This window comes from Nicotiana tomentosiformis, chromosome 11 (assembly GCF_000390325.3).
Source record: "Nicotiana tomentosiformis chromosome 11, ASM39032v3, whole genome shotgun sequence".
Classification (NCBI taxonomy): Eukaryota; Viridiplantae; Streptophyta; class Magnoliopsida; order Solanales; family Solanaceae; genus Nicotiana; species Nicotiana tomentosiformis.
Genome location: NC_090822.1, coordinates 14,862,798 through 14,934,886, shown reverse-complemented (window position 1 = coordinate 14,934,886; position 72,089 = coordinate 14,862,798). Strand labels below are relative to the sequence as shown.

General features: G+C 38.6%; 3 protein-coding genes across 3 annotated transcripts; 2 read left to right on the top strand and 1 right to left on the bottom strand.

Moving 5' to 3' along the window:
* The first annotated feature begins 30,720 nt into the window (after window positions 1-30,720).
* On the top strand, window positions 30,721-34,516 carry LOC104089696 (uncharacterized). The gene is made up of 2 exons (XM_070188800.1): window positions 30,721-31,056; window positions 34,469-34,516. Exons 1-2 carry the CDS (start codon window positions 30,721-30,723, stop codon window positions 34,514-34,516), a joined length of 384 nt encoding a protein of 127 aa, XP_070044901.1.
* A 2,243-nt stretch (window positions 34,517-36,759) lies between these two features.
* LOC138901072 (uncharacterized) lies at window positions 36,760-37,885 on the bottom strand. The gene is made up of 2 exons (XM_070188799.1): window positions 37,765-37,885; window positions 36,760-37,589 (listed from the first exon to the last, which is right to left on the bottom strand). The coding sequence occupies exons 1-2, from the start codon at window positions 37,883-37,885 to the stop codon at window positions 36,760-36,762; spliced, it is 951 nt and encodes a 316-aa protein (XP_070044900.1).
* A 26,041-nt stretch (window positions 37,886-63,926) lies between these two features.
* On the top strand, window positions 63,927-65,063 carry LOC138901071 (uncharacterized). Its single transcript, XM_070188798.1, has 3 exons — window positions 63,927-64,141; window positions 64,259-64,549; window positions 64,721-65,063. Exons 1-3 carry the CDS (start codon window positions 63,927-63,929, stop codon window positions 65,061-65,063), a joined length of 849 nt encoding a protein of 282 aa, XP_070044899.1.
* The last annotated feature ends 7,026 nt before the right edge of the window (window positions 65,064-72,089 follow it).

The following is a 72,089-nucleotide window of genomic DNA, read 5'->3' as shown; positions in this document are numbered from 1 at the left end:
AACGTGTACCCAGTAAGTATCAAGCGTAATCTCGAAGTGGTCGAGACGAGATGGCCGACTTTGACACTCACTATGTGTCAATAATAATAATTGAAATAAAGCTAGAATATTTAAATCAGCACGATTCATAGAATATAACAATAATTTATTTAACCAGTAGAAAATAATTATAGAAAATAATTAAAGTCCTTCAAAATGCAACAATTCTCAATATATATATATATATATATATATTTCTATAATGACCGACTTTGACACTCACTATGGGTCAATAATAATAATTGAAATAAAGCTAGAATATTTAAATCACCATATATATATATATTAACTCCTTTAATTTCAATAAAAATTTCCAATTTATCAAATAGCTTCACAAGCTGCAATAAACCGTCAAAGTATCGTGTAATTATTATTATTATTATTAAGCACGATTTCTGCCAAGGTCGTTCGGCCCGATTCAGAATATTGTGTACACTGCCGAGGGACGTGCGGCACGATCCATAGATGCATCTATCCTGCCGAGGCGTTAGGCCCGATCCATAAGAAAGGAGGACATTTTCTTATGTACCTCCAGAATAAGAGTATTTATTATAAAATTTATTCGAGAGGATAATAATTTATTTTTAATAATTAATTAATCTAAACAAAATTAAGCATATGAAAATTTTCATATTTCTCTCCTTTCATAACAATTCACAATATATACATCAAATATTTTAATTAATAAAGATTACAATTTACACAAGTAATTCATGCTTTGAGTCCAAAACTACCCGAACTTTAGCATTAATAGTAGCTACGCACGAACTCTCGTCACCTCGTGCGTACGTAGCCCCCGCAATTTAGCAAAAATATATTTAATTTAATCACCTATGGGATAAATTTCCCTCTCACAAGATTAGGCAAGAGACTTACTTCAATTTGCTCCAATTTAATTCACTAGAAGGCCTTTTCCACGATAATCTAACTCTGTCTGGCTCGAATCTAGCCAAAATAATTTGATATTATCACTAAATATTATAGGGATCAATTCTATAAGAAAATACTATATTTTTAATAGAAATCCCGAAATTAATTAAAAATTCATCCGTGGGGCCCACATCTCGAAATCCAGCGAAAATTATGAAATCCGACAACTCATTCAATTACGAGTCCAACGATACCAGTTTCACTTAAATCCGACTCCGAATTGATACCGAAATCTCAAAATTTCGTTTCTATGAGATTTCTAAACTTTTTCAAATCTCAATCTCAAAACACTAATCAAATGGTGAAAACAATGATATATTTATGTTTATACACCAAATCCAAGTTAGAATCACTTACCCAGTGTCTTTTCCTTAAAAATCTATCAAAAATCGCCTCTACTCAAGCTCCAATTTGTTAAAAATGGCGAATGGGACGAATGCCCTCTTTTATAATTCTGCCCAGGCAGTCCTCGATTCACGGCCTCGATTGGCAGCCTCGATTCACAGCCTCGATTCAAATCCTCGATTTACATCCTCGATTCACATCCTCGATTCACAGCCTCGATTCTTGGGAGCTTGATATTTGGGCCTCGATTTTTGGGCTAGAATTTCCAGCAGAAAGGAAAAAAATTGCAGCACCTGTTTTAAGTCCAATTATTTTGTTCCGTTAACCATCCGAAACTCATCCGAGGCCCTCGGGACCTCAACCAAATATTCCAACAGATCCTAAAACATCATACAAACTTATTTGAAACCTCAAATCACATAAAACGACGCTAAAACCACGAATTATGCTCCCATTCAAGCTCAATGAAACTTAAAATTTTCAACTCCTATATTCGATGTCGAAACCTATGAAATCAACTCCGATTGACCTCAAATTTTACACACAAGTCATAAATGACATAACGGAGCTAAAAAAATTTTCGGAACTAGATTTTGACTCCGGTATCAAAAAGTCAACTCCTCTGTCAAACTTCCAAACTTAAATTCTTGTTTTTAGCCATTTCAAGCCTAATTTAACTACGGACTTCCAAATAAACTTCCGAACACTCTCCTAAGTCCAAAATCACCATACAAAGCTGTTGGAATCATCGAAATTCTATTCCGGGGTTATTTTCACATAATTAGACATCCGGTCACTATTCGAACTTAAACATTTTAATTTTTCTGCAAAACTCCATATCTCGGGCTAGGGACCTCAGAATTTGATTTTGGGCATACGCCCAAGTCCCAAATCACGATACGGACCTACCGGAACTGTCAAAATACTGATCCGAGTCCGTTTACCCAAAATGTTGACCAAAGTCAACTCAATTGAGTTTTTAAAGCTATAATCCACATTTTAATCAATTTTCACATAAAAACTTTTCATTAAATTTTACGGATTGCGCACGCAAGTCGAGGAATGATAAATAATACTTTTCGAGGTCTTAGAATACATAATTAATTATTAAATTTAAAAATGACATTTTGGGTCATCACACTTTTCACGTGAAAACATTGGGGTAAGTGTTCCTTATCCTATATTGATTATATTTCATGATTTCATACTCATTTATATCATGAATCCGTGAATTTATGGAAGAAAAATCAGATTTTTATAAAATCTTCCAAAAACAAAAAATTAAGATTTGAAGGTCCATTTGATATCGGAATTGGACAAATTTGGTATGGTTGAACTTTAATGAATCTTTACGGGATTTGAGACGTGAGTCCCACTGCCGAATATTTTAATAAATTTTGGATTTTAATCTAAAAAATTTGTAAATTCATATGGAATTAATTCTTATGATTAGTATTGAATATATTGAATTGTTTGTGAATAGATTTGAAGCTTTCGGAGGCAAATTTAAAAGGAAAAGTTGTGGTTGAATAATTGATTAGAATTTGCAAAGCGAGGTAAGTGTCGGGGTTAACCTTGACTTGAGGGAATAGAACCCTTAAATTGTTTGTTATGTGAATTGCGTGTAAATGACGTATAGGCGAGGTGACGAGTGTCTATACGTCGTCAAATTAATTGTTTGCCTGCTTACTTGAAAAATCATAAATTATTTTTAATCATAAATTAATTATTATAATAATTATTTCTCTCTTATTCTTTGCAATTATAAATTCTTGAATTCCTGCATTAATTGTTACATGCTATTTGAATTATGTGCCTTAATTGTTATTTGACATTTAGCATAATAAATATTAAACTACCTATTTTCTCCTTGATTTCTATAATAATTTGCTATTTGTCATTGTTTGCTTCATAATTAAACCATAATTATTGTATGCTTGTTGTCTTGTAATTTTATATTAATTATTACATTTATTGGGAAAATTTCTTCTATAAGAATTGGTAAATGAAAATGTTGGAGGATCAGGTTGCACGCCGCAACAGACTTGATTAAAATGAATATGTTGGAGTAGCGGGTTGCACGCCGCAACAGAATTGAATGTGGATATATTGTGAGAGCGGGTTGCACACTGCAACAGAAATAATGGAAATGATAATTGGTTATGATTGCTGAGTTGCCTTCAATTATTATAAATGAATTACCTGATTTATTCCTATTATTGTTGTTGTTACTAATATTGCGTACATGTTAATGTAAGTGAACCGCCTTAGCCTCGTCATTACTTCTTCGAGGTTAGGCTCAGCACTTACCAGTACATGGGGTCAGTTGTACTGATACTATACTCTGCACTTCTTGTGCAGATTTTGGAGTTGGTCCCAGCGGCGTACCATAGACTTGCTCGGATTTCAGCTATCAGAGGAGACTTGAGGTATAACTGCATGGCGTTCGCAGTTCTGAAGTCCCTGTCTATTGTACTTTAGCTGTGTGTTTATTTCCAGACAACTTTATTTTATTCAGACCTTTATTTGTAATTATTCTAGAAGCTCGTGCACTTGTGACACCAATTCTGGGATGGTATTTAGACACCGTTATTATTATGGATTATTCAAAAATTATTTCCGCATTTGCTTCCTTGTTATTAATAAATTTAAAAATTGTTTTAAAAATGGATAATCTTATTCTAACGTTGGCTTGCCTAGTAAGTGAAATGTTAGGCGCCATCATGGTCCTGAGGTGGGAATTTCGGGTCATGACAAAAATGGCCCCGAAATCAGAATTTGATGGTTCCAATATATTCATATGATGATTTTGGACTTGGGCGTATGTTCGGATCGGGTTTTGGACAACCCGAGAGCGTTTCAGCGCTTAATAGTAAAAATTAACTATTTGAAGGCTTAATGTTCTTTAAATTTGGTTTGAAGTAGGTTTTCGAGTAATTGAGGTCAGTTTGGAATTCCAAGCTTAGGAATAGCTCCGTATAGAGATTTAAGACTTGTACGCAAAATTCCGTGTCATTCCGAGTAGTTTATGTACGTTTCGGCGCATTTGAAGTAAATTGAAGAACTTAAAGTTCTTAAGTTTGATTCAATTGGTTTTGGGTTGCGATCCTTGGTTTTGATGTTGTTTCGGGCTTTCTAAGAGATCGAGCGAGTCCGTTATATGATTTCAAACTTGTTGGTATATTCGGGCGGGGCCCGAGCGTCAATCGGACGAGTCTCAGACTAAGTTGGAAATTGAGACTCAAAGTTGAAGCTCCCCAGATCTGTGAGAATCGCAGAAGTGGAAAAAGGACCTCACATGCGAAGGCATAGGTGCGAAGGAGAGAAGCGCAGGTGCGGAGAAGGCGCAGGTGCAATGTGCACGTAGCAGAAGCGGACTCGCAAGTGCGAGCCGGTGACCGTAGAAGCAGGCTTGGCTGGGCTGGGCTGGCTAAGGGAAAACCGCATCTGCGATTGTTTTTCCTCAAATGCAGAACCGTAGAAGCGGCTTAAGAGCCGCAAGTGCGGAAGGTCTATTTGGCAGAAAGCTTTTAAGAACGGGAAAAACAGTAATTTTTCCCATTTCTCTCTATTCTTGCGCGATTTTGGAGCTTTTTGAGAGGGGATTCCAACTAGCAACTTGAAAGTAAGTTAAGTCTACACACTTTGAGTTAAATACATAGATTATGCGTAGAGTATAACCTGGAAATCTTGGAAATCAAAGATTAGAGGAAAAACCTAGATTTGCATAAAAATGAGATTTTAACCACGAAAATGAGTATGGAATTGGATCGGAATTATATATTTGAGTTCTTGAGATTATGGGTAACGATTTTCACCGAAAATTTCTAGAATCCGGGCACGTGGGCCCGAGATGAATTTTTGGAATTTTACCATTTTGGGTTGGGTGATTAATTTAATAACCTAATTTCTAATTATTGAGTATGTATTAATTATTTTGTATAACATTTGAATAGTTTTGGATTTTTCGGCATCGAATTGAGAATTTAACGCGACGTGGTGATCAAAAAGTGGACTTTAAGACAAGGTAAGTCTCTTGTCTAACCTTGTAAGAGGAAATTTACCCCCATAGGTGATTTAAATTAATAATTGTTGCTAAATGTGGGGGCTACGTACGCACGAGGTGACGAGAGTCCGTGCATAGCAACTAATATTGCTAAGTCCGGGTAGTTTAAGACTCAAATCATGAATTATTTGTGATAATGGTATCTTTCAGTTAATTGGAATATTGGAATTTTGTTGTAAATTGTTAGAGGAAATAATAAGAGACTGAAATCTCTAATACTTGAATTTTTGCTAAAAATATTTAACTGTTGCTACAAACTATACATCCTGGTGTGTAAATCTTAATAAACATAAATATAAATATATTCTCATCCTGGAGGTACATAAGAAAATGTTCTCCTTTCTTGTGGAGCGGGCCGAACGTCTCGGCAGTATAGATGCATCTATGGATCACGTCGCACGTCCCTCGACAGTGTACATGACACTCTGGAATGGGCCGTACGACCTCGGCAGAAATCGTGCCTAATAATAATAATTACACGATACCTTAATATTTTAATTGGAGTTTGTAGAGTTAATTTATAAATTGGACATTTATTGCGATTTATGTTTAATTAATTATTTCTGCTTGTTAATAAAAATTATTGTTGTTGTTCTAAAAATCATGTTTAATTAATTATTTCTATTGTAATATTATTGACACTTAGTGAGTGTCAAAGTCGACCTCTCGTGACTACTTCTTCGAGATTAGACTTGATACTTACTGGGTTCACATTGTCTACGTACTCATGCTACACTTGTTGCACCTTTTGTGCAGGATCTGAGACAGACACTAGTGGAGGACCTAGCATCGCACACCCACGTTATCCAAAGGCTTACTGGTGAGCTGCTTTTATGAGCTGTTCTGCAGCTACCAGTGCCTCTTCTTGTATTTGCTTTCTGTCTATTTTATTTCAGACAGTATTTGGAGTTTTGTATAATCTACTAGATGCTCATACACTTGTGACACTAAGTCTTGGCACACACATTGTTAGAATTGGGATTTGTATTATTTTCTTGGATTTAAATTAATCAGTATCTTTTCTATTTTCATTAATATTGCTTGGAAAAAGAATAAAATTACTTAGAAAATTATTAAAGAATGATTGATATATGTTTAATTTAATAGTTTGGCTGGCCTAGCCTTAATGTTAGGCGCCATCACGACCTTTAGGTAAAATTGGGTCGTGACAACATGGTATCAGAGCTAGGGTGCACTACCCGTGGGCGGAGTCCAGCCAGTGGCAGTAGCTACACCTGAGCCCAGACCAGCTACATCCATCGAGCCGCAGAAGTTGTTGGACAGATGGACTAGGCTACATCCTCCAGTCTTTGGGGGTGAGCGACATGAGGATCCCCAGGATTTCATTGATCGGTGCAGAGATAGACTGCACAACATGAGGATATTAGAGTCTTATGGGGTAGAATTTGCTACTTTTAAGCTGGAGGGCAGAGCACATAGTTGGTGGAAGTCTTATCTTCTTGGCAAACTAGTAGATTCTCCTCCCATGACTTGGGACATGTTCACCCATATTTTTCTATACAGGTATATTCCACCCTCCTAGAGGGAAGAGTTATGATTTCAGTTTGAGCAACTCCAGTAGGGTCAGATGTCAGTGACCGATTATAAGGCAAGGTTCTTTGAGTTATCTCGCCATGCACTTATGATACTCCCTACTGAGGCAGAGAGAGTGTGGAGGTTTGTTGCGGGTCTACATACTAGCATTCAGGCTACTATGGCCCGAGATGTTGAGATGTGGACTTCGTATGTACTGGTTATAGAGATAGCCCGAAGGATTAAGGGTGTGCGTCAGCGTAGCCAAGAGTAAGTTACGAGGGATAAGCGGTTTAGACATTCTGGAGAGTTCAAAGGAGCACAGTCTGGGGGTAGAGGTCAGTTCGAGAGAGGGTAGTCCAGTAGGCCCCCATATCCAGCACCACCGCCTCCTCGGGGTGCCCTAGTGCGACCTTATTTTAGTGCTATGCCAGAGAGTTCTTATCGCCCACCAGGTATTCAGGGTTCTCCTAGTGGGTATTCAGGTCACCAAGGCCGGACTTCTAGTCAGCAGCTTATCGCACCGAAAAGTTGTTATGATTTCAGGGATCCCAGTCACATGCGGAGATTCTGCCATAGACATCGGGGTAGACAAGTGCAGCAGGGTCAGCAGCCTATGATTACTACACTAGTTGCTCCACCAGTTGTCCGTCCGCCCAGAGGTGGAATACAGGTGGACAAGGGTCGTCCTAGAGGTAGAGGTCAGCCAGGTGGAGGCCAACCAGTTGGTGCTCCAGCTCGGTTCTATGCTTTTCTGTCCAGACCATATGTAGAGGCCTTAGATGTTGTGATTACATGTATTATTTCTATTTGCGGCAAAGATGCCTCCGTAATTTTTGATCCTGGATCTACGTATTCATATGTGTCCTCTCTATTTGCTCATTTCCTGGGTGTTTTTCGTGAGTCCTTGAGTACTCCTATTTATGTGTCGACACCTGTGGGCGATTCTGTTGTTGTGGATCAGATCTATCGGTCTTGTGTTATTACATTCTGTGGTTATGAAACTAGAGAAGATCTTTTGTTGTATGAGATGACCGATTTCGAGATTATTCTGGGCATGGAAGGGTTCGTCTGCCAGCGCATCTAATCGGGTTATTTCTTTTCTAAAATCCCAACACATGGTCGAGAAGGGTTGTCTGGCTGATCTAGCCTATATTCGGGATATTACTGCAGAGACTCCGGCGATTGATTCAGTGCCTGTAGTCCGGGAATTATCTTATGTATTTCCTTCAGATCTTCCAGGCATGCCAATAGATCGTGATATTGATTTTTGTATTGACTTGGCTCCAGATACCCAACCTATATCTATCCCACCGTATCGCATGTCTCCGAAAGAATTGAAAGAGTTGAAAGAACAACTTGAAAAGTTAATAGCCAATGGATTTGTCAGACCGAGTGTATCGCTTTGGTGTGCACCGATATTATTCGTGAAGAAAAAGGATGGAACTATGCGAATGTGTATTTAATATCGCCAATTGAACAAAGTTATTATTAAGAACAAGTACCTGTTGTCGCGTATTGATAATTTATTTGACCAGTTGCAGGGTTCTAGGGTGTTCTCTAAGATCGACTTGAGGTCGGGGTACCATCAGTTAAAGATTCGGGATTCGGATATTCCGAAGATTGCTTTCCGTACTAGATATGGTCATTATGAGTTTCTGGTGATGTCTTTCGATTTGACTAACACCCCGGTAGCGTTTATAGATTTGATGAACATGGTATTCATGTCGTATATTAATTTGTTTGTCATTGTCTTTATTGATGACATCTTTATTTACTCACGTAGTATGGAGAACCACGAACAACATTTGAGAGTGGTGCTTCAGATCTTGCGGGAACAAAAGTTATATGCTAAGTTCTCTAAATGTGAATTTTGGCTAAATTCTGTAGCATTCTTGGGGCATATTGTATCGAGTGAGGGTATTAAAGTAGATCCCAAAAAGATCAAGGCAGTTCAGAATTGGCATCGTCCTACTTCGGCGAGTAAGATCAGGAGTTTCCTAGGGTAGGCAGGTTATTATCATCGGTTTGTAGAGGGCTTTTCATCTATTGTAGCACCTTTGACCAAAATAACCCAGAAGGATGCTCTATTCCGATGGTCCGATGATTGTGAGGTGAGCTTTCAGAAGCTCAAGACAGCATTGACTACCGCACCAGAGTTAGTGTTGCCTTCCGGTTCGGGGATGTATACAGTTTATTGTCACGCTTCCCACATTGTCTTGGGTTGTGTATTGATGCAAGAAGGACGAGTTATTTCTTATGCTTCACGTCAGCTGAAGCCCTACGAGAAGAATTATCCGGTGCATGATTTGGAGTTAGTTGCGATTGTTCATGCTCTTAAGATTTGGAGGCATTATCTTTATGGGGTGTCTTGTGAGGTTTACACTGATCATCACAGTTTGCAACATTTGTTCAAGCAAAAGGATCTAAATTTGAGACAACGCAGATGGGTTGAGTTACTAAAAGATTATGATATTACTATTCTGTATCATCCAGGCAAAGCAAACGTGGTTGCAGACACCTTGAGGAGAAAGGCGAAGAGTATGGGTAGTTTGGATTTTATTTCAGCAGAGGAGAGGCCATTAGCTTTGGATATTAAGTCCTTGGCTAACAGGCTTGTGAGGCTAGATATTTCAGAACCCAGCCGAGTTCTTGCATGTGTTGTGGTCCAGTCTTCACTATTTGAGCAGATCAAGACTCGCCAGTTTGATGATCCACATCTATTGGTTCTTTGAGAAACGGTACTATGAGGTGGTGTCAAAGAGGTTACTATCGGCGTCGTCTATGTGTTCCTAATGTAGATGGGCTGAGGAAAAGGATTCTAGAGGAGGCACACAGTTCCGGGTATTCTATTCATCTGGGTGCTATGAAGATGTATCATGATCTAAAGCAGCATTATTGGTGGCGGCGAATGAAAAAGGACATAGTTGAGTATGTAGCTAGGTGTCTAAATTGCCAACAAGTTAAATATGAGCACCAGAGGCCAGGTGGCTTACTTCAGTAGATGACTATACCAGAGTGGAAATGGGAAAGCGTTACTATGGACTTTGTAGTCGGATTACTGGGGACCTTGCGGAAGTTTGATACAGTTTGGGTTATTGTAGACAGGTTGACCAATTCGGCACACTTCATTCCAGTTGTGACTACGTGTACTTCAGAGAGGTTGGCCTAGATTTATATTCAGGAGATAGTTCGGTTGCACGGTGTACCAATTTCCATCATATCAGATAGAGGCCCTCAGTTTACTTCACATTTCTAGAGAGAAGTACAAAGTGAGTTGGGGACCCATGTAGAACTCAGCACAGCCTTTCATCCACAGACCGACGGGCAGTCGGAGCGGACAGTTCAAATTTTGGAGGATATGCTCAAGGCATGTGTGATTGACTTTGGAGGTTAGTGGGATCGTTTCTTGCCTTTGGCCGAGTTTTCTTATAATAACAATTACCAATATAGCATCAAGATGGCTCCGTTTGAGGCTTTATATGGTTGGCGATGTCGTTCTCCATTGGATGGTTTGAGCCATGTGAGGCTAAGTTATATGGTACTGATTTGGTGAAGGATGCCTTGGAAAAGGTAAATTTGTTTCAGGAGCGACTTCGTACAGCACAGTCCAGACAAAAGAGTTACATGGATTAGAAAGTGCGTGATTTATCATTTTTGGTGGGTGAAAACAATTCTCTTTAAGGTTTCGCCGATGAAGGGAATCATGAGATTCGGGAAGAAGGGCAAGTTGAGCCCAAGGTTTATAGGGCCATTTGAGGTATTAAGACGAGTTGGGGAGATTGTTTATGAGCTTATTGCCTCCCAGTCTATCAGGAGTTCATCCGATTTTCCAAGTTTCTATGCTCCGAAAGTATCATGCCGAACTGGCACATGTGTTAGACTTCATTACAGTTCAGCTAGATAAGAGTTTGGGTTATGAAGAGGAACCAATTGCCATTGTTGATAGACAGGTTCGCCAGTAAAGGTCCAAGAGGATTTCAGAGGTAAAAGTCCAGTGGAGAGGCCAATCAGTCGAGAAAGTGACTTGGGAGACCGAGGAGGACATACAGAGAAAATATCCACACTTATTTAGAACTCCAGGTATTATTCTATACCCGTCTGAGGACGAACGTTTCTTTAAGAGGTGAAGAATATAATGACCCAATCGGTTATTTTGACTTTTAGAACCCTATTCCCCTAAATAAAACTCCCCGAATGTTCTTTTACTAATTTATGACTTGCGGGGATGGTTAGTTCGGGATTTGGAAGTGTTCGGGTTGAAAACGGAACACTTAGCTCTTTAAATTGGCTTTAAAATGCTAAGTTTGACTTGGGTCGAAATTTTTAGAAAACGACCTCGGAATCCAGATTTGACGGTTCCAATAGATTCGTATGATGATTTTGGACTTGAGCGTATATTCGGATCGGGTTTTAGACAACCCGGGAGCATTTTGGCACTTAATAGTAAATATCAACTATTGAAGGCTTAATGTTCTTTAAATTTGGTTTGAAGTAGGTTTGGGAGTAATTGAGGTCTGTTTGGAATTCCGAGCCTAAGAATAGCTCTGTATAGTGATTTAAGACTTGCACATAAATATTCCGTGTCATTCTGAGTAGTTTAAGTACGTTTCGGCGCATTGGAAGTAAATTGAAGAACTTGAAGTTCTTAAGTTTGATTCAATTGGTTTTGGGTTGCGATTCTTAGTTTTGATGTTGTTTCGGGCGTTCCGAGAGTTCGATCGAGTCTGTTTTATGATTTCAAACTTGTTGGTATGTTCGGGAGGGTCCTCGAGGGCACCGAGCGTCAATCGGATGAGGCTCACACTAAGTTGGAAATTTAGAGCCGAAGCTGAAGCTCCCCAGATCTGTCAGAATCGCAGAAGCGGAAAAAGGACCGTACTTGCGAAGGCGCAGGTGCGAAGGAGAGAAGCGCAGGTGCAACGTGCAAGTCGTAGTAGTGGACTCGCAGATGCGATCCGCTGACCGCAGAAGCGGGCTGGGATGGCTGGCTAAGGGAAAACCGTATCTGCGATGATTTTTCTGCAGATGTGGAACCACATAAGCAATTTAAGAGCCACAGGTGGGGAAGGTCTGTTTGGCAGAAAGATTTTAAGAACGGGAAAAACAGTCATTTTGCCCATTTCTCTCCATTCTTGGGCGAATTTGGAGCTTTTAGAGAGGGGATTCCATCTAGCAACTTGAAGGTAAGTTAACTCTACACACTTTGAGTTAAATATATAGATTATGAGTAGATTATAACCTGTAAATCTTGGATATCAAGGGTTAGAGTAAAAACCTAGATTTGCATAAAAATGAGATTTAACCACGAAAATGAGTATGGAATTGGATGGAATTATATATTAGAGTTCTTGAGATTATGGGTAACGATTTTCTCCGAAAATCTCTGTAATTCGGGCACGTGGGCCCGGGGTGAATTTTAGTAATTTTACCATTTTGGGTTGGGTGATTAATTTAATAGCCTAATTTCGAATTATTGAGCATGTATTAATTATTTTGTATAACATTTGGATAGTTTTGGATTTTTTGGCATCAAATTGAGAATTTAACGTGACGTGGTGATCGAAAAGTGGACTTCAAAATAAGGTAAGTCTCTTGTCTAACCTTGTAAGAGGGAATTTACCCCATAGGTAATTTAAATTAATAATTGTTGCTAATTGTGGGGGCTACGTACGCAAGAGGTGACGAGAGTCCGTGCATAGAAACTAATATTGCTAAGTTCGGGTAGTTTAGGACTCAAATCATGAATTATTTATGATAATTGTATCCTTCAGTTAATTGGAATATTGGAATTTTGTTGTAAATTGTTAGAGGAAATAATAAGAGACTGAAATCTCACATACTTGAATTTTTGCTCAAAATATTTAACTGTTGCTACAAACTGCACATCCTAGTGTAAATCTTAATAAACATAAATATAAATATATTCTCATCCCGGAGGTACATAAGAAAAAGTTCTCCTTTCTTGTGGAGCGGGCCGAACGCCTCGGCAGTATAGATGCATCTATGGATCGCGCCGCACATCCCTCGGCAGTATACATGATACTCTGGAACGGGCCGTATGACCTGGCCAGAAATCGTACTTAATAATAATAATTATACGATACCTTGATATTTTAATTGCAGTTTGTAAAGCTAATTTATAATTGGACATTTATTGAGATTTATGTTTAATTAATTATTTCTGCTTGTTAATAAAAATTATTGTTGTTGTTCTAAAAATCATGTTTAATTAATTATTTCTATTGTACTATTATTGACCCTTAGTTAGTGTCAAAGTCGACCCCTCGTCACTATTTCTTCGAGATTAGACTTGATACTTATTGGGTACCCGTTGTCTACGTACTCATGCTACACTTGCTGTACTTTTTGTGCAGGATCTGAGATAGGCACTAGTGGAGGACCTATCATCGCACACCCACGTTATCCATAGGCTTAGTGGTGTGATGCCTTTCTGAGCCGTTCTGCAGCTACTAGTGCCTCTTCTTGTATTTGCATTCTGTCTATTTTATTTCAGACAGTATTTGAAAATTTGTATAATCTACTAGATGCTCATACATTTGTGACACTAGGTCTTGGCACACACATTGGTAGAATTGGGATTTGTATTATTTTCTTGGATTTAAATTAATTAGTATCTTTTCTATTTTCATTAATATTGCTAGGAAAAAGAATAAAATTACTTTGAAAATTATTAAAGAATAATTGATATATGTTTAATTTACTAGTTTGGCTGGACTAGTCGTAACGTTAGGCGTCATCACGACCTTTAGGTAAAATTGGGACGTGATAGGGTATGGTCGAGTTTGATTTTCGGAAGATTCAGAATTTAATTAAAAGAACAATTCTCATTTTTGAACGTAAATGAAAAAAATTGACCGGAGATTGACTTATATGTAAACGACCTCAGATTCGAATTCTGATGATTCCAATAGCTCTGTATGGTGATTTTGGAAGTAGGAGTGTGTCTGGAAAATTATTTGGAAGTCCGTAGTGGAATTTGGCTTGAAATGGCGAAAATGGAATATTTGGGATGTTTGACCGGGGAGTTGACTTTTTGATATCGGGGTTGGAATCCAGTTCTAAAAATTTGTATAGGTCTGTTATTTGATTTATGACTTGTGTTCACAATTTGAGGTCAATTGGACGTGATTTGATAGGTTTCGGCATTGAATGTAGAAGTTGGAATTTCTTAATTTTCTTAAGCTTGAATTGGGGTATGATTTGTGGTTCTAGCATTTTTCGATGTAATTTGAAGTTTCGACTAAGATCGTATGATGTTTTAGGACTTGTTGGTATGATTTGACGGGTCCCGATGGGCTTGGGTGTAGTTTTGGATCATTGGTTGAGACACTAGTAAAGTAAAGAAATTTGGATGTTTGACCATGGTCAATATCAGGTTAAGACGACCTCTTTTCAGTGTTTTGAGTATGCGACCATGTCCGTAGCGTGTTTTATGATTTAAATTCATATATGGTTGTGTCTGGGAGGTTCCGGATGAGTTTCGGGGTGGTTTCGGATCATTTCGGAGAAGTTTGGGTTTTGCTGATTTCTCGTGCGGCACTGTTCATTCGCAATAGCGAAAACACTATTCATTCGCAAATGCGAAAACACTGTTCATTAGCAAATGCGAAGTTTTTTTCTGCAATGCGAACCTAGGCAGAAACTTAAGGATTAAAATCTGTCATTTCTTCATTTTTGATTGGGAATTTTGGAGCTCGGATTTTGGGCGATTTTGAGGATTTCTTCATGACTTCGACTGGGGTAAGTGTTCTATATCCGAAAGTGATTATATTTCATGAATCTATAGTTATATTCATCGTTTAATTCGAGTTTTAATGGAAGAAATCAAGATTTTTGAAAAATCTTCCAAAAACGAAAATTCAAGATTTGGAGGACGATTTGTTGTTGGAATTTGATAAAATTAGTATGGTTGAACTCGTATCGGAATGGATGTTCGAATTTCGTGAACATTATGTCGGGTTCCGAGAGGCAAGCCCGCGTTGACTTTTTTTTTACTTTTTAGGATAAATTTCTACGTCAACGTTTTATTATCCGGAATTGTTTTCGATGAATTTTAATGAAGTTATACAATTAATTTGAATAGATTTGAGCGGTCCGGAGGTCAATTCAAGAAAGAACGCGATTTTGGAATATCGACATAAGTTCAAAAAGGTAAGTATCTTGCCTAACCTTGAGTGGGGAAATTACCCCTTAGGCATCGAGTCTTATGTGCCATTTGTGAAATGTGAAAAGCCGTGTACACAAGGTGACGAGTACGTACTCAGGCTTATATGTATAAAATTTATTGAGTTAAAGTTTTGGGCATATTGTGTAGAAAATTGGATAATTGTTGGCATTTATTTAATCATCTATTTTCCATGCCTCAAATCACATTTATTGAATTTTGTTTTTATATGACAATTTGATGTAATTATTACTTGTATATTTATTGTGAATTCTGTTAGTTTGATGATTTGATATTTCTTGGAATTTAATTTCATTATGTATTTTTTCTATGCAAAAAATTAATTAAGCAAGCTTAAGAAGAAGTGTTAATATAATTATATAAATTTGGATTTATGAAGGCGTTACCCTATGCTGATTATTTTCTATATCTGTTAATTATTTTTGAGGTTTTATATACATTGTGTGGAGTCTTGAGCTATTTGTTGTGAAATTAATTGATTTTGTTATATCCTTGGAATTGGTTGTGGCCATTGGACAAATTGTGATATGAATTGATTTTGTTACGTTACCGTGATAATAAATTATTGTGTTAATTGGGTTATTATTTTTTTGAGGATATAAGGGTGACATTCTACTGTTGATATTATGTAGGCGTAAGGGAGGCATTTCACTGTTGTTATGTGTGTTGGGATATTATTTGGGCGGAGAGATAAGGTGGCTATAGGAGAGATAAAGGTGGCTATAGGAGAGATAAGGGCGGGTATAAGAGCGATAAGGGTGGCTATTGATATTGTTAGGGCGGAGGGATAAGGGAGGCTATTATAGGGGTGATAAGGGTGGCTATAGGAGAGATAAATATGGCTATTGTCAGGGATGATATGTGATGATGTGGAGTTATTGTGTTGGTAATTTTCATGTGATGTTGGGGTATTCCTTGTGTTTATTTTTATATCTTGTGCAACTTGTCTTGTTGTTTCGGTAAACTTGATAATAGCCTGATTTATGTTGAAATTGTGAGCATGTGGCTATTGCCGGGCAGGTAAAGTTATATGGCATCGGGTTGTACGTCGCAACGGATATGAAACGTGGGCACGAGGTACCAGAACAAAAAATATGATGATTTTATTATTGGCACGTGAGCTATCCGTGCAGCTGTGATATGAAAAGTGGGCACGAGGTGTCGGAAAAATATGATAATTTAATTATGGGCATGAAGTACCGTGGAAATACGAAAGTGGGTTGAGACCCGTATTTACGAAAAATATAAAAATGGGTTGAAACCCGTATTTTTATGATTTTGAAATGGTGTGTCACATAATGACTTTTTATTGAAATAATTATATTCAAAATATTTATTTGGAATGATTTTTATTCAAAAAGTATTATTTGAAAGAATTGCATTTGAAAAATATTTATTTGAGGAAATTATATTTGAAAGGGAGTTATTTGGAAGAATTATATGTGAAAGATATTTATTTGAAGGACTTGATTTAATTGGGTGTATTTGTATTTATTATTTGTTGAGCGATATTAATGGTGTTCTTGTTGCCCTGCTGTGCATATCACTCATTGATTTGTGCTGCCCTTATTGTTATTTGTTTCCTATTATTTTGTATACCATATTGCACAGGTTATTAGACTAGTGAGTGTCTTGACTGTACCTCGTCACTACTCTACTGAGGTTAGTCTTGATACTTACTGGGTACCGACTTTGGTGTACTCATACTATACTTCTGCACATTTTTGTGCAGAACCATGTATTGGAGATATCGGACTCGGACATAGTTAGAGTGTGATCGCAAGGATTCAAAGTAGATCTGCTTGGACATCGTAGTCCCTTGGAGTCTTTCCATTTTTATTGTACTGTTAATTATTAATCAAACAGTATTGAGTATTCAATCCTTGAGATCTTTTCATATATTCAGTTAGAGTTCATGACTAAGTATTACCAGTCTTGGGAGATTTTTATATTTGTTTTCGCATTTTGTTTTGATTATCTATAAAAAATAATTGGCTTGAATTGTAATTATTAATTGGCTTACTTAGTCTTAGAGACTAAGTGCCATCATGACGCATGTGGTAGGATTTTGGGTCGTGACAATTATAATATATATCCTCTATAACAACATTTCACTATAGCAGTTAAAAATAATCGAAACAAACAAGGCTTTTATAGAGAGGTTTGACTGTATTCTTTTTATGATGCAGTAAAAGTATTTTCTTTCATTTCAACAAAATGAGTACTTTTTTTCATGATGTAGAGAAACTATTTTCGTTTATTTCAATATGTGATGACCCGATAGGTCATCTTATATTTTAGAACCCAATTTTGTGCATTAAAGCCTTAAATGTTTCATCTTAACCCTCCTCGATTTGCGTGCGTAGTCCAGGTATTTTTCTGGAATGTTTTTATGTTAAAAACTGATAAAAATATGAAACTTTTGCTTGAAAATTCATTGGTGTTGACTTCGGTCAACGTTTTGAGCAAACGGATCCAGATTCGTGTTTTGACGGTCCTGGTGGGTCTATATCATGATCTGGGACTTGGGCGTGTGCCCGTAATCGAATTCGGAAGTCCCTATCCCGAGTAATCAAACTTTGTTAAAATTAGAAAGTTAAAGGCTTAATGATTTTGAAATGTTTGACCAATGTTTGAATTTTTGGATATCAGGTCCGCATTTTGGTTTCGGAACCTGGTATAGGTACAATACTATATTTATGACTTGTATGTCAAATTTGGTGAGAAACAAAGTTGGTTTGATGTGATTCAGACGTCTGGTTGTGAAAAATAGAAGTTTCAAAGTTTTCTTGAAAATTTCATTTGATTTGGTGTTCAATTTGTAGTTCTAGGTGTTATTTTGGCTATTTAATCGAGCGAGTAAGTTCGTATGGTAATTTTATACTTGTGTGCACTTTTAGGTTTAGAACCCTGAGGGCTCGGGTGAGTTTCGGATAGGCTACAGAGTGAAAATTGGACTTAGAAATGTTGCTCGTATTCCGGTTCTGGTTGAGGCCTCTATTCTCGCATTTGTGAGATCATGCATCGCATTTGCGACCTCTGAGTGGTTCGCATTTGCAAAATACTCACTGCATTTGGGAAGAGTATCGGGGCCATCTTATTTTCGCATTTGCGAAGTGGGACAAGGGGAGGAATTGATCGCAAATATGATCAAATGGTCGCATTTGCGGAGATCTTGGTTCGCATTTGCAAAATATTCTTCGCATTTGCGAAGAAAGCATCGGTGGGAAGTGCTTTGCATTTGCGATTGAGTATTCGCATTTTTGAACCCCAGGTCGCAAATGCGACATCTGCAACTTATCAATTGGGACTTAGACGGGATTTTTGCTCATTCTTTAAAGATTCAAATTAAGAAAACCCTAGCGGCGATTTTTCAAAGAATTTTGCTTTCCCAAATCATTGGTAAGTGATTCTAAACTAGTTTCTTTCAATTTTTCACTACATTTCTTTAGATTTCAACCAAAAATCTTGTGCTTTTATGGTCGAAATTAGGGGTTTTGGGGTAGGGATTTTTGTAAAAATGGGGATTTAGACCTCAAATTGAGGTCGGATTCCAAACCAAATTACATAACCGGGCTCAGGGGTGAATGCGTAATTGGATTTTGGTCCGAATTTCGGATTTGGACCTAGCGGGCCAGGGAGTTGACTTTTGTTGACTTTTTCAATAATGACCTAAATTGAATTCTTTATAATCGTGGGGAGTTCCTAAGGCTTTATTTGAATTATTTGGTTGGTAATTTACTAGATTCTATTGGTTCAGAGGCTTGTTTGAAAGGCAAAGCGGTGGTTGAACTTTAAGTTTGGTCTTTAGATTGAGGTAAGTGTCGTGGTTTACTTTGACTTGAGGGAATATAACTTATTTGTTTATTTGCTACATGTTTAGATGACGGGTACAACGTATATGTGGGGTGACGAGTACTTATGCATTGTTGTCGGGTTAAAGCATGCGGGTGGGACTTGCTTCTTGCAATTATTGCTTACTTTGATGATGTTATCCATGCTTAGACTAGTTATATGTTAAATTGATCATTCTTATCGTGTTTATGGATTTTTGGTGATAATTGAGTATTGATTTCAAAGTTGAGGTTGGTATTGTGGAAACAATGTTGAAGTAAGGCTTGTTCTTATTATTCTATCCCCACGTTATTATTTGTTCATTGCTATATGGTAAGGGAGAGTGTTAATACACGAAGGGTAATGTCGTGTTGTTTGTGAGTGTTAATGCACGAAGGGTGATACCGTTCTATGTTATGAGAGTTAATGCACGAAGGGTGAGGCCGTGCCGTATCTATTGATCTATATTGTGAGGTTGAGAGTAAAAGCACGAAGGGTGATGCCGTCCACTTTTCTTTATTGTGTTTAATTGTTTTCACTAGTTAAAGGCATGTTGATTGTTCTGGTGATCATTTCTGCTATAATTCTCATATCTTGAATCCCCTTTAGCACGTCCCCCTTCTAATAGTACATGTTTAGCTGCTACTTGTTGTTATTTTTGTACATGCATTGTTATCTGCACAAGTTTATTATGTGGGTGTCTGTTCATAGCCTCGTCACTACTTCGTTGAGGTTAGGCTCGACACTTACGAGTACATGGGGTCGGTTGTACTCAAACTACACTATGCATTTCTTGTGCAGATTTCGGTACCGACCCTATCTAATTGTAAGGTTAGTAGTTGGACTTGCTTGTCGGAGACTCAAGGTAGATCTTCTGGCGTCCGCAGACCCTGGAGTCCCTTCCTTGTTTCTTTATGTTACTGTTTCCTTTCTTTCAAATCAATTGTATTTTCTTTCAGCCTTTGTTTATAGTAAATCTTAGAACCTCGTGAATCATGACTCTATATTCGAATTGTATCAGTTATTATGGGTTTTATGTTATTCTGTTATTCAGTTTTAGCTTCTATTTAGCCTAATTGTTTCTGTTATTAAAATTGACTAATGTTGGCTTTAAGAATCTTCTAACGTTGGCTTGCCTAGCAAGTGAAATGTTAAGAGCCATCACGATCCCGAAGGTGGGAATTTTGAGTCGTGACAAGTTGGTATCAGAGCACTAAGTTTCCTTGGTCTCACAATTCACGAGCAAGCTTAGTAGAGTGTGGAGGATCGATACGGAGACGTCTGTACTTATCTTTTATAAGCTATGAAGTTTAGGAACAAATTTCACTTCTATTTTTCTCTTTCGTGCGATTTTGTTCTCTGATTGCTAATTGAACTCTTCTACTCTTGTTCTCTCGTAGATGGAGGGAACACATACTGCATATTCAGATGAGCAGTAGTCAGAGCCCCCAGTGGCAGCTCCTACGAGGTGCAGAGGTCGAGGTCGAGGCCGTGCCAGAAGCCGAGGCAGAGCTCAGCCTAGAGCTCGAGCAGCAGCACCAGTAGCGGAGCCTCAGGTAGAGTTTGATGAGGAGGTTCCAGCCTAGACTGTTCATGTCAGACCAGCTCAGGTCCCGGAGGGGTTCATCGCCACCCCAGTGCTTCAGGACACTTTGGTCCATTTGGTGGGCCTTATAGAGAGTGTGGCCCAGACTGGTACTTCTCCCATGGCATCAGTTGTCTCTCAGGCTGAAGGAGGAGCACAGACTTCTGCTACTCACACCCCGGAGCAGATCGCTCCCTAGTATCAGACTCCAATAGCCCGGCCAGTTAGAGTAGTTTAACCGGTGGTTGAGGCACATGCCGGTGGTGGACCAGCTATGTCCTTTGAGGGATTATTGAGGTTAGACAAGTTTACCAAGCTCTTTCTAGTTCACTTCAGAGGGGAACCTTTTGAGGACCTACAAAATTATCTTGATCGCTGCCATGAGGTGCTGCGGAACATGGGAATAGGGGAGACCAATGGGGTCGATTTTGCTGTGTTTCAGATGACGGGTTCCGCTAAGAGATGGTGGAAGGATTTTGTATCGACCAGACCATTGCGCCGCCTGATCTTACTTGGGACCAGTTCTCTAAAATATTTCTTGAGAAGTTCCTTCATGTAATACTACGAGAAGATTATTGCATGCAGTTCAAGCATCTCCAGCAGGGCAGTATGTCAGTCACTCAGTTTGAGACCCATTTTTTAGATTTGGCCCGTCATGCTAATATTCTTCTTCCTACCGAGAGAGAGAGAGAGAGAGAGAGAGAGAGAGAGAGAGAGAGAGAGAGGGAGAGAGAGGGTGAGTAGGTTTATTAAGGGACTTGCACAACCTATCAAGTTGTAGATGGCCAAGGAGACTAGGAGTGAGATTTCTTTTCAGACGGCTGCCAATGTTGCCAGGCGAGTCTAGATGGTTCTAGCACAAGGGGAAGGTCAAGGGTCTGACAAGAGGCCTTGTCACTCTGGTGGCTTCAGTTGTGAATCATCTGGAGGCCGGGGTACTTTTGGGAGAGGCCATCCTCCCAGGCCGTTTCATTCAGCACTCCAGGCATCCCACGGTGCTTCAGGTGGTCGTGTCCCTCATATGCCTTATTCCGACCAGCTAGCCTACAGTACACCATCAGCTCCTATTAGTGCACCTCCGCTCCAGAGTTTTCAGGGTGGTTACTCTGGTCGAGGGTCAGTCTCACGGTCAGCATTCATAGCAGTCGAGAACCTGTTATACTTGTGGTGATCCGAGGCACATTGCTAGATATTTTCCTCATGCATCAAGCAGTTCTCAGCATCAAGGTTCTCGTGACATTGTCCCTGCACTGGTTGGTGGTCGGGCCATTAGAGGTGGATGTCATGCTGCTAGAGGTGGAGGCCAGCTGGCTAGGGCCCGTCCTAGAGATATAGTTCAGAGTGGTGGGGCCAAACCCCGATGTTATGTTTTTCCAGCCAGGCCTAAGCTGAGTCTTCTGACGCCGTTATCACATGTATTGTTTTAGTTTACAGTAGATATGCTATAGTTCTATTTGATCCGGTATCTACTTATTCCTATGTGTCATACTATTTTGCTTCATATGTGGTTGTGCCTCGTAATTCTTTGAGTGCTCATGTGTATGTGTCCACACCTGTGGGAGATGTTATTGTTGTAGATCGCATTTATCGTTCGTGTGTGTTTACCATTGTGAGTCTTGAGACTAGTGTAGATATTCTACTTCTCGATATGGTAGATTATGATGTTATCTTGGGTATGGATTGGCTGTCACCTTATCATGCTATATTGGATTGTTACGCCAAGACGATGACCTTAGCCTTGCCGGATTGCCTCGATTAGAGTGGAGAGGCACTCATGGGCATTCTACCAGCAGTGTTATCTATTCCGCCATACCGTATGGCCCCGTCAAAGTTGAAAGAATTAAAGGAGAAGTTGGAAGATTTTCTTGATAATGGATTCATTAGACCTAGTGTCTCGCCCTGGGGTGCGCCCGTGTTGTTTGTGAAGAAGATAGATGGATCGATAAGGCTGTGCATAGACTACCGGCAGTTGAACAAAGCCACCATCAAGAACAAATATCCATTGCCGATAATTTATGACTTATTTGATCAGATTTAGAGTGCCAAGGTGTTTTCAAAGATCGATTTGAGGTCTGGCTACCATCAGTTGAGGATTAGGGCATCCTATGTCCCTAAGACAGCTTTCAGGCTCGATATGGGCATTATGAGTTTCTGGTGATGTCATTTGGGGTGACAAATGCCCTAGCAACATTTATAGATTTGATGAACCAGGTATTCAAGCCTTATTTGGATTCTTTTGTGATTGTGTTTATTGATGATATCTTTAACTACTCCCGCAGCCAAGAGGAGCACGAGCAGCATCTATTGATTGTACTTTAGACTTTGAGAGACAACCGGTTATATGCTAAGTTTTCAAAGTGTGAGTTTTGGTTAGATTCAGTCGCTTTCTTGGGACACGTTGTATCAGTAGAGGGCATTTATGTAGACCCTAAGAAGATTGAGGCAGTTCAGAATTGGCCTAGACCCACTTCATCTAAGTAGATCCGGAGTTTCTTGAGTTTGGCGGGTTATTACCGTTTTTTTGTGGAGGGGTTCTCATATATAGCAACCCCGTTAACAAGGTTGACCCAAAAGGGTGCCCCATTCAGATGGTCAGACGAGTGTGAGGCAAGCTTTCAGAAGCTCAAGACTGCTTTGACTAGCGCCGGTGTTTGTGTTGCCCACAGGTTCAGGATCTTATACGGTATATTGTGATGCGTCTCGTATTAGATTTGGTGCGGTATTGAAGCAGGATGGAAGGGTGATAGATATGCATCGCGACAGCTAAAAATTCACGAGAAGAATTACCATGTTCATGACCTAGAACTAGCAGTCATTATTCATACGCTGAAGATTTGGAGGCACTATCTTTACGGCCTGCCGTGTGAGCTATTCACAGATCATCGGAGCTTGAAGTATTTATTCAAGAAGAAGGAGCTCAATTTGAGGAAGATGAGGTGGTTGGAGCTGCTGAAAGACTATGATATTACCATCTTGTATCATTCCGGGAAGGGCAATGTGGTGGCCGATGCTTTGAGTAGAAAGTCAGCAAGTATGGGCATCCTTGCATACATTGCAGTCGGTGAGACACCGCTTGCATTAGATGTTCAAGCTTTGGCCAATCAGTTCGTGAGTTTGGATGTTTCTGAACCCAACCGTGTTTTAGCTTGTATAGTCGCTCGGTTTTCCTTGTTTGAGCGCATCAGAGATCGACAGTATGATGACCCTCATTTGCTTTTCCTTAGTGACACAGTGCATCACGGTGGTGCCAAGTAGGTTATTATTGGAGATGATTGAGTTTTGAGGATGCAGGGTCATGTTTGTGTGCCTAATCTGGATGGACTTTGTGAGTTGATTCTTGAGGAGGCCCACAATTCCAGGTATCTATTCATCCAGGGGCCGCCAAGATGTATTAGGACTTGTGGCAGCATTATTGGTAGAGAAGGATGAAGAAAGACATAGTTGCATATGTAGCTCGGTGTCTAAATTATCAGCAGGTAAAGTGTGAGCATCAGAGACCTGGTAGTTTGCTTCAGAAGTTAGAGATTCCTGAGTGGAAGTGGGAGCATATCACTATGGACTTCATTGTTGGACTCCCACGGACTCAGAGGAATTTTGTTGCAGTTTGGGTCATTGTGGACAGGCTGACCAAGTCAACGCCTTTTTTTCCTATGGCAGTTACATATTCTTCTGAGCGGTTGTCAAAGATTTATATCCGCGAGATCGTCCGTCTTCACGGTGTTCTCGTGTCATTCATTTCTGATCGAGGTACGATGTTCACCTCGCACTTTTGGAGGGAAGTACAACATGAGTTGGGCATGCAGATTGAGCTGAGCACAACATTTCATCCTCAGTCGGGCGGATAGTCCAAGCGCACTATTCAGATATTGAAGGATATGCTCCGCGCTTGTGTTATAGACTTCGGAGGTTCTTAGGATTAGTTCTTGCCACTTGCAGAATTTGCCTACAACAGTAGTTACCAGTTGATTATTCAGATGACTCTCTATGAGGCACTATACGGTAGGCGGTGCCGATCGCCAGTTAGATGGTTCAAACTGGGGAAGGCTCGATTATTGGGTACATATTTGGTACAGGATGACTTAGATAAGGTCAAGATTATTCAGGATCGACTTCGCACAGCTCAGTCCAGATAGAAGATTTATGTCGACCGTAGAGTTCGTGATATTGTATTCATGGTCGGAGAGAGGGTGTTTCTCCGGGTGTCACCCATGAAGGGTGTAATGATGTTCGAGAAGAAGGGAAAGTTGAGCCCTAGATATATCGGACCTTTTGAGATTCTTGAGCGGGTGGGAGAGGTGGCTTACAAGCTTGTGTTGCCACCTGGTTTATCAGTAGTTCATCTGGTGTTCTATGTGTCCATGCTCCGGAAGTATCACGGCGATCTATCCCACTTGTTAGATTTCAGCTCTGTCTAATTGGACAAGGATTTGACTTATGAGGAGGAGACAATGGCTATTCTAGTGCGGTAGGTTCGTCAGTTGAGATCAAAGAGTTATCCTTCAGTTCGAGTGCAGTGGAGAGGTCAGCCCATCGAGGCATCTACTTGGGAGTCCGAGTCGGACATGCGGAGTAGATATCCCCACCTCTTCACCAGTCCATGTACTTTTCTATGTTCGTTCGAGGACGAACGATTGTGTTTAGAGGTGGAGAATGTGATGGCCCGATAGGTCATCTTATGTTTTAGAACCCAATTATGTGCTTCGAAGCCTTAAATATCTCACTTAACCCTCCTCGATTTGCGTGCATAGTTCGGGTATTTTTTCGAAAATCTTTTATGTTAAAAACTGATAAAAATATGAAAAGTTTGCTTGGAAATCCATTTGATCTGACTTCGGTCAATGTTTTGAGCAAACAGACCCGAATTCCTATTTGGACGTCCCGGTAGATCCGTATCATGATCTGGGACTTGGGCGTATGCCCGGAATCGAATTCGGAAGTCCCTAGCCCGAGTTATCGAACTTTGTTGAAATTTGAAAGTTAAAGGCTATTTTGAAATATTTGACCAATATTTGACTTTTTGGATACCGGGTCCGTAATTTGGTTCCGAAACCTGGTATAGGTCCAATACTATATCTATGACTTGTCTGTCAAATTTGGTGAGAAACGGAGTTGATTTGATGCGACTCGGACGCCCGGTTGTGAAAATAGAGGTTTCAAAGTTTTTTTGAAAATTTCATTTGATTTGGTGTTCAATTCGCAGTTCTATGTGCTATTTTGGCGATTTGATCGCGGGAGCAAGTTCGTATGATATTTTTAGACTTCTGTGCACTTTTGGTTTAGAGCCCCGAGGGCTCGGGTGAGTTTCGGTTAGACTTTGGACTTAGTAATATTGCTGGTGTTCTAGTTCTGTTGCAGGCCTCTGATCTCGCATTTGCGAGATCAAGCATCGCATTTGCGACCTCTGAGGATTTTGCATTTGTGAGCTACTAACCGCATTTGCGAAGAGTAGCCGGGCCATCTTATGTTCGTATTAGCGAATAATTTTTCGCATTTGCGAAGTGGGACACGGGGAGGCACTGATCGCAAATGCGATCAAATGGTCACATTTGCAGAGATCATGGTTCACATTTGCGAAATGTTCTTCGCATTTGCAAAGAAAGCAGAGGTGGGAAACTCTTCGCATTTGCGATTGAATATTCACATTTGTGGGGTTCGCATTTGCGAATCTCAGGCCGCAAATGCGCTATCTGCAATTGATCAATTGGGACTTAAACGAGATTTTTGCTCATTCTTCAAATTTTCAAAACAAGAAAACCCTAGAGGTGGTTTTTCAAAGAACCTTTCTTCCCCAAATCATTATTAAGTGATTCTAAACTAGTTTCTTTCAATCTTTCACTACATTTCCTTAGATTTCAACTGAAAATGTTATGCTTTCATGGTGAAAATTAGGGGTTTTAGATAGAATTATGGATTTTTGTAAAAATAGGGATTTAGACTTCAAATTGAGGCCAGATTCCAAAACAAATTATATAAACCAGGCTTGGGGGTAAATGGATAATCGGATTTTAGTCCGAATTTTGGATTTGGACCAAGCGGGCCCGGGAGTTGACTTTTTAAAATAATGACCTAAATTTAATTTCTTACAATCGTGGGTAGTTCCTAAGGCTTTATTTGAATCGTTTGGTCGTTAATTTGCTAGATTCTATTGGTTTAGAGGCTTGTTTGAAAAGCAAAACGGTGGTTGAGCTTTGAGTTTGGTCTTTGGAGCGAGGTAAGTGTCGTGGTTAACTTTGACTTGAGGGAATATGACTTGTTTGTCTATTTGCTACATGCTTAGATGTTGGGTAACGTATATGTGAGGTGACGAGTACTTATGCGTTGTTGTCGAGTTAAAGCATGCGGGTGGGACTGTTTCTTGCAATTATTGCTTACTTTGATCACGTTATCCATGCTTAGACTAGTCATATGTTAAATTGATCGTTAATATCATATTTACGAATTTTGGGTGATAATTGAGTATTGATTTCAAAGTTGAGGTTGGTATTGTGGAACCAATGTTGAAGCAAGTCTTGTTCTTTTTATTCTATCTCCCTGTTGTTATTTGTTCATTGCTATATTGTAAGAGATAGTGTTAATGCACTAAGGTTAATGTCATATCGTTTGTGAGTGTCAATGTACGAAGGGTGATGTTGTGCCATGTTATGAGAGTTAATGCATGAAGGATGGTGCCGTGTTGTATCTATTGATCTATATTGTGAAGTTGAGAGTAAAAACACGAAAGGTGATGCCGTGCAATTTTATTGTTTCATTGTGAGGTTGAGAGTAAAAGCATGAAGGGTGATGTCGTGCACTTTTCTTTATTGTGTTTAATTATTTTTATTGGTTAAAGGCATGTTGACTGTTCTGGTGATAATTTCTGATGTAATTCTCATATCTTGAATCCCCTTTAGCATGTCCCTCTTCCAATAGTACATGTTTATCTATTACTTGTTATTTTTATGCATGCAATGTTATCTGCACAGGTTTATTATGTGAGTGTCTTGTCATAGCCTCGTCACTACTTCGTCGCGGTTAGGCTCGACACTTACGAGTACATGAGGTTTGTTGTACTCATACTATACTCTGCACTTCTTGTGCAGATTTTGGTACCGACCCTAGCTGATCGTGAGGTTAGCAGTTGGACTTGCTTGTCGGAGACCCAAGGTAGATCTGCTTGCGTCCGCATACCCCGGAGTCCTTTCCTAGTTTCTTCATGTTACTGTTTCATTTCTTTTGGAACAGTTGTATTTTCTTTCAGACTTTGTTTGTAGTAAATCTCAGCAGTTCGTGAATCGTGACTCCATATCCGAATTGTATCAGTTATTATGGGTTTTATGTTATTCCGCAATTCAGTTTTAGCTTATGTTTAGTTTAATTGTTTCTGTTATTAAAATTGACTAAAGTTGGCTTTAAGAATCCTCTAACGTTGTCTTTCCTAGCAAATGAAATGTTAGGCGCCATCACGGTCCCGAAGGTGGGAATTTCGGGTTGTGACACAATAAAACGAGTACTTTCTTTTCATGATTTAGAAAATGTATTTACTTTCATTTCAAAAAATTAAGTACTTTATTTTCCTAAAATAGGAAAAGTATTTTCTTTTCCAACAAAATGAGTACTTTCTTTTCATGACATAGAAAAAGTATTTTCTTTCATTTCAACAAACTAAGTATTTTTTTTTTCCTGATGTAGAAAAAATATTTTCTTCATTTTAACAAAATGAGTATTTTCTTTTAATGATGTAGAAAAAATATTTTCTTTCATTTCAACAAACTGAGTATTTTCTTTTCATGATGTAGAAATTTTTTTTCTTTCATTCAACAAAATGAGTAATTTCTTTTCATGTTGTAGAAATGATACTTTCTTTTTCAACACAATAAAGTATTTTTTTTAGTTATCGAGCTCAAATTTCAATGTTATTTTTGTGTAAAAAAGTAAAGTAGCACATTAGTTCCTTTGAACTTTTGAAAAAAATAATTAAATTCTTGAAGAGGATAGAGTCCGGGAGGGGGGCGGGGTACATAAAACATGAAAATTTTGGGAAAGTTGGGTTGAGAATAGTAACATAAAAAATTATTTTTCTAAAAATATTTTATACTCTCTAACCAAATACTAAAATATTTTTCGAAAATATTTTTTCACTTACCAACTAAAAAAAGAAAAATAAGTTATAAAATCACTCATTTTTTAAAAATTATATTTTTAAAAAAACTATTTTTCATGAAAAATATTTTTCTTGGTACCAAACATGCCCAAAATATTTTTTGACAAGAATACTTTTCGTCATACCAAACACATAACCCACCGAATAAATTCAATTACAAAAACGGTGCATTTTGCACTTTTTTGGGCAAACTATGGAGTGCAAATTATCCTTTCCCTTTCATTTCCCTCTAATCCCGCCGCAAGGGGCAGAGGCGTAGGGATATGAGTTCACCAAAATTCATAATTTTTTTTAAATCATGTATAATAATGTTATATTTTTAAAAATTATTTAAATATATGTGCATGAATCTAAACTCAAAAACTCTTATGGTGTAATTATTATTGGGTGTACCTCTACAAATAAATTTGGTGGTTCAAATCCGCTCTGAATGGTCTTGTTTTCAGCATGGGATATAGATATATATATGTAAAAATTACTAAAATTTCAAAAAGAATATAATTTTGAACCTATAATTTTAAATGTATAGTGGGTTCATGGTAAAAAGGTTAAAGTTAAACCCATCAAATGTAAATTCTAGATTCACCTCTTCACGACAATCATCCTCTTGAAATCCTGCACCCACATCTTCCAAGGGGACAATATTCATAGACATAGGTCAAAAATGATGTTTTATTTCTTAAAAAAATCAAAAAATGTATTTATAAGCCTTTTAAATTATTATTTTTAAGAAGGGTAAAATAGATAAATCTTGTAACTTCTACTTATTATTTTGTACATCTCTTTTTTGATATGTAATTAATTTGTTTATCTGACTTATCGTTTCTACAATCTAACTTTGGTTTATATTTAACATATGAAATGAAATTAAAAATTTGAACTAGTAATCAAATATATGGAACTAACTATTTCATAATCCTTTATCTCACTTTTATGTACAATTAAATCAAAAGAAAATATATTTCATATCAAATCACTTATTAATATATGAAGAACTCATTTCAACCTAGCATATCAATATGGTTTTCCTCTTATCACCTTATTTCAAAAGAAAATATATTTCATATCAAATCACTTATTAATATATGAAGAACTCATTTCAACCTAGCATATCAATATGGTTTTCCTCTTATGATCTTATTTTATCTCCTTATTTTAGCAGATCAATTTGTTTTTTCTTTTATTCCTTATTTTAGCATATCATTATGGTTTTCCTTATCCTCATTATTAATTTTTCCACAACATTCCACGAGGGTTAGTAGTTATTATATACTTTTAATATTAAGTCATCCTCCCAAATCTTTTCTAGAAGAACATGAAAAATTTTAAAAATTAAAAAAAGGAAAAGAGAGCAAAAAGAAATCCTAATTGTGGGTCCTAACAATATTTACTAGGTCTAAAAGGGCATGCGTAGAAACTTCCCACAAGCCAAAGCTAGCACGACGCTAAAATTACTTTCGAGTGGTCTAACTTTTCATTAGTGACGCTTATGCCCCAACTTTTTTGTAAGGGAAAAAGGTTCAAAATCATTTATGTATTATTTAAACTTGCTTAAATTTTCCCTTCTTCATCTTTTCAAATTTTGAGAATAAAAATCTTAACTTTTAACTATGGTTTAACATTACTCATCCGCTAGTAGTCAAGACAAAAGAGTTATTAATTATTCTAACTTATACTGTTTTTACTTAATATTTAAATATATAAAATTTATTTTGTAAATTTTAAAAATTTCATATCCAAATATATGGTTAAAACTTAAAAAACTTAAATTTAAAAAACAAAAAAAATCAAATAAATTAAAACAGAGGGAGTAATAGAAAGCAAAATTATTCAATTTATGACGACGCTACATGGCAAATTTAACTATTTTCTGCTTGCCCTCACCGTTTTCCTATTTTTCTCTTTTTCCATTTGTCACTTATATATCCACCCTTCACTTTCTACATCTTTTGCCATTTTTCCCCACCCTGCTCTCACGAGCTCTCTTTAACAAGGGTGTTAACATTTACACAAAAAATATAAATCAAATTATTAAAAAGATGGCAAGCGGAGCTGCCAGAGACGGAATATTCCGAGGAGTATTCGACGGATGTATCTCCGACCACGATACAGGGATCCAAAGTAGGCCTTACCACCGTAACTGTGGCTGTGCACTTCATAAATCCCGAGGAAATTGCTCTCATTCTTCTCCATATATGAACGTATCGTATCCGATTCGACGGTCGTGGAGCGAAAGCTGCCTCGCGTTGGCCGCTGCTTCCTCCGGCCTTTCCTCGTCGTGTTCTTCTCCTGTAGTCGCTGCCGTGGACGGCGGCGGAAAGAAGAAGCTGGTTCGTTCTACTACTGATGATCATGACGATGTCGTTTTGTTTAAGGTTTGTTGAAATCATTTGACTCTTTTTTTAATTTTAATAATCTACGATTTAATTCCACAAAGTAGATCCGGTTATGTTTGATACTGTATGTAAAACTTCTTGTAAACACTGATACTAAAAGAAGAATTATTTTATTTATTTATTTTAGGTTTTTGTTTACATGTGTTTGATGCATGAAACCAAAATGTTGAACTAGGGAAAAAACAATATACGAGTAGTTTTTTTGGTTCTTTTATGGATTTGTTTTGTTCTCGTGCACAATTTTAATTAGTTATTTTTTCTCCACAATCAAGTAAAGACTTTTAAATCTAATGTATTACTATTTTGAATTTTGCCCCATTTAAGAAGTGTGATAATGTTCACCTAGACATTAGGTTAATACCGGGAAGTGCACAAACATCTATTTAGGGTTAATATTTAGGGATAAGCCAATACTTATTTTATATTAAAAATTTAAACTTAAAATATTAATTTCAAGACAATTTAGGATATTTGCGTCTCAAAAAATCAAACTGAAAAACTTAAATTCAAGACACGTTGAATGATTTCTAAATTACAACCCTTTAGAATGGGTATGTGGTGTCATTTCAACGTTAATACCGCATAATAAGAAAATTGTGCTTAATCGGATAAATTAAACCAAACTAAACTAACATCATTGTTTTCTACTTAATTACAGCGATTCATCCAGCTCGCTCGCAATTTAACTATTTTATCTTGTACATGTTACCTTTCACTAAATATTATTCTTCCGGCTACGGAATGAATATATAATTGTGCTAATTTAATTTTAGTATGTAGTATAGATGTTTTAATTTTAATTAAGTGCACAACTTATGCGAAAACAAGATCTAAAACTTACAAGCTGTAGCTTACAGAAAAATGAACGTTTCCAGGCTGTAGTACAAGTAGCACAGCACATGTGACCACTAACTTTTGCTTCGATACATGAAATGGTCGGTCCCAAATATTAGTACTTCCCTGTCATAACCACTTTTATTAATTACAATCTTCGGATAGAAGAAAAGTCTTGAAGTAACGATAAAATTATTTTCATGTAATCTATAGATTACTGGTTTAAGTTGTGTAAGCAGCCACTAATCCTGCGTAAATACTGAATACTTTCTACACCGAATTGCCTTTTTTAATTGTCATAGGAATAATATGGAAATAAGTATAAAATAAAGTTATTCACTTCAACTCCAAATATTTTAGTCTTTTTGGTTAACTGAATGTTTTCCAAACATTTGACGTTTTATAAAAAAAAAAAAAGAATAAAAAGAATCATGTGACCTATAGTATATACCCTAATCAGAGGTTTGGTCTCGGTTTTAAACTTTAGGAATAAAAAGTTTTCGATAGGAAGAGTTTTATTTGGCTTTATAGGCATATTTAGTGCGTATTAAAATTAATCAAATTAGTAGGTTCCGAATATTAGATAATTAAAGTAGAAAAGAAAATCCTTTTTGCGAGACTACAGGAAATAATTAATCGATATACAAGCTTGGAAATATTAAAATGTGGATGTGGAATGTCATAGTACAATAATACGTCGATTTGCACAAGTAAAAGAATTAGACCTTTAAAATTGAAAAAAGAAAAAGAAAAAGAGAAGTATGTCTAGGAGAAAACATCTAGGTAGAAAATGACAAATTAATGGATATGCAACGCTCAGCAGTTAGCTAGTTGAACACGGATTCTTTACGTATAAGCATTGGTACAAGCAGAAACATGTCAACACCTCCCATGTAATATATTGAACTTCACATATCATAAGCTTTTGGCCAAATACTTATACGGCCACTTAAACATGACCCCGATTTTTATTTAGACACTTCAATTAAGACCAGCGGCATGATGTGTGATTTGTACCCAAAATTAGGCGCGTGAAGAAAAAATGTTTGGCTTGTATTTTTTTCTGCTTTCTTCTTCAAATAATTTTTTTATTCTTCTTTCTCTTTCATCTTCTCCATCGCTACCTTCATCTACCACAAGATTCTCTTCCTCCCAATTTCTTCCTGAGTCGTTTTACAGATTCATCTTACTTCCAATATTGATTAACTTATCAATTCATTTTAAAGAATTTCGTACATGCCAAAGAAAGAGTAAAACCCAAAAATAATATATTAAAAGAGGTTGGGATAAATCTTGAAATTCAAACTCGAATTTGCAGTAATGTTAAACTTTATATCTAAATTACCTTTTCATTTCAAAGATACACCTTAGAATTCACTTCAAATTTAAATTATTTATAAGTCAAACCCATTTTGCAGAGAGAAAGCATCAACAAAAAACGCAGCAATTTCAGAAAAGAATCAAGAAAACTCGAATAGATTTTGCAATACTCGATTTTACAAAGATAAACCCAACAAGAAAAGCCGCAGAAATTTCAAACATCAACCCTGTAATATCGATTCGATTTTACATAAAAAATCATCCAACAAAAAAAATCTAGCAATTTCAGACATAAAAAACAAACAATTTTGACTTGATTTTGCAGCTGCAAACATGGAGATTAACCACAAACATGGAGATTAACTAAACTATTTCGTCTGCATCAATATTTTCCGTCCAAATGTGAAATTTTACGGCCAAGCTGCACATCTACAAATATGAAAAATTTCCAACCAAGAATACAATATGCTTTTTGTTTGGACATGGCTAGAGAGATATGGAATCATAAATGGGCAGGGAAGAAGATGATAGCTTAAGAAAAAGAGAGGGGAAAAGAGATGGTCGTTTGGAAAAGGTGAGTTTGGTGTAGGGAGGGGGGGGGGGGGTAGAGTTTTTAATTTATTTTGTAATTCTTTTTCAATTTGGATTATTTAGCCTTAAATAAAGAAAAAGAAAAATGGGAACAGCCACATGACACTCTTTAATTTGATGTTTCACCACGTCATCCGAAAGTGAACAACACGCACTTAACTTTTTAAACCGGGTGAGTGAGAGGTATTTAATAGGCACATATTCTATTAGGTTAAAGTGTACAATAAATACTGACCTTAGTTGAAGTGTCTAAATAGAAACTGAAGCCAAGTTTAAGGGGTGGTATAGGTATTTGGCCTAAGTTTTTTGTTACCTATTATAAAAGGAGGAATTTATATAGAATACAACACTTTAAAGACTTATTTATATTCCCTACAATTGTTTTTACAAAATTATTTTTAGTACAATTTATTATAAAATCATTTTTTTTTTGGTCGAAAGAAATTTTTTATTTCAACCAGTTTTTCAATGTACATCACATGCACTTTTAGACTCCAGTAACAAGTCTCATGACTAAGCCAATAAAACAAGAGGCTATACAACCAAGAGGTTGTCTAACAAGACCACTACTAACAAGCGTGGACCTTCTCTATCTTATTTGCTATGGTTTACGATTAGGATAACTATTCAATGTGATAAAATACAGGTTTCCATTTACATTTCTGTTGCCCTGTTATGTGCACTTATATGGTAATGTTTTTAGCTGTCTTTAGCCTCTCTTTTCTTGTTCTGAAATCTTCTATCATTGCGTTTCATCCAGATATGGTACACTGCTGCTGCAAACACCACTCCTAGAATTGTCTTTCTTGGGTTCCTATTGTTAGCATTGGAAGATAACCACTTCACCCCAGCATCCCAGTTTGCAACACTTCTTTGATATCTTAGCCATCCTAGCATTCCTTTCCATAAGCTTTGTGAGTATGGACATTCAAAAAATAAGTGATCATGTGTTTCTTCTATATCTCTTTCACACAATACACATGATTGAGACACCTGAATTCCCCACTTTGCCAATATGTCAATAGTAGCCAGCCTTCTTTGTATTGCCATCCATAAAATGAATTGATGCTTTGGCAAAATTTCAGTCAACATGACTAGTGATTTCCATTGAACTTTAGGATACATTGGAAGAGCATGTAGCTAGGCCTTCTTAATACTAAATTTTCCATTCAGAGCAAAAGACTCTGACTGTTAAGTCAGTAGCCCACCATTCTCTCGCAGTGAATAGTTTCCTTATCAACCAACTGCCTGCTTTGGAGTATCCATGGTAGTAATATCCTTCTATTTTATGTAATGACTGTGGATCCATCTAATCCATAGCTTACCCTTCTTTGCCATTATAGACCATAGGAATTTAGTCAAAGCAGCCTTATTCCATATCTCATAGTTGAAAATATTCAGATCCCCAGCAACTCTTGGTTTGCACAGTATTTTCCAAGCAATAGGAGCTCTGTGAGCATTATCATGTCTTCCAGTCCACAAGTAGATCCTGCAGATACTATTGACAAACTTAATAACTTTTTTTGGGATAAGGAATACTTGTGCCTAATAGGTCTGCATTTCAAACAGGACACTCTTAATGAGTTGTAATCTTCCAGCATAGGACAGGAACTTTGATGTCCAGCTTTTGATCCTATCCACAATCTTCTCAATTAGTGGCATGCATTGATGAATAGTGAGTTTTCTTGTGGATAGAGGAACTCCCAAGTACTTAAATGGTAGATTGCCTACTGTTAAATGTAACTCTGCTAGCATTTTATCTTTGAAGTCCATAGGCACTCCTACTATATATAGTAAACTCTTTTCCAGATTTGCTTGTAGCCCAGAAACAATAGAAAAGTGATCAAAAGCTCCCATCATTAGCTTCATGGATACTTCATCTGCTCTACAACACATCAGTAGATCATCTGCAAAGCAAATGTGTAGGACTTGTAATCTTGCACATTTAGGATGGAAGTTAAAGTCTGGATTCTGAATGAGTGTCTTCAAAGATCTGTTCAGGTACTCCATTGCCAACACAAACAAATATGGAGATATTGGGTCTCCCTGCCTTAGCCCCTTCCTTGCTTCAAATTTGTCAGTTAGTCCACCATTCAATAGTAATGTATAACTAGCAATAGTTACATACTTCATGATTAATGTTACCATCTTATATGGTATCCCAAACTCAAGCAGTATTGATCTCAAGAAACTCCATTCGACTGAGCCATGCTTTTCTGATATCCTCTTTTATCTTATCAACATCAGTATTTATCATTATAGGAATGTGATCTGAGCAACTTGGTAGCATGTAGATGGCCTCCACCCCATTATACTCATTGAACCAATCAACATTCCCCAAAGCCCAGTCTATATGACTATAAATTCTAACCTCTGCATCCCTCTTATTGCTCAATGAGAATCTGCATCCTCTTTTTGTGATTTGTCCCACTCCAATATCATCAAGACAACTTTGAAAGTTAGTCATTTCTGTTTGATGAACTGGAATTCCATTCACTCTGTCCTCCACATGTAGCACACTATTAAAATCTCCTATTACAAGCCAAGGTCCATTACTTTGCATATTCCTCAAGTTTCGCCAGAGTGGAATTCTGTGTTGCACAGTATGTAATCCATATACAAAAGTTATGTAGCTGGTAAAGGATGAATTCTTATCCTTAACTAGGCAGTGTATCATCTGATCTGAGCCATCCAGTATTGTTACTTGAACATTTGCTACTTTTCACCCTATCCAGATTCTACCATTAGGTGCATAAGCATAGTTATCTTTGAATTGCCAATCAGCACCCATCTTCCTCTGAATTGCCTTTGATCTTTGTTGTTTAACTCTAGTATCTAGACAAGCTATCATATCTACCTTATTCGTCAATAAGAACTTTATGAATTCTCGTTGCTTATAGGACTTATTCAGTCCTCTTATATTTCAGGACACAATAATCATGGAGGATTATAATTAATGGGATTGCACCTATTTTCCCTTTGGATTTCTTCATTACTAGAGGACTGCCCCTGCTGTCTTTCATTTGATGGCCTTTCCAGTATTTTTAGGGGAGCAAATGCATTTCTTCTAACTAGTTCCTCATAATTGATCTCCTGATGGTTTGTTTTGCCAGCTGATCCTTGAGTAACCACTGCTTGTTTGCCTCTATTAGTCACCTGTATCTCTACTACTGTCTCCTGTTGTATAGGTTCCTCCTGAGGCAGAATCAGCGTGCTATTATTTCCTGCATCTGTTGCTTGTTGACACTCACCAGTACTATGACCAAATTTGTTGCAATCCAAGCAAAACTTTGGTTTCCATTCAAAATCTTCTCTCTGCATCCAACTCCTCCCATCTGGATTTTCTATGAGAATTTCCTCTGGTAATGGCTGTGTGATGTCCATTTCAACAAGTATTCTAGCATATGAAATCCTTTCATACTCTACTGTTAGCTTATCAGTGCAAATAGGTTTGCCTAATAGACTAGCAATCCTACCTAGGTTTTCTTCAGCCCAACACTGAACAGGCAGCCCGGGTAAATTGACCCATACAGGAACTATCCTCATAGATTCATTTTTAATCTGAAAATTCGGATCCCAATCCTTCAATACCATAGGTATGCTATTGAAGGTATAAGGGCCATTTCGCACAATTAAGTTTTTGTCCTCCACAGATTCAAATCTGAAAATGAAATACCCGTCGTCATGCAAAAGGACCGTATGTGTCGTGACTAGATTCCAAACGCCATAAACGAATTTGAGCATCTCCTTGAAAGACGAATTTCCCCCTAGAACGTATCCAATCAAAGCTGTTTTCCATCGCTAGCATTGCTGTTCTAACTCTTTTGGGTTTAACTTGTCCATTTTCACTCCATCCTTCTACCGGAGGGTAGAAATTCAGTTGTATGCTTTGTGTTTGAGCTCCGTTGCCTTTTACTACCTCTGCCATGGTCTATTTTGTACTTTGAGACCCAACTGAGTAGGTTAATTTCCGTGCCGCTGTAAGCATTCCTGGTTCCATTACTTGCGATTCATCCTTCTCCTTTTCCGGTGGTGCTTGCATGATAGTAGGGGCACTCCCCATGCTTGGCAACCAATGTAATAGTTGCATTGGGTCTAATTTCTAAGGGATACCACTTTTCGGTGTAATTAATCTAGCCATAGTGTCAATTGGAAGAGGTGATTGTGTAGGGAGATGAAGATTATTACGGTGAGCCATTCTGATCGGCGAGGCTAGCTACCTTTCTCAAAGATCGCCGGTGTTTCTCTCTCTACATCTAATTTATTGTGTTTTCGACTTCGCCAAGTAATTTAAAGCACTGTACTTTTGTTACAAAATCTTACTTTTGTAATTCAATTATGTACAACTTTTCATATCCTAAAATCTCTCCCTTGATATTCTCTCTCACTTAAAAGATATCTCTTTCTAGTTGTCTCTCACTATTCCAGACTAATAGGAAATAATGGAAATAAATACAACAGAAGGTGACTTAGGAGCTTGTGAACGTCCGGCAAGTGTACCTTGAAGTTTCCAGCCGCACAAGCATATGTCTCAAAATCAGCTTGATCTGAAGTACTTGGTTCTGCACAAAAATGTGAAGAAGCATAGCATGAATACACCACAGTGATACTCAGTAAGTATCGAGCCTAACCTTGATAAAGTAGTAACGAGGCCAGGTCAAGATACCTACCGAACATGTAAACCTGTGCAGGATATGATATAAAGCTAACAAGGAAGGAATATCAATGTAATGCCAATAGCAGAACGAATTCAAATCACAAACAGTAGTAAAAATAAGGGGGGTAGGAATGGCAACGAGAAATAACCAAGTAATTAAGCAGCCACATAGTCGGGGTACAAATGTAGTGTAAATGTGCTCACGTAGGGAAAACGATGTCAATTCAACCAATCAAATCATTTCCAATACACAATTTCAACAATCTCACTTCTCGTATTCTCATATCATAAGTCACAACTTTCAATCCCTTAACACACCGGGCACCTTGTGCCCATATTCTCGATGTCACTTTGTACGAAAAATTTCACGTGCTACTCGGTACATAATATCCATGACCAATGCTATTTAGGGTATTCCAGAGATTTTATTTATATATATGTATCGTAATGTAAAGTTACAGTTTTTGAACCAAGTAGAAAATCAATGAGAAAAATAAGTTTTATTTAGAAATCATTCAGGTGAAGAAAATAACATTTTAAAATAAAATACAACATCAGATAAGCTACTGAACTTAATATAGGATTTATTAAATTAAAACATAATAAAAATTCCTTTTTAAGTAAAGTAAAAATATCAGACAGGTTAAGGAGATTAAGTTGAGAAATCAATTAAGATAAAATATGACAATTATTAGAAATGGTAAAATACCGAATAGAACGGCGAGTTTTAACTTAAAAGTCACATATGATAAGCATGTTATTAATTTCTTTATTTAAAATCGCTATATTACTAACAACTCAGCAGGATATGAGGTAATGAATTAGCGTAGTAAGTTCTTCTTAAAAAACAATTCACCGAAATAATAGTATTTAAGAAGAGAATTCAGGAAACGACGACAAGGCAATAAATCAATGGCAACAATTAAAATCCTAGGAAACCAGCGAAAAATCGGAAATACAAATTCTCCGAGTCTCGCACGAAAGAACTGAAGCCAATACAATACAATAGGGAATACAAAACACATAAACTTTTGTGGCGCGCAACCCGACCCCACCATACAATACTATTCACCCTTATTCCACCATGTGAATATCAATAGTATTAAATAAAAAATATATCTTGCGGCCTGCAACCCGATCTCATCATATAATCAAAGTCAATATTATAATTCATCCTTATTTCACCATATCAATTTACCCTTATTTCACCTGTTGCGGCATGCAACCCGATCCCACCATATCAATATCATAATAATAAACAAAATATGTTGCGGCGCGCAACCTGATCCTACCGTACAATACTATTCACCCTTATTTCACCATACAATTCACCCTTATTTTACCTGTTGCGGCGTACAACCAGATCCCCCGTACAATAATTTAAATCAATAGCAACAATTCAATAACTCAATTTACAAGAATCTCTACAATCAAGGCTATGAATACACGACAACAAAGGAACCACGTAACAATCAAAGGAATACAACAAACTCTATAAAAAATGACAGGACAGGTAAGGTACTTGATAACCAGGTATGCAATAACAACAATTAGGATATGTAGCAGTTAAGCACATAGTCATAGAAGAAATTCAACAATTAAGAGGTAACAAGACAATAAGGAAAGAAACTACCATATATAGACTGTGTACCCACTCGTCACCTTGCGTACACGACTTTCACATAACAAGATAGTACAATTAACTCAATTCCTAAGGTGGAGTTTCTCTCACACAAAGTTAGGCAAGACACTTACCTTAAAGGAGCTAGATCGATACTCTAAAATGACCCGCTCGAGTGAAATAACCTCCGGACGGCTCAAATCTAGTCAAAATAACTTCAAAGCATGAATAAAACTCATAAGAAACTATTTCAGATAATAAAGCTTCAATCTTTATCAAAAACTAAAAATTAACCCAAAAGTCAACACCTGGGCTCGCACCTCGGATCCCAACAAAATTCATAAAAATCTGAACATCATTCCGACACGAGTTCAACCATACTAAAATTATCAAATTCCGATACCAATTCGTCCCTCAATTCATCATTTTACATTTTGAAATTTTTTACAAATTTTTCCCAAATTCCCAACTTAATTCACTAATTAACTAATGAAAATAGCAATGGATTCATGAAATATGATAAGATTCCAGTAGAGAACACTTACCCCAATGAATTGCTTGAAAAACTCACGAAAAATCTCCCAAAGCCGAGGTCTACAACTCTCAAAATGATAAAAATCGCTAACCCTCGAAATGAAGTTCTTATATTCTGCCGAGTGATTTACTCATCGTGATCGCGGAACATCACTCGCGATCGCGGAGACAAAAATGATGACAACTGACCAAAACTCCTTCGCGAATACGACACACTGTTTCCAGCTCTCTACGCGAACGCGGTTGCATTCACGTGATCGCGTACAACAAGGGCCTGAGGCCTTCCAATTTCCCTTATACGCGATCGCGTAACAAAGAACGCGAATGCAACAACATAAATCATTCAACCTTCGCGAACGCGGTCGCCTCTTTGCGAACGCGGTCTCCTCTTCGCGAAAGCGATCGCCTCTTCGCCAACGCGGTCGCCTCTTCGCGATCGCGAAGAACAAAATATCTGAGGCCACCATAACACTATGCGAATGCAGAAGTAAGGGCGTGAACGCGATGAAGAACACCAGGTGACAGAAACCAGCAGTCCAAAAACACAGAGAAATAGCCTGTAGCCCATCCGAAACACACCTGAGGCCCCCGGGACCTTGTCGAAACATACCAATAAGTTCCATAGCATAACGCGGACCTGCTCGAGACCTCAAATCATATCAAACAACATCAAAACTACGAATCGCACATCAAATCAAACTTAATGAATTTAGGAACTTTCAACTTCTACAACTCGCACCGAATCATATCAAATCTACCCAGAATGACGTCAAATTTTGCATGCAAGTTCCAAATGACACAACGTAGCTATATCAACTCCCGGAATCAAATTCCAAACCCGATATGAAGAAAGTCAACTCCCGGTCCAACCTCTCAACCTTCCAAACCTACAAATTTCCAATTTTTGCCAAAATGTGTCGAAAATCACCATATGAACCTCTAACGAAATCATAAAAACTTCAATCCGGGGTCAAATACTCAAAAGTCAAGCTTGGTCAATTCTTCATATTTAAGCTTCTTAGTTGAGAATCATTCTTCTAAATCGATTTTGAATAACCTGAAAACCAAAATCGGCGATTCACACATGTCATAATACATCATACGATGCAGCTCGAGAGTTCAAATTGCTGAACGGAATTCAAATGCTCAAAAAGACCTGCTGGGTCGTTACATCCTCCCCCACTTAAACATACGTTCATCCTCGAACGTACCAAGAGTCGTTCTAAAGCCATTAAATCGTCGTGTAACCTCATCGTGCACATACCCGGGGGTGACCCCACGTCACCCAAACCATGAAGGCCTGACCACATGACACAACTGAAGATTATTATGTTGACCTTAGCCCATAAACCTTGGAACTCAATCCTAATATCCAAAATTCCTTACAAGACTCGAATCTCACATCCACACACTGTATAAGTCCGAACACGCTATATCAAGCCATAACCATAACCCATGACGTAATTACATGACATACAATACAAGTCGCATACTCATAGCGAGAATTCTCGATCGCAGTAGCTGCTCAAAACAAACCCAATACCGATAATGAACCTCATCAAATAAAACCTTGTTCAAATCCTCAACACAGTGCCAACGATAAAAGCAACGCATAGAAACTTATAACCACTCATCAGATTAACAAGCACCACTACATCTCAACGCTATGAACCCATCACACACAGTAGGATCACGACACACCAATCTAATGCAAAGAGTCATGTCCCATCATAGCCCTGTTGCAATTCATGACCCATCCAACACCGGTCCATACGAAATACCTCAAGCCACAATGCTCAAAATTAACAACTACATGCAATTCGACATCAAGTACACGTAGTGCGTGACCATAACCATGGAGAAGTAAATAGCACAATATGCCACAACCCGAAAATACCATAGCCTACGCGCAATCAACCATTCAGCGCTCCAATAACCATCTCACTCGAATTTCGCCGCAAAGCCCAACCAGAACCGCATCGAGTGCGCATATAACCAACAAATCACAACCCCTCGCAACGTAGAAGAGTAACACATAAAACATCTCAGAATACGAACAAGCTCAACTTTAACCGAATGACACACCCCTCAACAGGGACAGTGCTAAGTCAACAAATTTGACCTGATGTAGATTACACATCATTATACGGCCTACCAATGGGGCCCCAAATCAACCCTAGTCATCCACAAATAGATAAATAACCCTTCGATGGTCTACAATGACCTAACCATAATACATACTACCATCTGACTAACTTTGGTCACATCTTCACAGTCCACAACCACGAGACAATCTGCTTTTGAGAACTCCCAGTCTCCAAATCCATAGAACACCCGAATCACGATAGATGATCCCCAACTTCACTATTCCAATAACTAATACATCCCTCATACATAATCATCCTCACGAGAAATACTGCTATAAGCCTTTCATGCCACATAGGAAAAATCTGAATATCCACAGTCGACTAACCAAGCGAGTACCGCAATAATAATAAAGCATCCATAAGTCACAACACCATGCGTCTTCTGAATTAGGCACTATTTCCAGTCATTAACAAGTAGTAATAAAATTCGTCTAATCATTTGAAACCGTCCATGTTGTCTAAGAATACATGACCTTTCCTTCAAAACTGAACCGCCACCTCGTACATGTAAATCTTAACCCCACGGAATGCACCGCATCTATTAGGTCATCATATAAAAACACAAGAACCTCATTATCAACTCTGAGTCATAAGTAAACTATATGAATGATTAGTCAGAAATCTTTCGTTTGATCCCATCTAGGAGAAAATCACAATACACGACATGCTCCTCACGCCGGTAAGAAGTATTTATCTCAAACCATGGTAGAAAACCATCGAGGACTCTTCGAAACCCATTGGTACATAGACAAGCCATCAGAACTGAATCTCTCTAACTCTCCAAGCCACGCAGGCTGCCAAATCCAAGAGTATTGCCATAAAACACCTGTAGAGACTCACCACATCAATAGTACCCAAGGAACCGATCATACCATTACTGCATTGATCCAACATACTACCAAGCTGTCATATTTCTCCGGGTTCCTCCCGAATTGCCTTCCAGGTGACACTTCTCCTTGTCACAACACCACGATCCTCATCCAAAGCTCACTATAAGAGATCCTAGCACGAACCACGTAGCCCAAAAGCTCATAAACCACCGTATTCCTCTGAAGTAACCCATAATGCCACAACCGAGATACCCACTCTGAAGAGACCTTATGTGAATCTGAAGTTGTTTCTCTAACCTTTCCAATGCTAAAGTGTAAATTCATTAATGACGCAGAAATGCCGTAAGCCCCAATCATCATCCCATGCAAATATCAGATCTTAGTCATATGCAAATTTCGAGGAACCTTTCAATACCGTATACATATATCCCCGTCTAAAGCTGATACAACACCTTACTCTACAAGATGCTCGTCGATAGTGAACTCCCCCACTTGGTGCGAAGCCATAGGACACAACATCCGATGATCCACAAACTCATGATTGTCAAACTCGCTCCCTCTAGTGCTTCAAATGCTAATATGTACCTTTCAATGAGTAGAAATCCCGTACGAACCACATAGTCTTTAACACCACCATCTATCCTCAATCAACATCCACCTCGTGACCCTACCACGATCGTAACCATTAGTCAACCAATTAAACCTTCCCAAGCTCGTACTTATCAACCAAATGCTAGAACCCACTGCACCCCCATGTGAACAACTGAATAGTCTCTCAATACCCCTACATCCTCAGTCTGGACGACACGTTGAGACAATGTTTGAGCATCCCTGGCTACCTCGTAGCCCATCCATAACATCACAAACCGTCGGCGCATAGCTGATATTGAGTGCGCAATATGATACACTAGTGGATGCAAAGGAACATAAGATATATGTTTCGAGCTGAATTAATATCGCACGATAAGGAATGAAAGAGGTGGAGTTTCCTAATAGTTTCCGTAGCCTCTCGAAGATAAGTACATACGTCTTTGTACCGATCTGCAAGACTCTACTAAACCTGCTTATGTCTCTTAGCACCTATGAACCTAGAGCTCTAATACCAACTTGTCATGATCCAAAATCCCTCCGAAGGAGTCGTGATGGCACCTAATCTCTAAAACTAGGTAGGCCTAACACATACCAAAATGATAACAGGTTCTACTAAACAGCTATTAAACATGAACCAATAGTCTCAACATGATACAATATCCCAAAAATGGTAGTGCAAGTCATAAGCCTTTCTAGGAGTAATTATACATAACGAATACATCTCTGTTTTGGACTAATAGGAAACAATGGAAATAAATACAACAGAAGGTAACTTAGGAGCCTGCGAGCGTCCGGCAAGTGTACTTTGAAGCCTCTAGCCTGTCATGACCCAAATTCCAACTAGTCGTGATGGCACCTAACCCAACCCGCTAGGTAAGCCAACTAACAACTATCCAATCCCCATAAAACAATTAAATAGAGAAGTTAACTGAATCTTATACATTTTCCAAGAACTGGTAGTCCAAATCATGAGCTTCTAAGAATAGAGTTTACAAAGCTGAAATGAAGTAAATACATCATTTGTTTGAAAAGTACATAAATAGGGTTGTATGAATCTAAGGCTACCATGAATAAGAGGCAGCTACAACCGGAACGCAGGTCCGTCTTCAAATCTAGCTCTCGTCGAACACAACAACATCTGCAGTCAACATCTGCAAGCAAGGTGCAGAAGTGTAGTATGAGTACAACCGACTCCATCAATAAGTAATAAACCTGACATTAGGTTGAAAGTAATGACGAGCTGGAACAAAGGTCAGGTCCAATACCAATAGCCAACAACGGTTCATAACAACATAAAGCAAGTAATTAAAGAAGTAACTCGGAATTCAAAATTCTCAGCTTTTTCATAATTCCCGAAAATAGTTCCACTTTTTAAGTATATCAGTGAAAACCCAAATCCTTTACCGAAATCATCGAAAATATGAGTAAGTTTGAAAACTGTATTTTTTTCCAAAAACCTTTCAACAGGTAAATGTTTCATTTCCAGATAGCATGTGGAAAGTACATCTCTATGCCTATATGTCAAGATACAGGTAAAATCATGAATGTCACCAAAATCGGGCAGTAGAGGGAAATGCATCTCTATGCATGTATCTCAAGTATGCATGTCAAATGCAATGCCTCTCAGTTATGAACTCATTACTCACACTCTTAGAGTACTCAATCTCACTGTCTCACATTTCTTTCTTACGGTGCTCAATACTCAGCACACTCAATCACTCAGCACTGTACAATACTCGTTACGACGTGCAACCCGATCCACATATATATATATATATATATATATATATAACCCACAATTCACAATTCTTCGTAGCACAACAGAGTAACTCACAAATTATTTCAGAACATGAATAAGCTCAACAACAACCGAATGGCACATCCCTCAACAATAGTAGTATAAAGCCAACCAATCCGGCTCGGTGTAGAATACACCTCCTAATTGGGCCTACCAATGGACCCCCAAATCAACTCTGGTCACCCACAAATAGATAAATAACCCTCCGAAAGTCCACAATGACTGAATCATAACACATACTATCATCTGGATAGCTTTGGCCACAACTTCATAGTCCACAACCATGAAACAATCTGCTCCTGAGAACTCTTAGTCTCCTAATCCATAGACACACGAATCACAATAGCTGATCCCAATTTCACTGCCCGAAGGTCTAACACATCTCTCATACACGATCATTCCACGAGGAATACTTCTATAATTCTTTCGTGCCACATAGCAAAATTTGAATATAAGCAATCGATCAACTAGGAGAGTGCCGCAGTACCAACGAAGTATCCATAAATCAAAACACAATGCCCCTTCTGAAATGTACACTCTCATCAAGCAATACCAAATAGTAATATCATTTACCTAGTCATCTGAAATTGTCTATGCTGCCTAAGAATTCAGGACCTTCCTTTCAAAACCGAATCGTGATCTTGCACATGCAAATATCAATCCTACACACCACACCACACCTATTATGCCATCATATAACAAAAATACGAAAATCTCAAAATTAACTATGAGTCACAAGTATTATACTTATTCAATTAACCAGGAACCTTCCATTTGATCTTATCCAGGAGAAAATCACAATACATAACATAAACATGTTCTACACACCAGTAGGAAATATACACCTCGAACCATGGTAGAAACCATTAAAAACTTTATGGAATCCATTTGCACATAACCAAACTATCAGAACCAAATCTCTCTAACTCAACCAGCGCAGGTCACCAAAACCCAAGAGCACTACCACGAAACACCTGTAGCGACTCGCCGCATCATAAGTACCCAAAGAACCGATTAAATCCATTACTGTGCTGATCCAACCTACTATCAAGCTGCCTTATTTCTGCAAGTTCCTTCCGAATTACCTTTAAGTTGATACTCCTCCTTGCCATAGTACCACGATCCGTAACCAAAACTCACCACCCAAGACCCTAGCATGAAACTACACCGCCCGAAGGATCATAAACCATTGTATAACCCCTTAAGCACCCCAAGGCACCACAACCGATGCGCCCACTCTGAAGAGACCTTATGTGAACCTAAAATTACTTTCCTTCACCTCCCTGATATTGAAGTGTATAATCCACAATGATATAGACATACCGCGAGTCTCGACACCATCCAATGAAAATCTCAATTTCTAGCCATATACAAATCCTGAAAGTTACCAATTGCTACATTTAAATCTTGCATCTATTAGAACCGTTCATGAGAGCCTTCCACTCTGCTCAAATCTTAATTAAACCGACCAGATGGACCGAATGACCTGTGTCCCGTTAGCACACCGATACCCAAGTAAGTAACCCCGTCTTAACGCAACCGAGCAAATTCCTACACCATGCGCAGTACATCCGTTACGAATAACAACTCAAATCGTTCCATGATTTCCATATACCCATGAAGTGTAATGCAACAAGTATCCAGAGATTTCCTTATTCGGTTCATCCTCTAAGTCAACCTCTGCAAGTCATATCTGATTCATAAGTATACCTCAAACTGAAACCAATACAACACCTAACCGTGCAATCAACTCGTCAATAGTAGACTCCCCCACTTGGCTCAAAGCCAAGGAATAAAGCATCTAACAACTTACAATAGCCACACCCCATACTGCCATAATACCGTAGTAAGATTCTACTAAATCCTTCATAAGATCATGTAACATAAACCATCTAATACCTCAAATCATATGAAAACCTCGCATTTACCCTAGTAACAGTCAAGCCAACTCCCATAAGCGATCCAAATTCAAATTGCAACACATATAATTCACTGGTAAAAGAGAACTCTCTACAAAACAACATAGGGATCACGCAACCTCAGGACCCCCGCAAGAGATAACCCACCTGCTTTGCCTCAAACTAATATCTCTCTATACCCTTCCGCAGTTACAACTACTATGTAATCACTTAATCTTCCTGATTTTGAACTCATCAACAAAACAGGAGAATCTAATCCGCTCCACAGTTAAACAACATGAAAGATCCTCCAATACACTCATAACTCGAGACTATACGTCTAATCAAGACGGAAATCAATTACCCTATAGTCCTTTCTACATCTCAAGAAAACTCTTCTCGTCACATTCGAACAATCTAAACACATCCCATAGTCACATCATACTCATCACATAGTCATCAAATCACAAATTCCACTAATAGGGACACTACCAGACATATAAGTCAAAAAGTACGAGCTCACACAAATGAAATCTCCGTGCTCAAGCTATAGTCGAAACCCAACCTCAAGTCCTCTAAACTGGCCCATCATGAGCATGCCAAAATCACATATCGTACCTCATCCATGGAAAAATCACAAGCCATCAATGCATAGCTGATACCGGGCACTCATGTGCGCATACGAATGCGTGGAAGGACTTCAAAGAGTTACGCTTCAAGTGAACCAATGCCGCATGATAAGGAAAGAAAGATGGGATGTATAGCCTAAATGTCCTTTAGCTTCTCGAAGATAGGTATGGATGTCATCATACCGATCCGCAAGACTCTACTAAACACTTGATCATGACTTATAGAACCTATGAACCTAGAGCTCTAATACAATCTATCACGATCCAAATTCCAACTAGTTGTGATGGTACCTAATCCAACCCGCTAGGTAAGATAACTAACAAATATCCAATCCCAATGAAATCAATAAAATAATTAAATAGAGAAGTTAACTGAATCTTATACATTTCTCAAGAATTGGTAGTCCAAATCATGAGCTTCTAAGAATAGAGTTTACAAAGCTGAAATGAAGTAAATACATCATTTGTTTGAAAAGTACATAAAAAGGGTTCTATGAATCTAAGGCTACCATGGAAAAGAGGCAGCTACAACCGGAACGCAGGTACGTCTTCAAATCCAACTCCCGTCGAACACAACATCATCAATAGTCAACATCTGCACGCAAGGTGCAGAAGTATAATATGAGTAAAACCGACCCCATGTACTCAATAAGTAACAAACCTAACCTTAGCTTGAAAGTAGTGACGAGCTGGAACAAAGGTCGGGTCCAACACCAATAGCCAACAATAGTTCATAACAACGTAAAGCAAGTAATTAAAGAAGTAACCCAGAATTCAAAATGCTCAGCTTTTTCATAATTCCCGAAAATAGTTCCTCTTTTCAAGTATATTAATGAAAACCCAAATCCTTTACCGAAATCGTCGAAAATATGAGTAAGTTTGAAAACTGTAATTTTTCCCAAAAACCGTTCAACAGGTAAATGTTTCATTTCCAGATAGCATGAGGAAAGTATATATCTATGCCTATATGTGAAGATAGAGGTAAAATCATGAATGTCACCAAAACCGGGCAGCAGAAGGAAATACATCTATATGCATGTATCTCAAGTGCGCATGTCAAATGCAATGCCTCTTAGTGATGAACTCATGTACTCACACCTCAAAGTACTCAATCTGACTGTCTCACATTTCTATCTTACCGTGCTCAATACTCAGCAAACTCAATCACTCAGCACTGTATAATACTCGCTGTGGTGTGCAACCCAATCCCCCCCCACCCACCCACACACACACACACACACACATATATATATATATATATATATATAGCCATAAGGCTCGTTGTAGCGTGCAACTTGATCCATATACATATAGCCATAAGTATCGTTGCGGCATGCAACCCGATCCATATACATATATATAATCAACTGAGCTCACTAGGGGTGCGTACAGACTCCGAAGGGGCTCATTCAGCCCAAACGCTATATCGCTGCGGTATGTAGCCCGATCCCATAAAATGTAATCAAACATGCTGCGGCGTGCAGCCCGATCACATAATATCACTCTCACTTAGGCCCTAGGCCTCACTCAGTCATCAAACTCTCCAGTCTCTCGGGCTCACAATGCCATGAAACTAGCCCAAAAGAATGATATAATGTATCAATAAATGACAACAGATACTGAGATATGATATGCATATGAATGCGTATGACTGAGTATGTAACGCAATGAAAGAAGATAGCCCAACAACAAAAATGACCTCAGTGGGTCCCAACAAGATAAGCATCCAGCCTAGGCATGGTTTCTAACATGCATCACAGCTCAATAGCTCAAGTATGTATGGATTTCATGGTTATAAGTATGATCAGGTAACTACACAGTACCACAGAAATAACTGAGTCATAACCTATACGGTGCACGCCCACATGCCCATCACCTAGCATATGCGTCACCTCAACACTAATCACATAACACGTAATTTGAGGTTTCGTACCCTCAACACTAAGTTTAGAAATGTTACTTATCTTGAACAAGAAAATTCCAATATCGAGCAAGCCAAACGATGCTCCAAGAATTCCATCCTGCGCGTACCGACATCCGAACGGCTCGAAACTAGCCAAAAACAACTCAAATACATCAAATGAAGCCTAAAGAAACAATTTCAAATGATAAAGATCGAACCCTTAATCAAAACCCAAAATCGGCCAAAAGTCACACCCAGAACCACACCTCAGAACCTAACAAAACTTACAAAATTTGACAACCCATTCAATTACGAGTCCAACCATACTAGTTTCACTCAAATCCGACTCCGAATCGATGTTCAAAATTCAAAAATTCATATTATGAAACTTTAGGCTAAAACCCCCAATTTCCTCTTTAAAATTCATCAACCAAAAGCCAAAATCGAAGATAGATTCATGAAATATAATCAAAATCGAGTAGAGAACATTTACCCCATTTCATATGGTGAAAATTGCTTCACGAATCGCCTCAGTCCGAGCTCCATAGCTCCAAAAATGTAAAAATGGTCGAAACCTTCGAAATAGAGTACTTTATAATCTGCCTAGGCATTTCTCTTATGGGAAAGCGGAAAACCCATCGCGTTCACGATGAAAAAAATAACCTACCACCAAAACACTCTACGCGTTTGCGGCATAGCCCTCGCGAACGTGATTCACAATAGCTCCACCTTACGCGATTGCGTAAGCTACTTTGCGAACGCGAAGGCATACTCCCTAGTCCCAACTTCTCATCTCTGCCCTACATGAACGCAATCATAAGGGCGCGAACGCGATGCCCAGACCTCACAAAGGCTCGCGAACGCGATGCCACTGGCGCAACGAAATGAAGGTAAAAGGCCAACTCCTCTGATATACTACGCGATCGCGTGCCAATCTTCGCGATCGCGAAGAAGGCTACCAGCAGTGAAAACATGAAGAAAAAAGATCTGAAATCAATCCGAAACACGCCCGAGCCCCTCAGGACCCCATCCAAGTATACCAACAAGTCCCCTAACATAACTCGGACTTACTCGAGGCCTCAAATCACATATAACAACATGCAAAGATGAATATCACCCCAAATCAAAAACTATGAACTTTGAACTTTTCAATTCCATATCTCGTACCGAAACATAGCAAATCAACCCGGAATGAACCCAAATTTCGCACACAAGTGCCAAATGACATAACAAAGCTATTTTGATTCCCGGAACCAAAATCCGAATCTGATATCAAAAAGTTCACTCTCGGTCAAACTTTCCAAAAATCCAACTTTAGTCATTTCAAGCCAAATTCAACTACGGACCTCCAAATCAAAATCTGGACACGATCCTAAGTCCAAAGTCACCCAACGGTGTTAATGCAACCATCAAAACTCCAATCCGAGGTCAAATACTAAAAATCCAAACTTGGTCAACTCTTCAAATTTAAAGCTTCTTAATTGAGAATCATTATTCCAAATCAATTATGAATAACCTGAAAACCAAAACGACGATTCAAATAAGTCATAATACATAAAGCGATGCTACTCAAGACTTCAAATTGCTGAACGGGATGGAAATGCTCAAAACGACCGGTCGGGTCGTTACACAGACGAACAAGCACAAGTCTCAAAATTAGCTCGATTCGAAGTACTTGGTTCTGCACAAAAAATGTACAGAAGCATAGCGTGAGTATACCACAGTAGTACCCAGTAAGTATCGAGTCAAACCACCATAGAATAGTGACGAGGCCAGGCCAAGACACCTACCGAATATGTAAACCTGTGTAGGTTATGATATAAAGCTAACAAGGAAGGAATATAAATGTAATGCCAATAGCAGAACACATTCAACTCACAAACAGAAGTAAAGATAAGGGGGACACGAATGGCAACGAGAAATAACCAAATAATTAAGAAGCCACATAGTCGGGGTACAAATGTAGTGTAAATGTGCCCACATAGGGAAAGCGATGTCAACTCAACCAATCAAATCATTTCCAATACACAATTTCAATAATCTCACTTCTAGTATTCTCAAATCATAAGTCACAACTTCCAATCCCTTAACACACATGGCACCTTGTGCCCATATTCTCGATCTCACTTTGTACGACAAATTTCACGTGCTACTCGGTACATAATATCCGTGACCAATGCTATTTAGGTTATTCCATAGATTTTATTTATATATATGTATCGTAAGGTAAAGTTACAGTTTTTGAACCAAGTAGGAAATCAATGAGAAAAATAGGTTTTATTTAGAAATCATTCGGGTGAAGAAAATAATATTTTTAAATAAAATACAACATCGGATAAGCTACTGAACTTAATATAGGATTTATTAAATTAAAACATAATAAAAATTCCTTTTTAAGTAAAGTAAAAATATCAGACAGGTTAAGGAGATTAAGTTGAGAAATCAATTAAGATAAAACATGACAACTATTAGAAATGGTAAAATACTGAATAGAACGGTGAGTTTTAACCTAAAAGTCATATAAGGTAAGCATGTTATTAATTCCTTTATTTAAAATCGCTATATTACTAACAACTCAGCAGGATATGAGGTAATGACTCAGCATAGTAAATTCATCTTAAAATCAATTCACCGAAATAATAGTATTTAGGAAGAGAATTTATGAAACAACGGCAAGGAAATAAATCAATGGAAGCAACTAAAATCCACGGAAACCAGATAAAAACCGGAGATACCAATTGTTTGAGTCTTGTACGAAACAACCGAAGCCAACAATATAAAAAGGAATACAAAATACATAAAGTGTTACGGCGCGCAACCCGATCCTACCGTACAAAACTATCCACCCTTATTCCACCATGTGAATATCAATATTAATAAATAAATATATGTTGCGGCGCGCAACCCGATCCCACCATATAATCAGAGTCAATATCATAATTCACCCTTATTTCACCATATTGATTCATCCTTATTTTACCTGTTGCGGCGTGCAACCCGATCCCACCGTATCAATATCATAATAATAAACAAACTATGTTGCGGCGTGCAACCCGATCCCACCGTACAATACTATTCACCCTTATTTCATCTGTTGCGACGTGCAACCCGATCCCCCGTACAATAATTTAAATCAGTAGCAACAATTCAATAACTCAATTTACAAAAATCTCTACAATCAAGGGTATGAATATAGGGCAACAAAGGAATCACGTAACAATCAAAGGAATACAACAAACTCTACAAAACAATGACAGGACAGGTAAGGCACACGATAACCAGGTATGCAATCACAACAATTAGGATATGTAGCAAATAAGCACAGAGTCATAGAAGAAATTTAACAATTAAGAAGTAACAAGACAATAAGGAAGGCAATAACTTCAACTAAGGCATAAAAGGGCCAAATAACGAGTAAGAGGTACAATAAGTGCTAACAACGTCAAATAGAGCATGTAAGAGTAGACTAACAACGAGATATCACATGTTATGACAATTCAATTAAAGGCATGGGAAAAGACTAGACACTCTGAACTGGTCAACTACCACATATAGACCGTGTACCCTCTCATCACCTTGCGTACATGACTTTCACATAACAAGATAGTACAATTAACTCAATTCCTAAGGGGTAGTTCCCTCCCCCCACAAAGTTAGGCAAGACACTTACCTCGAAGGAGCTAGACCGATACTCTAAAATGACCCGCTCGAGTGAAATAACCTCCGGACGGCTCAAATCTAGCCAAAATAACTTCAAAGCATGAATTAAACTCATAAAAAACTATTCCGGATAATAAAGTTTCAATCTTTATCAAAAACTAAAAATCAACCCCAAAGTTGACCCCCGGGCTCGCACCTTGAAACTCGACAAAATTTAAAAAATCTGAACACCCATTCCGATACGAGTTCAATCATACTAAAATTATCAAATTCCGATACCAATTCGTCCCTCAAATCATCATTTTACATTTTGAAAGAATTTACAAATCTCCCCGAAATTCCAAACATAATTCACTAATTAAACAATAAAAATAGCAATGGATTCATGAAATATGATAAGATTCGGGTATAGAACACTTACCCAAATGTATTTCTTGAAAACCCCACGAAACATCTTCCAAAGACGAGATCTACAACTCCCAAAATGATAAAAATGGCTAACCCTTGAAATGAAGTTCTTATATTATGCCTAGTGATTTACTTATCGCGATTGCGGAACATCACTCGTGATCGCGGAGACAAAAATAATGAAATCTAACCAAACCTCCTTCGCGAACGCGACACACTGTTTCCAGCTCTCTACGCGAACACAGTTGTATTCACGCGATCACTAACAACAAGGGCCTAAGGCCATCCAGTTTCCCTTATACGCGATCGTGTAAATAAGAACGCGAACGAGAAATCATAAATCCTTCAATCTTCACAAATGTGGTTGCCTCTTCGCGACTGTGAAGAATAAAGTATATGAGGCCACCATAACACTATGCGAACACAGAAGTAAGGGTGCGAACGCAATGAAGAATACCAGGTGACATAATCCAGCAGTCCAAAAATACAGAGAAATAGCTCGTTGCCCATCCGAAACACACCCGAGGCCCCCGGGACCCCGTCGAAACATACCAGAAAAATCCATAACATAACGCGGACCTGCTTGAGGACTCAAATCGTATCAAACAATATCAAAACTACGAATCGCACATCAAATCGAACTTAGAAACTCTCAACTTCTACAATTCGCGCCGAATTATAGCAAATCTACCCGGAATAACGTCAAATTTTGCATGCAAGTTACAAATGACACAACAGAGCTATATCAACTCCCAGAATCGAATTCCGAACTCGATATCACCAAAGTCAACTCTCGGTCAAGCCTCTCAACCTTCCAAACCTCCAAATTTCTAATTTTTGCCAAAATGTGCCGACACTTTCTAGAAATATCCAAATGCGAATCCGGGCATACGCCCAAGTCCAAAATCACCATCCGGACCTAACAAAACCATAAAAACTTTGATCCGGGGTCAAATACTTAAAAGTGAAGCTTGGCCAACTCTTTCAACTTAAAGCTTCTTAGTTGAGAATGATTCTTCTAAATCGATTCCGAATAACCTGAAAACCAAAAACGGCGATTCACACATGTCATAATACATCATACAATGAAGCTCGAGACTTCAAATAGCTGAGAGGAATGCAAATTCTCAAAACGACTAGCTGGGTTGTTACATCCTCCCCCACTTAAACATACGTCCATCCTCGAACGTGCCAAGTGTCATTCCAAAGCCATCAAATCGTCGTGTAACATCACCATGCACATACCCGGGGGTGAACCCACGTCACCTAAACAATGATGTCCTAACCACACGACATAATTGAAGATTATTATGTTGACTTTAGCCTATAAACCTTGGAACTCAATCCCAACATCTGAATTTCCTTATAAGACTCGAATCTCGCATCCACACACTGTATAAGTCCGAACATGCTATATCAAGACATAACCATAACCCATGACGTAATCACATGATATACCACACAACTCGCATACTCAAAGACAGTATGCCACAACCCAGAAAGACCACATCCCACGCGCAATGAACCATTCGGCGCTTCAATAACTATCTCACTCGAATTCCGCCACAAAGCCCATCTAGAACCGCATCGGGTGTGCATATAACCAACAAATCATAACCCCTCGCAGCATAGAAGAGTAACACATAAAACATCTCAGAATACAAATAAGCTCAACTATAACTGAATGACACACCCCTCAATAGTGACAGTTCTAAGTCAACAAATCTGACCAAGTGTAGAATACACTTCCTCACGGGGCCTACCAGTGGGCCACCAAATCAACCCTGGCCATCCACAAATAGATAAATAACCATCCAAAGGTCCATAATGACCTAACCATAACCATGAGACAATCTACTTTTGAGAACTCCTAGTCTCCAAATCCATAGAACACCTGAATCATGATAGCCGATCCCCAACTCCACCACTCTAATAACTAATACATCCCTCATACATAATCATCCTCACGAGAAATGCTGCTATAAGCCTTCCATGCCATATAGCAAACAATCTGAATATCCCAGTCAAACAACCAAGCGAGTACCGCAATACCAATGCAACATCCGTAAGTCCTAATACAGTGCGCCTTCAGAATTGCGCACCCTTATCAGTCATTAACAAGTAGTAATAACATTCACCTAATCATTTGAAACCATCCATTTTGTCTAAGAATTCATGACCTTTCCTTCAAAACTGAACCGCCACCTCATACATGTAAATCTCAACCCCACGGAATGCACCGCATCTATTAGGTCATCATATGAAAACACGAGAATCTCATTATCAACTCTGAGTCACAAGTAAACTACATGCATGATCAGTAAGAAATCTTCCGTTTGATCCCATCCAGGAGAAAATCACAATATGCGACATGCTCCTCACCAAGGTAGGAAGTATCCATCTCAAACCGCGGTAGAAAACCATCGAGGACTCTTCGAAACCCATTGGTACCTTGTGGTATTTTGTTGGGTTGTGGATATGTTATTAGGAGTTATTTTGGTGTTACTATGGCAGGTGGATAGGCCCACTTACAGGGGAGACTCTGCCAAAATTTCTGAAACATTTGGGAGTTAGTAATAACTTTGGGGATAGAGACGTGCAAAAGAAGAGATAAATTATGTTATGTGTTTGAAAGCGAATGATCCTAAGCAGGGAATAATGTAACACCCTAGAAAAGTTTTGAACTACTTCAACACTATCAAGAAAGTTTATGTGTGCGTAGGCACGAGTTGCTATAGCCAGTTGAGACTAATACCGTGTGTGGGATCAACCATGAGTATATGGGTAAAAGAAAAATCATCAATGTGGTAACTTCAAAATAATTCTTAGCACGTTCGAGGACGAACGTTTGTTGAAGAGGTGGATAATGCAACGACCCGACTTGTCGTTTTAAGAATTTACGCCCGATCAGTAACTTAAGGTCTCGAGCAGCTTCACAATATGTATTATGACCCGCGGATGTGGTCGAGTTTGATTTTTGGAAGATTTGGAATTTAATTAAAAGAACAATTCCTATTTAGAAGCTTAAATGGAAAGAGTTGACTGGAGAGTTGACTTTTGAGCAAATGACCCCGGAATGGAATTTCGATGATGGCAATAGCTCCGTATGATGATTTTGGACTTAGGCGTATGTTCAGATTTGATAACGAGGTCGGATTTCGATTCCGGAAATGGAAATATCTCGATTAAGTCAATTATGACTTGTGTGCAAAATTTGAAGTCATTCCGATTTGATTTGATACGTTTCGGCGCAAAATATAGAAGTTGGAATATTTAAAAAACTTATAATTTGATTCGATGCGCGATTCATAATTTCAGCATTGTTTGACGTGGTTTCAAGCCTCGAATAAGCTCGTATTATATTTTGGGACATGTTGGTATAATTGGGTGAGGTCCCGGGGGCCTCGGGCGAGTTTCGGATGGTTAAACGGACCAAATTTTGCTTGAAGGAATTCTGGAATTTTTCCAGTTCAGGTACCATCGCACCTGTGATGTAAATGGTCGTAGGTGCGCGACCGCAAAAGCGACAAAATGGTCGCAGATGCGGCCTGGAGTGCGAAGGGTAAAGGTCGCAGGTGCGAAACATTTTCCGCACCTGCGTGAGCGCAGAAGCGGAAGCTCTTCCGCAAGTGCGAGGGCAGTGGTCATTGGGCATCGCCGAAGCGAGAATTTTCTCGCAAAAGCAAGCTCGCAGGTGCGACTAAAATGCCCGCTGTGCAAAACTGGGCTGAAACATAAGGATTAATCTTGGTCATTTTTGGCATTTCTTTTTGGAATTTTTGGATCTCGGATTTGTGCGATTCTGGAGGGATTCTTCACAAGCTTGGTTGGGATGAGTGTTCTATATCCTAAAGTGTTTATATTTTATGAATCCATGATTATATTGATCATTTAATTCAGATTTAAATGGAAGAAATCAAGATTTTTGTAAACTATTCCAAAAATGAAAATTTAAGATTTAGAAGTCAAGTTGTTATTGGAAGTCGATAAAATTGGTATGGTTGAACTCGTATCGGAATGGGTGTCGGATTTCATGAAAAATTTATCGGGTTCCGAAGGGCGGGCCTCTCGTTGACTTTTGTTAACTTTTTGGAATAAAATTTTAAGTCGACATATTATTATCCGAAATTATTTTCGGTGAATTTTAATGAAGTTATGCAATTAATTTGGATAGATTTGAGCTATCCGGAGGTCAATTCCAGCAAGAAGGCGATTTTGGAATACCTTCATAACTTCAAAAAGGTAAGTGTCTTGCTTAACCTTGAGTGAGGAAATTTCCCCTTAGGCATTGAGTCTTATGTGCAAATTGTGTAATTGAAAACGATGCTCGCAAGGTGACGAGTACGTACTTGGTTTATATTTGAAAATTTCATTGATTAAAAATCCTTAGATGCCCTTATGTATTAAATTGGAAATTATTAGCACCTATTAAATCCTCTATTTGTCATGCCTAGATCCTTGTTTGTTGAAATTGGTTTTACATGATGATTTTGTGTGATTGCCACCTTGACTTTTATGTGAAATATTATTCTGTTGAGTTGTTCATATCCGGATAATTTGTTCAGATTTTCGTGCACATTATGGTCGAGCCATGTACTCCTTATTGTGAAAAATAGGCATTGTTGATTTTTGTGGCAAGTTGTAATAATTGGGCACTTGATGTGCAATTTGTGATAAATTGTAATAATTGAGCAGTTGATGTGCAATATGTGATAAGTTGTAATAATTGAGCATTTGATGTGCAATCTGTGATATGTTGTAATATCTGAGCACTTGGGGTACAGTTTATGAGATGTGATTTTGGCACGTTATATTGTGGGAGTTATGTTTGGGTGTTTGCACGAGGTTTCTGCCGTGCTATTATTACTATTAATTTATGCACATGTGGCGTGACAAGGTGGGCTATATATATATATATATATATATATATATATATATGGGCGGGGGGTGGGGGTTGCTCATGTGGCGAGACAAGGTGAGAACATTATTATGCACGTGTGGCGAGATAAGGCGGAAATTTAATTTACTATTACACACGTGGCGAGACAAGGTGGGCAATGTCAGGGATTGAATTGTGATGACTTGTGATGGCCTGGGGGCATTGTTGTTGTTGCATATTTACTATTGGGAATACAAGACGGTATCTCGGGAGTACCTTTGTTGACATTCTCTGTGGTTGCACTTGTCTTCGGTTATTTTTGTATTTTCGTGATAGGTAAATTGTTGTGCTCTTCTGTGATGTAATATTTGATTCTATTATGTGTTTGTATTGCTTGTTGTAATGTGTTGGCTTTGGATCTTATACGAGACTTTGATGATTTGTGGTTCTAGTCTTTATTAGTTTTCAAGGTTAAGTTGTTTTGAATAAAAGGAATTGTTGTGTGCTTTAGTTCTTATAAGTTTTACATCCAAATCAGCAACTATCAGGTGCTTCATTTTAATTGAAATGTTATTTTCTTCACCCAAATGATTTCTAAAATAAATTCATTTATTTGTTGATTTTCTTACTTGTTTTTAAAATTTTAAACTTACTTTATCGGAAATACATTGATCGTGTGGATCTTATATGCATTGATAATGATATTTGGCACGTGAATTGTCTGTGTAGTTGTGATATGAAATGAGGGCACGAGGTGCCGGAAAAATATGATGATTTAATTATAGGCACGAAGTGCCGTAGAAATATAAAAGTGAGATGAGACCCGTGTTTATGAAAAATATAAAAATGGACTGAGACCAGTAGTTGTATGATTATGAAATGAAGTGTCACATGGTGATTTTTTAATTGAAAGAATTATATTCAAAATATTTATTTAGAAGGATTTTTATTCAAAAATATTTATTTAAAAAAATTACATTCGAAAGGTATTTATTTGAATAAATTATATTTGACAGAGATTTATTTAAAGGAAGAATATTTGAAAGATATATATTTGAAGGAATTATATTTGAAAGAGATTTTATTCGGAAGAATTATATGTGAAAGATATTTATTTGAAATACTTGATTTAATTGGGTGTACTTATATTCACAAATTGTTGAGCGTTATTAATGATGTTCTTGTTGCCCTTTTTGTTATTTGTTTTCTATTTTTTTGTATATCTTATTGCACAGGCTATTAGACTAGTGAGTGTCTTGATGGTACCTCGTCTCTACTCCATTGAGGTTAGTCTTGATACTTACTGGGCACCGCTGTGGTGTGCTCATTCTACACTTCTGTACATTTTTATGCAGATCCAGGTATTGGAGATATCGGACTCGGACAGAATTAGAGTGGTATCGTAAGGATTCAAGGTAGAGCTGCTTGGTCGTCGCAGTCCCTTGGAGTCTTTCCATTTCATTGTACTGTTAATTTTTAATCAAACAGTATTGTATATTCGGTTCTGATGAATATTTTATGTATTCAGTTAGAGTTCGTGACTCAGTACTACCAGTGTTGGGAGGTTGTATGTTCATATTTGTTCCGCTATTATTTTTCATTACTTATTTAAAATAAATAAGAATGGCTTCAAAATGTAATTGAAATCGACTTACCTGTAGGTAGAAGGGACCCCCCCGAAAAATTCTCTCTAGAATTTTGCTCTCAAAATTTCGTCGTCACTGTAGCGGTGAATAGTGCACGAACAACCGCTTCAGTGCAAAATAGTGCGGTGAATAGTGCCAAACAGTTGCGCGAACAGTGATTTCGCTTCTGTTTCACTGCTACAGTGTATTGAACAGTAGCATCGCTTCACTGTTCATCGCGGAAAGCTGTGAGTTTGAGCTTCAATGGCCGCGATGGCCGGCGACCAGCCATCTTTTCTGGCTGGTCTGCCATCCTCCAACATCGCCCAACCACAAAAAACACCAACTATCAATCCACAAACTCTAGATTACTCAAAGATTTTGACACCCAACTCAACCAATCCTCCTGCGATGACTGCTGTCAAAGCTTCGGTGCAGCCCATCGCCCAATCATCTACGACAACAAACAACAATCTCCAATCCATGTATTACTCAAAACTCTTAAAACCTACTGCCATTAATGCCCCTACGCAAACCTTCGCTACGCTACCATTGAAACCAGTTGAGTTCCTTCACGGAGAACTAGTTGTGAAGTGGAAGAAACAAGAAGTGAAGCAATCTATCGTACAACAAGAACTTCTACTTGCAGTTCTTGGGAAATTTTTGTATGGGAAGCCTGTTATTAGTGAATTACGTAAAGTGATTCCAATTCAATATGAGATTAAAGGCCATTGCTCAGTTGGTTTAATTAAAGATAATCATGTGTTGATTAGGCTGTCTTTATTGGAGGACTATGTTCATTTTCTTTCAAAGCTAGCTTTTTTATTTAAAAGCTCAGTCAGACATGTGGCAGATGCGTTGTACAAAATGGAATCCATGGTGGACACCAGATGAAGAGACTCTCATTGCCATTGCTTGGATTAGGTTTCTAGAACTGCCTCCTAATTTCTTTGGGAAGGAATGTGTATTTTCCTTAGCTCGTGCAGTTGGTAATCCATTACATGTAGACCTAGCCACTCAAAATGGGAATAGACCTACTTGTGCTAAGGTGAAGGTGGAAGTTAACTTGTTAAGTAAGTTCCCTCATCGTATTAAGATTGTGGAAGAAGCTGATGAATCTGGACCAGAAGAGTTCAAGTGGATCAGGATTAAGTATGATTATATGCCAAAATATTGCAAACCTTGCAAAAAATAGGGGCATAGTGAGGTAGAATGATGGGTAATTCATCCTGAATTACACAAGAGATTTGAAGAAGGTGTTGAGGAACAAAGCAAGGAGAAGGCAGTTGTGGTGAGTTCTGATGCAATTGGGACTGCTGCAAATTCAACAAAGGTCCTAACTAGTGGAAAGGTGGTTGGTAAGCCTACTAATAATCATGCCAAGCAGGAATGGATGCAAGCAAGTAAGAACAAATACCAAAGAGATAATAGGGGTCACATTGTTGATAACAAACAAGGAAAGGAAGCTGACAAGGGAAAAGGGAAGGCCAAAGTTGAGGAAGTTGCAACCAAGAACAAGTTTAATGCATTAGAGGTTAAGGAAGTTCATCAGCCTACTCTACAAATTACTGAAGGCAAAGGTGAGGATCATAGAAATGGTAAGAACAAGGAACATGGGGAAAACCAAGCTAAGAAAGGCCAGGAGAATGAAAAGAAAGTCAATACTCAAGAGGAACATAAGCGTGTGAAGAAGGAAGCAGCCGAGAAGGTGGTGGAAAATGAGCATAATGGTAACCCTATTCCTTATGGTATTCAGTCTTCAGCTCCTAAAGATGATCCTAGTGTTCCTAGTGATCAACGTACTGATGAAAGGACTAATAAGGAATCCCCAATCGACTGGGTTCATAGAAGGTTTGGGACTAGTAATAAGGAGCTAAAACAACTCAATGTGACAAACCAATCTTTTCATGAGATTCCATCTCAAACATTTAATGATTCTGGGCAGATTGAGGATCTTGATGAGGTAAACTCTACAAAGGTCTTATAGAGTGATGCAGTTGAGGTTAAGGATGATCAGCTGGGCACAACAAAGACAACAGAAGTCAAGGTGAAGAAGGTCAACAAGCCAAGCTCACCTGGCGATAGGCAGGCGACGCCAGGCCTAAAGCTAGGCTTACCGGCCTAAAGCCATGCTCCCCAGGCGTTAGACTGGCGACGCCAGGCCTAAAGCGAGGCTCACCGGGCGTTAGGCTGGTGACACCAGGCCTAAAGCCAGGTTCACCTGATGAGGCAGCTATAGTAAACCCCAACCTTAGTGCAACTGGAGAGATATTGGCCTATGTAGAAGGTGATCCGGTGTATGCATTGGAGAACAAGCTTGATGGAGATATTAATGTGAATATTAGGGATGATATAGTGAGTTCAGACCAAATTTCAGGCAATGGTAAGGATGGTGATCTCACTGGAACAGTGCATTTAGAGCAGACTACTACAGTAACTCCTGGGCTAGGCAGTGTCTATGAGCTACAATTCAAGGAGTATGAACGGGGTTATGAGCGGAAAATTGTTCCAAGAGCATCTGGGGAAATATAGTAAGTGCCTTTAGAATCTAGCACTAACCAAATTATACAGCTACATCTTAATGTTCCACTTAAGACTCCTCTACAACATTTAGATGATTTATTCACACACAATATGACACCAATTGATGAAGACTTATTGAGACAAAATCCAATGGAGGATGAAGGATATGATGAATCAACTGCACAAAACTTCAAACAAGTGGCTAGGGAAGGGGATTTATCACCCACATCTAGTGCTAAATGAGGTAAGAAAACTAAGAAGAATCAGAGTAAAGATCCACCATAACCTTCAAGAATAATGTCCAGGAGGGTAGCTTCTCTATCTAAATGATGATGATCAAAACATTAATATGGAATATAAGGTCTGTGAATACACAATAGGCCTTTCCTAGGGTGATTAACATGAATAGGGAGAATAAGTTTTGTGTAGTTGCATTGATGGAGCCTTTTCAAAACAAGGGACTCATTGATAGATATAGAAGGAGGTTGAATATGGAGACTGCTTATGCAAATATTAATGGGCAAATATGGTTGTTCTTCGATGCAGTGGTGGAATGGGAATTAGTGGAGGATACTGAGCAACAGGTGACTGTGATAGTGTTTCACCATGACCTAGGGTAGCACGTGATTGTGACATTTGTTTATGCAAAATGTTCAGCAATTGAGAGGTTGAAATTGTGGTATCACTTGTATTACTTGGCAAGTGATATGGAATTACCATGGTTGGTAGGCAGGGATTTCAATGTGGTATTGCATGAAGATGAAAAAATAGGGGGACTTCCAGTACACCCTCCTGAATATGAGGATTTTGCATTTTGTGTAAACTCTTGTGGTTTGTTTGAGCAAGGGTACAAAGGAAGTCCATTTACATGTTGGAGTGGGAGATCCAATGCTGAGTGTATATTCAAGAGATTGGATAGGAGTTTTGTGAATTTTCCATTTCAGAACATGTTGCCAACAATTGAAGTCGAGCATCTAATCAGAACTGGATCAGATCATGCACCATTGCTAATGACACGTGGGGTGTAGACAACCAATTTTGTCAAGCCTTTCAGATTCTTGAACTTTTGGACAAAGCATGCTATATTTATGGATGTGGTGAGACGGAATTGGGAAGATGATTTCGTAGGGGATCCGTTTTTTATGTTCAAGCAGAATATCAGGAGGGTGAAGGCAACACTCTAAAAATGGAGTAGGGAAACATTTGCTGATATCTTCAAGCAATTGCCTATTTTGGAGGACATTGTTAGGGTGAAGGAGATGTTGTTTGAAGAAGAGCCTGCAACTGAGAATAGGATTGTGCTTCAAGAGGCTCAATGTGAATTGAAGAAATACTTGAGCATTGAGGAGCAGTATTGGAAGCAAAAAGCTGGGATGACTTGGTTTGCTGAAGGAGATAGGAATACAAGTTTCTTTCACAATCATGTCAATGGAAAAAGAAAGAAATTGCAACTAAAGAGGATCAAAAGTGGCAGTGGGGTATGGATTGAAGACCAGGAGCAATTGGCTACAGCTGCAGTGGACTTCTGTCAAAAATAGTTCACAAATGAAGGTGATGCTTCTGAATTTTCCTTGCTCAATAATGTACCTTTAATGGTCACTATGGATCAGAATTTGGAACATAGCAGATTGCCAACAATTGAAGAAGTAAGGGCAGCAGTTTTTGAGCTTAGTGGGGTGAGTGCTACTGGTCCTGATGGATTCACTAGCCTGTTTTATCAAACATGCTGGGATGTTATTGGTGCTGATATACACAACATGGTGCTACAATTCTATGGAGGAGCTGCAATGCCTAAATCCATCACTCACACCAATCTAGTGTTGCTGCCCAAGAAACCTAGAGTTGAGACCTTCTCTGACTTAAGATCTATTAGTTTGAGCAACTTCATTAACAAGGTCTTGTCTAGGGTGTTACATGATAGATTGGAGATTTTTTTGCCATCTCTAATATCTCCTAATCAATCCATATTTGTAAAGGGTAGGAGTACATTTGAGAAGATATTATTGACTCAAGAAACTGTCACTGACATAAGGTTATGGGGAAAACCAATAAAGTGGTGATCAAGCTTGATATGGCTAAGGCCTATGATAGAGTTTCATGGAAGTACTTATTGCATGTGCTAAGGAAGATGGGATTTTATGAACACTTCATCAACATGGTGTGAAACTTGATGTCAAATAACTGGTATTCATTATTGGTGAATGGGCAGTCCACAGGGTTCTTTAAGTCGACAAGGGGTGTGAAACAAGGGGATCCCCTATCTCCAGCATTGTTCATTCTGTCATTTGAGGTACTTTCCAGGTCTTCGAATAAGCTCTTTGAAGATAAGTCATATGTGGGATTGGAATGCCTAAGTGGTCTGATTCTTTAAACCACTTGGCATATGCTGATGATACGATAATCTTTGCATCTGCTCATCCTCCCTCCTTGAGCAAGATTATGGCAGTGTTGGGGAACTATGAGAAGAAATCAGGTCAGATGATCAACAAAGATAAGAGTTCATACTACATGCATTCAAATGTTGCTAATGGATTGTTTCAGGCAGTTGGAGCTATTACAGGATTTACAAGAGGTAAATTCCCCTTCACATATCTAGGGTGTCCTATTTTTTACACTAGAAGGAGGAAGGACTATTATGAGAATCTTATCAAGAAGGTGAAGGCTAAATTTCATTCATGGAAAGGAAAGTTGCTGTCATTTGGAGGAAATGCAACACTCATCTCTAAGTGTGTTGCAAAGTATGCCAGTTCATATGTTATCAGTCCTTGATCAAGCAAACAACATCCTGGAGCATCTACATAAGGCTTTTGCTAGGTTCTTTTGGAGCACAAAGGAAGAAGGGAGAAGCAGACAATGGGCTTCATGGAAAAATCTTTGCTTTCCTAAAGAGGAAGGGGGCCTAGGTTTTAGGTCCTTACATGATGTCTCCAGGGAACTATTTGCTAAACTATGGTGGAGGTTTAGGACCACAAAATCTTTTTGGTCTAATTTCATGTGGAATAAGTACTGCAAGAAGGAGCTACCAACAATGGTGCATTTTAGGGGAGGGTCTCATGTTTGGAGACAAATGATGAATGCTAGGGAAGAACTAGAACATAAGATCGTATAGGAATTTAAGAGTGGAACCACTAATATTTGGCATGAAAATTGGATTGGATTGGGTGCACTTTATCACGTATTACCTGAAGACTTTCCAATTAATGAAGATCTTCAGGAGGTGGCAGAACTGCGGCAATGGGAAGCATGGGATGATCAGCTACTAGATCAAACTTTCAATGAGGAAATTGCAGAACATATAAGGCTAAATGTGCATTACGAAGACAGTGAGGGATATTGGGATAGGCCATACTGGATGCCAACTCCTTCAGGCAAGTTCAGTGTTAGCAGTGCTTGGAAAATATTAAGGCATAAGGCTGATCCTAATCAGGAATTCAAGTTAATGTGGATTAAAGGTTTGCCATTCAAGATATCCTCCTTCTTGTGGAGATTGTGGATGCAGAAAATAGCCACTGATGACATGTGGAGGAGGCAAGGGCAAATGGTGATGTCTAGGTGTTGGTGTTGTCAGCTGCCCCAAGAGGAATCCATTGAGCATATATTTGTCATAAGTCCTACTGCCTCTAAGGTATGGAACTTGTTCATGAGGGCTGCTGGAATTACTGTGCAATTGATTCAATTGAAGCAGATTATAAGGCATTGGTGCTATGCTCAGTGTTGTCCAAAATCAAAGCCATTATTTTAAGCAGTACCAACTATCATCACTTGGGAGCTTTAGAAGCGAAGAACTGCAGGTAAACATGGGGGTTCGGTGTCCAAAAATAGGGTGATTTATGAGATAAATAGGACATTGCATCAACTGTCAAGGGTGAGGTATGCTTGGATGCCTAATATTCCATTGTTATGGCCAGACATGATTCAATACTTTAAAGGATATAAACCTATATTGATCACTACAAGAGTAGCATGGCAGCTTCCTTTTCATGGTTGGTACAAATGTAATACTGATAGAGCTTCAAAGGGTAATCCTGGACCTAGCTCCCTAGGCTTTTGTATGATGGATGATGAAGGTGATGTGGTGTATGCTAGGGTAGTAGACCTAGGAGTGACGACTAATGTGGTAGCTGAAGCTAAGGCTATTCTTCAAGGGTTGGAGTACTGTATGGAGCATGATCTTCACTTTCTCATATTGGAGACTGATTCATTGGTGATGAAGAAGGTGATAGAAGGGGAATTAGATCCTCCTTGGGTAATTGCACAAGATGTGAAGAAATTTATAAAGATGAAGGACAACTTCAATGTGATCTTTCAACATGTGTTCAGAGAAGGAAACTCAGTGGCGGATTTTATAGCTAACATTGTGTTCTCTTTTGCAGGAACATCTGAGTTTCATTCATTCTCTAAACTACCTAGTGCAGGGAGGAGGTTGATCAATCTAGACAAATCTCAATCACCTAACCTTAGGTTTAGGATAGCAAAGAGAAGAATCCCAGACTGATGGCTTCACAGGATTGGACTATGCACAAACCTGCATGTTTCTTTTTCTCATTCAGTATGCTATTAAGGTACTTTCCAATGGTATTAGCATGGTCCCATGCTCATTCTTGGGGTGCTTTGATAGTGTACAGAAAAATGCGATAAGCAGGTGTGGGATGGTACAATTTATCCTACTTCTGATATGTCCAAATGCTAAGGAAAATGATGAACCCATCATATGGTATTTCTGGAGATTGTTGAATCATTTCTTAGTGGTATTAGCATGCTTTCATGCTCAATCTGAGGATGGTTTAGCAATGTTTAGAATGATGTCTACATTAAAGGTTCTAGTAGGGAAGGATCTGATCTTTCAAGATCACAAAAAGGCACAGTTTCAAAGCTTGGCCTTTGCCTTGCAAAACCTGCTTAAAGCCAGCTCATTCCCGGCTTTTGCCTTGCAAAGCCGGCCTAAAGCCAACTCATGCCTGGCTTTTGCCTTGCAAAGCCTGGATAAATCTAGCTCATGGCTGGCTTTTACCTTGCAAAGCCTGCCTAAAGCCAACTCAATCCTGGCTTTTTCCCTGCAAAGCCTACCTAAAGACAGCTCAAGCCTGGATTTTGCCCTACAAAGCCTGCCTAAAGCCAGCTCAAGCCTGGCTTTTGCCTTGAAAAGCATACCTAAAGCCAGGCTCCTCTTCTACACATTAATTTAGATGAGTGAACACATGATTAATACTCGGACAAAATCAGTCCACTGCATATGGAGATCATATAGTAGCTACATTTGGAAGACTATGCTGGCTTCAACTCTGTGGTGGAGATATTTGGAATTCATTTTAGCCTATGGACAGTATACCTTGGCGCCTGTTGAGAGCTTGATAGGTGCTGCTTGGTATTTGCCAATGACAATTGGATTCACATACACTGATAGGAGAAGAAAGCGTTCAACTTATTATGTTGTAATAGCTAGTTCATTAAATTTTAGCTTTTCTATATTTTTAATAGCTAGTAGCTTCATGAAACTTCTATTTTGGTTTGGACATCTTGTAAGCTTTGGACCCATTTTGGGATTTTATTTATATATTAGCTACTAGGCAAGTGCTGCCGAGTGGTATAGTTGCTTAAAAAAATCGGCTTACCTAGTCTTAGAGACTAGGTGCCATCACGATGCCTGTGGTGGGATTTTGGGTCGTGACAGCATTCTCATTTCCACTCTGGTATAGTCATCTCCTGAAGTAAGCCATCTGGCCTCTAGTGCTCATATTTGACTTGCTGGCAATTTAGGCACCTAGCTAAATATTCAACTATGTCCTTTTTCATTCGCCGCCACCAATAATGCTGCCTTAGATCACGATACATGTTCATGGCACCCGGATGAACTGAATACCTGGAACTATGTGCCTCATCTAGAATCATTTTCCTCAGCCCATTTACATTAGTAACACATAGACGACCCTGGAATCGCATAACATCGTCTTCGCCGATAGTAACCTCCTTGGTACCACTTTGTAGTATCATTTCTCGAAGAACCAATAGATGTCGATCATCAAACTAGCGAGTCTTGATTTGCTCAAATAGTGAAGATTGGGCCACAACACATACAAGAACTCGGTTGAGTTCTGAAATATCCAGCCTCACAAGTCTATTATGCTTGATGATGAAATCTCCTCTTCAAAAGCTCCAAAAAGCGCCCGTGTGAAAAATGAGTGAAATGAACTCAAATTCGCATTCGCGACCACTGTGTCGTATTTGCGTAAACTTGACCAGTTCTTGCCTCGCATTCGCGTTCCACACTTCGCGTTCGCGAAGGCCAATGACCTCGGACCCATCTCTTCCTTTCTTCTTTGCATTCGCATTGCCTTGGCCGCGTTCGCGAAGGCTTGCCCAGCTCCTTCTTTGCGTTCACATCCACTTCTTTGCGTTCGCAAAGGACAAACCAACAGCCCCACAAATTCCTCTTCGCGAACGCGGGACTCCCTTCGTGTTCGCGAAAAAGGGAACCAGACTCCAGCAACAACAGTCCACACAACTCCAATTTGGTCTGAAACCACCCCGAAACACACCCGAGGCCCACGGGACCCCGTCAAGCACACCAACCTGTTCCATAACATAACACGGACCTGCTCGAAGCCTCAAATAATATCAAACAATATCGAAATCATGAATCACACCCTAATTCAAACTTAATGAACATTGAAACTTGAACTTCTACAATCGATGTCGAAACCTATCAAATCCCGTCCGATTCTCCTCAAAATTTGCACACAAGGTCATAATTGACATTACGGACCTGCTCCAACTTCCGGAATAGGAATCCGACCCCGATATCAAAAAATTCACTCCATGTCAAACTTCTCAAAATTATCCAAATTTCCAACTTTCGTCAAATGACTCCAAAATGATCTACGGACCTCTGAATCCACTTCCGGACGTGCTCCCAATACCATAATTACTATACGGAGATATTCCCAGAATCGGAATCCCAAACGGACATCGATAACATTGAAATGTATTTCAACCCAAATTTATAAAATTCCTCAAAAATGCCAACTTCCACAATAGGCACTGAAACACTCCCGGGTTATCAAAAACCCAATCTGTATGTACGCCCTAACCCAAAATCATCATATGAACCGCTTGGAACCTTCAAATCCCGATTCCGAGGTCGTTTACTCAAAATCACACTTCAGTAAATTCTTCCAACTTAAAGCTTCCTAACATAGAATTTTCTTTCCAAATAACCTCTGAACCTCCCAAAATTAAATTCCGACCACACGTACAAGTCATAATACCTTAAACGAAGCTACACAAGGCCTCGAACAGCCGAATGATGCGCCAGGGCTCAAAACAACCGATCGGGTCGTTACATTCACTCCCACTAAAACATACGTTCGTCCTCGAACATGCTTAGGACTATTCCAGAGTTATGCAAAATTACTGTTTAACACCTCGTGCACCTACCTGTTCCATCACAGCTCAGTTGATCACATTAGCTCGTTCAAATCTGAAGATATTCTCTTTTATATAGGCAAATAAGCCTTAGAGCCAAATTCTAACATCCAGAATTCTCCACCATGCATGTTTCCAACCTATGAACACTGTATCAGTCACTACACGATGCACCAATACAGGATTGCATACTTTAGTTGAATTTTAGACCTTGCACCGCACCATTCACATGCCCATATTAACATCCCCGATAACAATAGCTGAGATTCCATGAATCTGATATCCACAACACATCTCATGATACATATAAGTCTTGTTCAAACTCTTGCAATGCTTCCACGATGGGCGAAATGTGTAGAAATTCATAAACAATTGCCGAGTCAACAAATTATTGAGCTTCTCCTTCTGACAAGGACCATTATCTCATTCTGAACTGAATAGCGATATTTATTCTTTAATATACCTTATATAAATCTGATTGAACTGATTTCTGGTCCAATAGTCTCGTCTCACCCAGTATAAACTACACGGAATTAAGCCACCTCAAACCCTGACCAAGATCTCATATGATGCCAACAATACGCCAACGTGATACAAACTCGAATATGATACATAAGGAAAAATGAACTCTGGAAAGAACTATTCAACCCGCGTAACTAATTTAACAACTGAAAAGAGGAAACAAAAAATGTCATGAATCTTTCTCAGAAAGATGCGGACAAAACACACAGGAATAGATATAGGGAACTGTGCTTAACATCACGCTATTTCGGTGTGCAACCCAATTCACATACGATACCCGTGGCGGCATGCCACCTGATCCAATCATGTTACCCGTGGCGGCGTGTGACCCGATCCACACGCAATAATATAAGGAAAACACACAACAAACTGTAATGCTTATACAAACTAATGTCTGAATATTAACTATAAGCACACCAAGTGAATACTGCAAATCCTGGGGAGATAGGTTGCGTAATATGCTATAAACCTCAATCACATTAAGGTGCGATATATGATCTGCATCTCGAGAGCCATCCTGCTCACATAATACTACCCATGTGCTGGACCTCAACTCATTGCACAAATAATCAAGCCGTCTCATAGCCCACATGGAATAATAAAGTATTACATGAAATAGC

Coding starts and splice junctions, on each gene's coding strand:
- LOC104089696 (XM_070188800.1), top strand. CDS start 30,721: ATGGCAAGCGGAGCTGCCAGAGACGGAATATTCCGAGGAGTATTCGAC. Junction 31,057..34,468: donor ACGATGTCGTTTTGTTTAAG/GTTTGTTGAAAT, acceptor GATAAAATACAG/GTTTCCATTTACATTTCTGT.
- LOC138901072 (XM_070188799.1), bottom strand. CDS start 37,885: ATGGGGAGTGCCCCTACTATCATGCAAGCACCACCGGAAAAGGAGAAG. Junction 37,590..37,764: donor CTACTCAGTTGGGTCTCAAA/GTACAAAATAGA, acceptor GATACGTTCTAG/GGGGAAATTCGTCTTTCAAG.
- LOC138901071 (XM_070188798.1), top strand. CDS start 63,927: ATGAATAGGGAGAATAAGTTTTGTGTAGTTGCATTGATGGAGCCTTTT. Junction 64,142..64,258: donor GTGTTTCACCATGACCTAGG/GTAGCACGTGAT, acceptor GTTGGTAGGCAG/GGATTTCAATGTGGTATTGC. Junction 64,550..64,720: donor TTGCTAATGACACGTGGGGT/GTAGACAACCAA, acceptor AAAATGGAGTAG/GGAAACATTTGCTGATATCT.